The sequence below is a fragment of the Primulina tabacum genome, chromosome 13 (assembly GCF_025594145.1).
Source record: "Primulina tabacum isolate GXHZ01 chromosome 13, ASM2559414v2, whole genome shotgun sequence".
Taxonomy (NCBI): Eukaryota; Viridiplantae; Streptophyta; class Magnoliopsida; order Lamiales; family Gesneriaceae; genus Primulina; species Primulina tabacum.
The window spans coordinates 749,266-818,492 of NC_134562.1; the positions used below are offsets into that span (position 1 = coordinate 749,266).

General features: G+C 36.7%; 3 protein-coding genes, 3 long non-coding RNA genes and 1 pseudogene across 7 annotated transcripts; 3 read left to right on the forward strand and 4 right to left on the reverse strand.

Moving 5' to 3' along the window:
• Positions 1-1,186: 1,186 nt before the first annotated feature.
• Positions 1,187-37,437, reverse strand: LOC142522134 (uncharacterized). The gene is made up of 3 exons (XR_012814387.1): positions 37,121-37,437; positions 13,003-13,233; positions 1,187-1,641 (listed from the first exon to the last, which is right to left on the reverse strand). It is a non-coding gene; the product is annotated as an uncharacterized LOC142522134 (long non-coding RNA).
• Positions 13,539-32,792, forward strand: LOC142522132 (SCY1-like protein 2 A). The gene is given in 9 exon segments (XM_075625284.1): positions 13,539-13,994; positions 13,997-14,272; positions 14,966-15,070; positions 15,475-15,585; positions 16,126-16,308; positions 17,156-17,282; positions 24,067-24,112; positions 24,207-24,293; positions 32,705-32,792. Coding segments are annotated over 8 exon segments (1,092 nt in total). The 5' UTR covers positions 13,539-13,784; the 3' UTR covers positions 24,241-24,293; positions 32,705-32,792.
• On the reverse strand, positions 20,389-22,105 carry LOC142522133 (uncharacterized). Its single transcript, XM_075625285.1, has 2 exons — positions 21,015-22,105; positions 20,389-20,950 (listed from the first exon to the last, which is right to left on the reverse strand). Exons 1-2 carry the CDS (start codon positions 21,072-21,074, stop codon positions 20,642-20,644), a joined length of 369 nt encoding a protein of 122 aa, XP_075481400.1. The 5' UTR covers positions 21,075-22,105; the 3' UTR covers positions 20,389-20,641.
• Positions 28,120-32,047, reverse strand: LOC142522135 (uncharacterized). Its single transcript, XR_012814388.1, has 2 exons — positions 31,925-32,047; positions 28,120-28,346 (listed from the first exon to the last, which is right to left on the reverse strand). It is a non-coding gene; the product is annotated as an uncharacterized LOC142522135 (long non-coding RNA).
• On the forward strand, positions 32,416-37,127 carry LOC142522131 (SCY1-like protein 2 B). Of its 2 annotated transcripts, none has more exons than XM_075625281.1 (7): positions 32,416-32,791; positions 33,273-33,386; positions 34,395-34,564; positions 34,940-35,003; positions 35,643-35,804; positions 35,907-36,025; positions 36,177-37,127. In XM_075625281.1, the coding sequence occupies exons 1-7, from the start codon at positions 32,699-32,701 to the stop codon at positions 36,799-36,801; spliced, it is 1,347 nt and encodes a 448-aa protein (XP_075481396.1). In that variant the 5' UTR covers positions 32,416-32,698; the 3' UTR covers positions 36,802-37,127. The 2 variants fall into 2 exon arrangements, with proteins under 2 accessions (XP_075481396.1, XP_075481397.1); XM_075625282.1 differs by having other exon boundaries at positions 32,575-32,791; positions 34,436-34,564.
• A 2,157-nt stretch (positions 37,438-39,594) lies between the features above and the next one.
• On the forward strand, positions 39,595-42,780 carry LOC142523255 (eukaryotic translation initiation factor 3 subunit I-like; annotated as a pseudogene).
• Positions 42,781-45,495: 2,715 nt separating this feature from the next.
• On the reverse strand, positions 45,496-47,512 carry LOC142523310 (uncharacterized). The gene is made up of 3 exons (XR_012814620.1): positions 47,009-47,512; positions 46,535-46,769; positions 45,496-46,411 (listed from the first exon to the last, which is right to left on the reverse strand). It is a non-coding gene; the product is annotated as an uncharacterized LOC142523310 (long non-coding RNA).
• Positions 47,513-69,227: the final 21,715 nt, after the last annotated feature.

The following is a 69,227-nucleotide window of genomic DNA, read 5'->3' on the forward strand; positions in this document are numbered from 1 at the left end:
CAAGGTTAGATGTTCTTGTGTATATTCCAAAATATTGGAATATTTCTTGTAAATTATTCCTTTCGAACTTGCGTTCGGATTCATAATTTTCTAAAATTCTCCTCCTCAAACATTTAGTTTCTTAGTAATAATAAATTTTGTGTTTGAAATAAATTTACCTCGGCTCTGATACCATTTTCGAAAGCGCGAAGATCAATTAACATTAAATAGGGAATAAGGGTAGTTTTGGCATTTTTTTAACATTTTTAACAAACGTTTCTCTCACCGGGGAGTTGAAACCAAAATAAGTTTGGTTTAGGGACTGTCTCCCAATTTGCCCTTGATTAGCTTTAAACCAGGAACTTAAACATAAATCTATTATATATATTTTTTGTTTATGTTGATTAAATAGTGTTGGAGTGTTTGGCTGCACACATATTTAATGATAAAAAAAATTGTAAACAAATTTTGGTTAAACATATGATCTCTTAATAAAAATTGTAGATAAATTTTATTTAACCATATAATTTCTGGTTAACATCTAGAAGTAGAGTAAATTTATTTAAAAATTATAAACTTAAAAAAAAAATTGGCCACAATCATTTTTCCATGTTTTATTAAGTAATTTATAAATTTAAACCATTAAATAGATGTTGGTTGGGCCAATTAGTGTATTTAAATATAATTTTTAAGAAAAATTGACAACTTTTATTTGAATATGTAATTTCTAGCTAACAACCACATGAGAGTAAATAAATTAGAAACTTTAAACAGAAAAACGATAGATTGCAATAAGTTCTTGTATCATATTTTATTTAAATAATTTAGAAATTTAAACTATAAAAATAAAATTAAAGTTCTTTAAAAAACACAAAGAACTTTATTGATTAAAGACTTCATTAAATAAAACTATTAATTAAAATCATTTAAAAAAGAACAATTAATGAAATTATTAAATAAAGTTATTAATTAAAGTCATTAAAAAGCACAAGAACACGTTTGTAGATTCACAATTCAACTTATATATACATACAATCAAAAGATGTCCTACAGTGAAATCATATAAATTTACAAACTTTATCATTAACAATTAGTCAGAAGTGCTCACTGCTCCCCAAATATTCTTCTGTCGATTAAGGGATATATATGACTAAATAACATTGATTGCATAAATTGTGACAGGCAGCAACATGTAGTGAAGTGTGTAGTATAAAATTTGAAAGCACTTTTCATAAATAACCTGCAATATGACTTGGAGTGTACAGCAAAATTCTTAGGCATTAAAAATGAATGGTTGATGGTGATCTAATAAATTTCAGTTAAATCTTTTAGACTTGAGGAACCTCAACATTTAAGGATGACAGTCCAACTGTATCAGGGCTATTTAACTGATCTAGTTGTTTTTTGCCTCGACGAAGCAAGTACTCAATATGAAGAAAATTCTTGCGATCAATTTGAGAGGAATTGTAGCGAAACTCAGCTGAAACTATTGACTCGATTTTGCTTCTTACTTCAGGAGATTTGGTGCGTGCTGCACGCAAGAATCCTCGATATAAAGCAAGCACTTGCTTCTGCATCCCTGAAAGCCTTGGCCCGCTGGAACCTCCTCCCATTGCGATACCCAGCAAAGTTTATCTTTACCTAGCTAAAGATCGGAACTACCTGCATTGTATGTACTTAAGGCATTATAGTTTATGAATTTTTTCAAGCTACTAATGAAATTAACTTGCAACCAGACCGAGAAAGCATAAAATGACTACGTAGTTTGCCTTCGTATTCAATTTATGCAATGTTAGGATAACAAAGATTAGATGTTCTACATTCCATTTTCAGAATAATTTGAAGGGAACAAATTGTAATAACCAACAAATTCATACCATAATTTCACGGAAGGCTTGAACAAGTTTAAATGCATTCAAAATTTCGACTAATCGGTGTATGGTAATTGGTAGGTCTGACAACCTTCGGAATGTTGAGTTATCAATTATCCCTCGTTTTGTTTACCTCTTGACACCCTTTTCTGAAGCAACAGGCTTAATACTATTTCAGAAAGGTGCTGAATGAGTATTCTTCACGAGAAGTGTGATGATTTATCTTCATAAAGGGAGTAGCTTGGATGACTAACTGCAAATATCCTTGTTACCCCTTAACCCAAACTAAAAAACAGAAGACTAAACTATGTACCATCATTTCTCTCCAATATACTAATCATGCTTTCACAAAAGCTAACATCTCCAGTTTGTATTGGCTATGAAATACAAAAAATAGTCAGTTCCAAATTTCGCAACTAACATGAAAGTCAAGGTAGCACAGAAGATCAGCTCTCCACAGGCAAAGGGTAGTTAAAAATAAAATTAAATATTTCCCAAAAATTTGTACGATAGAATTAAAAAAGAAATAAATGATCATAACATAAAGGTTGAAATTGTATAGGAAAGAATGATCTCAAATGTCTGGGTCTGCACAAATATGCCATATATGTTTGAATGTTGTATTTATTGGAGCTTCGGCCCTTGCTTTCCACAAATTTGGATCAAGAGGATGACTGATTGATTTTGGTTCTAAACAGAAGAATAAATAGATTGGAATATGAAAACTAGACTGAAAATGGTTAAAATATTATCCAGAAAAAGGGCGAAAAAAATCCAATGGAGACCTTGTTTTTTAAGAATATCTCTAAGGTAATAATTTCATTTCATACTTTATACACGTTCTTGTCCCAAAATATTAACATAGACCAAACAGTTTAATAATTATCTTAATATTTATACTACCAAATCAGATTATTTATCACTTCATAATCAGTCACTCTATAATCCCATCAATTCAACCAAGCACTACCTTAAGTTATAAATCCATATAGTTTTTTAACTTGAAAATGACATTAAAATGTTACAAATTCTCTAATGACCATGAAGGACAAAAATTTTCAAGGATTGCACCACAGGATGGCTTCATTCAGTGGTCCAAGAAGACAGAATTAAATGCTTATTATAATAAAAATCTTCCATATATTAGAAGATAGCCAACTAAGGATATATGGCACCAGATAAACAATTCAACCAACTAATTGAATATCTGTTCATTTCCCCCTTCTTTAACGAAATTCACCAATATATGTCGACATAAAAACAATGAGAATTTCGTCATACAAAGATTATCACATTTTAATTTCTCAACACCATGAATATTATCTCAAAAACACCATAAATCATGAATGTAAGTGTGAACATCATGCCAACTGTTATGGGGTCCCCAGCAATCTTAGGCCCAAACAAAGGAGATAAGCCCATAATTAAAATTGTGTACACCGAAGGAATAAAAGGCATGAGAGGCGTGGAGACTGTCATTCAGTTCTTAACCTTTTGAGAGATGTTTGCTAGCTAATGCTAGGGAGAGGTGTCGTGTACTGAGGAAAATCTCTGGGATAATCTTCTTGTTATCTACTTAAATATCAATATACAAAATTCTTATTTTCGTTCTATTGTTGCTTGATTAATTCTGCATTTCGATTCTGACACAAACTCCAGGACCATAACACAAACAGAAATGAAATACAAGCGCAACATACATTACAGACGGTCTGAATTGTAGCAAAATGAGAAAATTGATTGAAATCTAGCAGTCGAGAAGTGAGAGTTGCGAGAACCTGAAATTCCAGCAGTAGCAGTAGCAGTAGCAGCAGCAGCTAGCAAATTTCAGCAGAAGCTAAAAATTCCAGCAGAAGCTAATATTTCAGAAGCTGGTATTTTTCCAGCAGATTGGAATCCAGCAGCAGACAACAGATAAAATCCAGCAGCAGTAGCACGAAATCCCAGCAGACAGTTACTAATTCAGACCATAGCTTGTAACTGAAGCATTTAACACGAATTAAAGATTGTTAATGTCAGATTATGGCCTTAATTGGGAGGCTAACAGTCATAATTTCACCTATAAATATCACCCTCAAACCTCTGAATTGGTTTACCAAAAATCTGGAGTTATCACTTGAAATTAGAGCTAAGAGAGTACATTTTCGAAGCTGTAAAATCCAGTAGTAAGGCAAGCAGATTTCCAGACTTCAACCGAAATTCTTTAAGCAAATTACGGTAAGTGGGCTTATGTATAAATATCTTGAAACCCGTTTGATACTTCTGTTTCTAAATTCAGTTTCTGTATGTTTGATTTCTGATATATGATTTTGAAGCACTGAAACTCCCTGGTGAACTAATGGTAAGAATATATATTCTGAACATTTCTGAATTCTGATTCTGATTCTGGCCTCACCCCTTAGAGGAGAAAACATATAGGGGACTGATATCAGTTTAGCCATGAAATTCACTAACGTGCTCAGTGCTTACTAATTCTGATTTCTGTTCTGAAAAGATGAGTTTCTGTATATTATGGTATTACTGTTTTTGTTGAAAATGGTTTCGAAAACTGGGAGTTATTCCCGCCCCTGCTTACTGAGTGACAACCATATCACTCACCTACTAAACTCATCTCAGATAAGAACGAGGAAGAAATAGTAGAGGAGAAAGAGCAGATCCAGTTCTGGGGCTGGTGAAGAAGATTATTGTTTTCAGTTTATGTTATGTTACGTTAATTCCGCTGTATCTGTTAAGGCAATGTTGTGTCTGGTTTTACATTTCCGCTGTAAAACATCAGTATCCGAGTTGTAACAGACAATTGATTTATTTCGTATTATGAATAAAAGACTGGTTTCTGAATTCTGTACTCTGAGGCTTGTTTTTGTCGAATGTAAATTTGAGAACAACGCCGGTGTCAACCAACCCCCGTCCCGGGGCGTGACATTGAAGTGGTATCAGAGCGAAACCGGGTTTCATAATCTGGGGAGGAGGAACTAGAAATAATAAGTTCTTATAGACTTCTGAAAATAAGTTCTGAAAGTTACTGATAATAAGCTACTGTAATAGACTACTGAAAATAAGCTACTGAAATAGACCACTGAAATGATAGACTGAATACGTACAGTAGGACAATCAGTAGGGAAACAAATCAGTAAACCAGTAGATCTGAAACCAGAACCAGTAGATGGAAACCAGAACCAGTAGATGGAAATCAGTAGACCCAAAACCAGTAGCCCGAAACCAGAACCAGTAGACGAAATCAGTAGGTTTGAATGCAGAAGACTGAGTCAGTAGACTCGGAATGCAGCAGACTGATTCTGACAGTGCTGAAAAAGCAGCAGATTGATTGCAGTAGCTGCAGAATTTCAGTAGACAGTGCACTCCAGCAAACGAATGCAGTAGACTTTGTTAATGGCATGGAAGTTGAGGTGTTTTTCGCGCAAACTTCAAACGGCAATAACTTTTGATCCAGAAGGAATTTTTACTATTAAGAGTAGGCGTTGGAAAGCTCTCGACGAGGAAAACCTAACTAGAACCATTTAATGTTCTAGCACCGCCGACGAACCCCAAAATCCTTCTTTAAGATAGTGATATCATCATTTCCGTAAAAATTTCCAAAATTTTGAAACTCTGAGGAATTTTCATTTTCAAACGGCTTAGTATTTTTGCACCAAACTTGGTACCATTCATGTTCTTGATGTGAAGGATTTTTAGTAAATTTTTCACGTCATTCTGAGACCGAAAATTTTTTGAGCCATTTTCTTCTACTAAATATTATAGGCATACTGATTCTATTCATTCCAGTAATTATTGTCTATAGTTCGACTTGTATTCTTGATATCGTTTCTGAACCTTCGCTCTCATGTTTTGGATGTAGGATATGGCGGACCAAAGTAGCTACATTAAGAGCTTAGAGAGGAAGCTAGAAAAACTCAAAGAGAATAACTACTGCCTAGAGTTGGACAAAGATGAGTTAGAGCGTCGAACAGAACATTTGAGGTGTGATGTTCAACGTTATGCTCACTATCTGCATGAGGCAGAAGAGAGGAGTAGGAAGGCTCGAGAAGAGTTTTAAACCTCCCAAGAGACTGTGGCAGAATTCATCGAGTTACGTGATACACTAGTTGAGAAGATCCAAATACTCAAGGATCAGAATCACCAACTCGTGCACCAGCATAATCAGTATAGTGAACAGACTGATGCACATATTCATGAGTTGCAGAGTACTTGCAGAGTACTGTTGAAGTTCTTAGTGACCAGAATGCAGTTCTGCATGGTCATATTGAACACCTACAAGCAGTAATAGCCAACCTAGATGAACCCGAGGAGGATCCCGAAAAAGAAGAAGAAATCGAAGAGGATCCTATGGATTTGGGATTAGGAGAAGTGATAGATTAGAACATCAGTAGTGGCTTTCTTTGTAATACCACGTGTTCCATTTGCATTTATGTTCTCATTTTCGATGTTTGGTTGTAATTGCACTTTCTTGAGGAATCAATAAAATTTATTTCAATCTATTGGTTTCATATTTAAACTTTGAGCAATTACTCTATCATCGTGCTTCATTTGTTTAGTCTCTATTCTGCCATCAACCTTAGAACTTTCTTAATTGTAGGAAATGGACGGACAACCAGTTAGAAACAATCGCAATCCTCGCTACGGCAACCGCAACAATAACCGAAATGATGAGGATGCACAGCAACAACCACCACAACCACAACCAGCAGTTGGCCTCAGTCAGGTGGACTTGATGGCTATAGCCACGATTGTGGCAACCACGCTACAAGGGTCAGTGAATCCTAATGCTAACCAGCCACCGCCACCACCTCCTGCTCAGAATGGGACTAAGCAGCACTATGAGGCTCTCCGAAGAGCAAGAGTCCCTAACTTCGATAGAAGCTCCGATCCAGAGGTCGGACAGAATTGGATGAAAGAGGTGGAAAATCATCTTCGATTACTTGAGGTTCCACAAGGGATCAGAGTAGATGTGATTACACCTTTTCTTGTGGATAAAGCTGCCAAATGGTGGGAAGGAGTCTCACCAGCTATGTTAGAGGTGGGACCTATCACTTGGCAAAGGTTCCAAGAGGCATTCCTGAGGCAGTACTTTCCAACAGCAGTTCGAGTGCAGAAGCTGTCAGAATTTGAAAGCTTGGTTCAAGAACCAAACATGACAGTGGTGGAGTATTCATCCAAGTTCCACTCATTGGGAACTTACTCCCCAACCATCATGGGAGACGAAGCCTTGAAGATGCATCGCTTCAAGAAGGGATTGAACAGACGTATTCAATCTGCCCTTGCTGTTATCGAGCCCAATAGTTTTGATGAATTGATGGGAGCCGCCAACAGGGCTGAGAATGACATCAAGAGGCGTGAAGACGAGAACAAACTAAAACGTCCTCAGCCAAGCCAGTACCAATCGGGCCAGCAATTCAAGAGGCCTAGGTTTTCAAGCAACCAATTTACCAGTGCTCCATCTAAAGGAACCACTTCTTCTCAATCAAACAAAGAAGGAGTCAAGTGCCAAACTTGCGGATTCACACACACTGGTGAATGTCGTAGGAATTCTGGAGCTTGTTTCCGTTGTGGAAAGATGGACCATCGCATTGCTCAATGTCCTCTTCCAGACCCAAGGAACGGACCAGCAGGAGGAACAACTCCAAACAAGCCTAAGGAGAACAAGCCAAATGCTCGAGTTTATGCTATCACTCAAGAGGAGGCCGACAACTCAAATGATGTCGTAGCTGGTACCATTCTAATCAATAATATAACTGCTTATGTGTTATTTGATTGTGGTGCTACGCATTCATTCATGTCTAAGAGATTTGCCAAGAAGTTAGGAGCTAAGCCTGATAACTTAGAAGAACCATATAGAGTAGCAACTCCTGCTAATCGAATTTTAGAAACTCGCACTTTATATCGGAATATTGGTGTTCTCATAGAAGATCAGAATTTCAAGGCAAACCTAATCCAACTAAACATGGTGGAATTCGACGTAATTCTTGGGATGGATTGGTTAGCCAAGAATCATGCTTTAGTGGACTGTCATGGAAAGACGGTAACCATCCAAGCTCCACACCAAGAGAAACTTTTATTTCATGGCAAGACAAAAGAACGAAAGACTCTTCTTTCTGCTTGTCAAACTTGGAAAGCCATGAAAAGTGGAGAAGAAGTTTACCTAGCTATGTTAAGCGAGGTAAAGAAAGAAGGAACCACACTGACACTAGAAGAGATTCCAGTGGTACAAGAGTTTGCGGATGTCTTTCCTGAAGAACTCCCTGGCGAACTTCCCGATCGCGAAGTGGAATTTGAGATTAACTTAGTGCCCAATGCTACACCAATCTCAAAAGCACCGTATCGAATGGCTCCAGCAGAATTGAAAGAACTCAAAGAGCAACTTCAAGAGTTGTTGGATAAGAAGCAGATACGACCAAGCGCATCTCCATGGGGAGCTCCTGTCCTATTTGTAAAGAAGAAGGACGGAAGCATGAGAATGTGTATTGATTACAGAGAGCTGAATAAGATCACAGTCAAAAACAAGTATCCGCTTCCAAGGATAGATGACTTGTTTGACCAACTCAAAGGAGCTTCAGTCTTTTCCAAGCTTGACTTAAGGTCAGGCTACCACCAACTGAAGGTCAAGACAGACGATATTCCGAAGACCGCCTTCAGAACAAGATATGGACACTATGAGTTCATGGTAATGCCATTCGGTTTAACCAATGCTCCGGCAGTATTCATGGATCTCATGAACAGGGTGTTCAAACCATTTCTTGACAAGTTTGTTGTGGTATTCATCGACGATATTTTGGTATATTCATCAAGTGAAGAAGACCACAAAGAACATCTTCGTCTCACCCTCCAGACACTGAGAGAAAAGGAACTGTACGTCAAATTCAAGAAATGCGAATTCTGGCTAGAGAGCGTCGCATTCTTGGGACACATAATATCAGCAGCAGGAGTATCTGTGGACCCTAAGAAAGTCGAAGCAATCTCAGATTGGCCTAGACCAAAGACTGTGACAGAAATTAGAAGTTTCTTGGGATTAGCAGGCTATTACCGAAAATTTGTTGAAGGATTCTCTTCAATAGCCATACCCCTCACAAAGCTCACACAGAAGAACTCTAAGTTTCAATGGAATGAAAAATGTGAGCAAAGCTTCGAGACTTTGAAAAAGAAACTTACCTCCACGCCAGTGTTGGTATTACCGATGGAAGACAAAGATTTCACAATCTACAGTGATGCATCTAAAGAAGGTTTAGGATGTGTACTCATGCAAGAGGGAAGGGTGATTGCATACGCATCAAGGCAGTTGAAGCCGTATGAACAAAATTACCCAACGCATGATCTCGAACTAGCTGCAGTGGTATTCGCACTAAAGATTTGGAGACATTATCTTTATGGAGCCAAGTGTGAGATTTTCACCGATCACCAAAGTCTCAAATATTTGTTCACACAAAAAGAACTAAATATGAGACAAAGACGATGGATCGAACTCATGAAGGATTACGACTTGACAATAAGCTACCATCCAGGCAAAGCCAACAAAGTAGCAGATGCTTTAAGTCGAAAGAATATGAGTAAGGTGATCCTGACATCACTTTCAGCACAACCATGTCTTCGAGAGACAATCAAGATGAGTCAAGATAGAGATTCCGCTTTGGTGAAACTAAAAGAGCAAGTTAAAGAAGGGAAACCACAAGATTTCGAGACGGATAACAAAGGAATCTTGTGGATGAAAGGACGATTATGCGTACCAGACATCGATAACCTTCGACAAGAAGTAATGTCTGAGGCACATAAGTCGAAATTTTCAGTCCATCCTGGAAATACCAAGATGTACAGAGATTTGAAGAAAAATTTTTAGGTGGAGTGGAATGAAGAAAGACGTGGCAATATTTGTTTCCAAGTGTCACGTGTGCCAGCAAGTCAAGGCAGAGCACCAAAGACCTGGAGGACTTCTGCAACCTCTAGAAATTCCAGAATGGAAATGGGAACATATCTCCATGGACTTTGTTGTCGGGTTACCAAAGTCTATACAAAGTCATGACGGCATCTGGGTAATCGTAGATAGACTCACAAAATCTGCACATTTCTTACCTGTCCGCATGAATTATAATTTGGACAAGCTAACCACATTGTACATGAATGAGATCGTACGATTGCATGGAGTTCCAGCTAGCATACTGTCAGACAGAGATCCGAGGTTTACATCCCGTTTTTGGAAGAGCTTTCAACAAGCTATGGGGACCAAAATTACTCTTAGCACAGCCTATCATCCTCAGACCGATGGCCAAACAGAGAGGACAATTCAAACTCTAGAAGATATGCTGAGAGCATGTGCTCTAGACTTCAGTGGTAATTGGAGCGAACATCTGCCCTTAATCGAGTTCGCGTACAATAATAGTTACCACAGCAGCATTGGAATGGCACCATACGAAGCTCTGTATGGACGAAAGTGTCGATCACCACTGTATTGGAATGAGGTAGGGGAAAAAGCCATTGTTGGACCCGAAATGATCCAAGAAACAGTGGATGAAGTTGCCGTGATCAAGGAGAGATTAAAAGCTGCACAAGATCGACAGAAAAGCTAGGCTGACCTTAAAAGAAGACCCGTGGAATTCGAAGTTGGAGAGAAGGCATATGTGAAAGTGTCACCCATGAAGGGTGTTATCCGATTCAATAAGGCTGGGAAACTGAATCCCAGATACGTCGGACCATTTGAAATCCTCGAGAAAGTGGGAACACTTGCTTATAGATTAGCACTTCCACCCGACATGTCAAGAATTCACAATGTATTCCACGTTTCGCAGCTGAGAAGATATATTTCTGACCCTAGTCATATTCTTGAAGCTGGACCACTGTTGGTTGAGGGAAATTTAAACGAAGAGCTGAAATATGAAGAAATTCCGATTCGAATTGTGGATAACAAAGACCAAGTACTGAGGAGACGAACTATTCCATATGTAAAAGTACAATGGTCCAATCACACTGAAAGAGAAGCTACTTGGGAGTTGGAAGAAAAGATGCGAGAACAATACCCTTACCTTTTTGAAGATCATGCATAGCCAAGTTTCGAGGACGAAACTTCTCATAAGGAGGGAGGGATGTGAGAACCTGAAATTCCAGCAGTAGCAGTAGCAGCAGCTAGCAAATTTCAGCAGAAGCTAAAAATTCCAGCAGAAGCTAATATTTCAGAAGCTGGTATTTTTCCAGCAGATTGGAATCCAGCAGCAGACAACAGATAAAATCCAGCAGCAGCAGCACGAAATCCCAACAGACAGTTACTAATTCAGACCATAGCTTGTAACTGAAGCATTTAACGCGTAATAAAGATTGTTAATGTCAGATTATGGCCTTAATTGGGAGGCTAACAGTCATAATTTCACCTATAAATATCACCCTCAAACCTCTGAATTGGTTTACCAAAAATCTGGAGTTATCACTTGAGATTAGAGCTAAGAGAGTACATTTTCGAAGCTGTAAAATCCAGTAACAAGGCAAGCAGATTTCCAGACTTCAACCGAAATTCTTTAAGCAAATTACGGTAAGTGGGCTTATGTATAAATATCTTGAAACCCGTTTTATACTTCTGTTTCTAAGTTCAGTTTCTGTATGTTTGATTTCTGATATATGATTTTGAAGCACTGAAACTCCCTAGTGAACTAATGGTAGAATATATATTCTGAACATTTCTGAATTCTGATTCTGAATTCTGATTCTGGCATCACCCCTTAGAGGAGAGAACATATAAGGGACTGATATCAGTTTAGCCATGAAATTCACTAACGTGCTCAGTGCTTACTAATTCTGATTTCTGTTCTGAAACATGTGATATCTGGATTCTGATTTCTGTTCTGAAAAGATGAGTTTCTGTATATTATGGTATTACTATTTTTGTTGAAAATGGTTTCGAAAACTGGGAGTTATTCCCGCCCCTGCTTACTGAGTGACAACCATATCACTCACCCACTAAACCCATCTCAGATAAGAACGAGGAAGAAATATTAGAGGAGAAAGAGCAGATCCAGTTCTGGGGCTGGTGAAGAAGATTATTGTTTTCAGTTTATGTTATGTTACGTTAATTCCGCTGTATCTGTTAAGGTAATGTTGTGTCTGGTTTTACATTTCCGCTATAAAACATCAGTATCCGAGTTGTAACAGACAATTGATTTATTTCGTATTATGAATAAAAAACTGATTTCTGAATTCTGTACTCTGAGGCTTGTTGTTGTCGAATGTAAATTTGAGAACAACGCCGGTGTCAACCAACCCCCGTCCCGGGGCGTGACAAGAGTGATGGAGCATATATTGCAAAAGGGAGATAATTTCAAACTCTTAAATACATTTGTTGAAGACTAATCGAGTTTTCGTCTTTTGGAGAGTATGCCAAGGTTATTATTCCATCATATGGGTTATTTCTGGTATTGTTGAAGTGTAGAAGGAATGATTTTGAGAATACATTTTTATTTATGCATTAGCCTTTACAAAGACAACCCACAACTATTTATAGTAGCTGAACACATACTAGAAACGTAATATGGCAAAACACGTTTATTGTGATGACCCAACTTAGCTTACACTAGCTAACAGGTATGCTATTCCCTACTTTTGGCTAATTAAGTGGTGTTTTATTATTTAGTTCTGTGAGATTTTGCACTTCTATACCCATGCATTATTCCTTCTTATTTCCATTATTTCTGAAATATTGGATTCCAGTTGACCAAAAGAGAACAAATCCTTGAAATTCATCCAAATTGCAACCCAATGCCACAATCCTTATAGCACTCTTTATTGGAATATTTATGAAATCCTATCTAAATCACAATTATTCCAACTTATCGATAGATGAATTGTTTGGTAATATTTATAGGGTATCAACATTGAGAAAGCAGAAAACACAATCTATCCATCCATTCTCCAAAAAGTTGGTAACAAGTGTGTGCATCTAAGGTGATTGGTAACAAAAACTCCTGAGTGTATGTGTAGAAATGTACGCACAATGTCAAGAGGCAATACTGCGTAAAGCTTGGCCAAATACCTCTCACATTGAAAGACACACAATTCCAAAATAATAACAGTAGAGAAAATGTGCAGTAAACAGCAAAAAATGGCAAAGAAAATAAAAAATCGGGAAAATTTCAATTCACCAGACACTATTTAGCTGAATCACCTGAGGCTTTCCACGTTGAACAGAAGCGACCAAAGTTCAAGCAATGATGGCATTGATACAACCACTGGACCGAGAAAAAGAATCCTGCCAAAATTCCAAATAGTACAACAAATTAAAACTTGGATTCAATTCACCGTCACCTTGGGAGAATTTCAAAGGAAAGAAAATGATATATGTAGAAAGGAATTTCGACAAATAGATTGTGATCAACAAACAATTCAATGGCATAATCTCCAGATGGAGAGAGGACGAACCACCGCAGAAGTGAAGCTCAGGATCTGTTAACTAATGGGTTTGGGCCCAACATAAATATAGCCCAGTTTGCTGGTATTTATTTTTGTTCAACTGCACAAATTACTTGTCTCGTGGGCCCATTTGATTATTTGGTACAATATGTATTTTTTTTTTGGGTAAAAAATAATGGTAAATATGGTGTCAATCAAATGCCAACATCTTTGTATTCGGGGTATTTTTTAAAAAAAAAATTTTGAACAACATTTAATTAATTAAATTTTTTTATTTATATTCACATCCGAGTTGAGGTTCAATCTTGATAAAATAATTCATCAGTTCAACTAATTATCATGGTTGTTGACAGGAATATACGATGAAGTGGTAGAATCGTTAAAATACTCGACTTCTCTGAGAGTAGATCTATACTAATTAATTTTTGTGAACATCTTGCAAAAAAAAATTTAAAAATCGGCCCACTGAAGAGAGAGGGAGAGAGGGCGGGGGATCTCCGATCATCTTCCACCGACGCTTATTAAACTCTAATAATCATGTCCTTGAACATGAAAACCTTGACGCAGGCCTTAGCCAATGCATCTGCTGTCATCGAGAAGACCGTCCAAACCACCGTTCAAGAAGTCACCGGTCTACCTAGGCCCATGCGGGACTACCTCCTCCTAGATCCGATCGGCCCCGCCCTCGCCTGGAAATTATACTCCGCCAAGTCGCGTGACGGCCACGCGCCATCTGTCTACCCAACCCCGTATGCGTCTGGGTTTTGGATAAGAAAGCTCTCTCCGACGCGCGGCAGCGGGCTGGCCTTTCCAAGGCCGCCGAAGATGCCTTTATGGATGTCATACGGGCCGATGCGGCCCGGATCGTTAGGTTGAGGCATCCTGGGGTCGTGCATGTTGTTCAGGCTCTGGATGAGAGTAAAAACGCCATGGCTATGGTCACCGAGCCTCTCTTTGCGTCCGCCGCCAATGCACTGGGGAATGTGGAGAATATTTCGACGGTGCCAAAGGAGCTTAAGGGAATGGTAATTCTGCACAAGTGGTGACTTCTTTTTGCATGGATTATCACCGTAGCCTCAAGAAATAAATATGATGATATTGCTCATCAATTTTGGCTTCTTTAGCTAATTCTATGAATTAATACTACTAGTAAACTGTAATACGACCGGAAAAGAGAAGATAATTGGTAGTTCTTTCAATTTATAATTTTTGTTGATATTTGGCAAACTGTGAATCCTGATTGCGTTGGAATCTTACTGTAGGCAAACCTCTAACCAGGTCTCAACCACGCCATGATTTTCTATTGGAATGGCCTTTAGAATAGGGCAAGCTAAGAGATCTATAATTGCATAAAGAGCATAAGGATTATCAATTGGAATTCCCTGTTCAAATATCTTTTTACATTCACAAATTGTCAAATAGATAACTCTATGATTCAAGCATCTGCCTATTGTCCTGCATATTTTAGAGATATTGTGGAGATAGACTTTGAAATATGTGTCACAAGGCTTTTCACCTTGGCACTTCTAATTTCCTTTTTATTTTATCTGTTTTAAGGGCTTGTTTCGTTCAATTAGTTATAATTCTAGTTGTTGTCTGATGTCATCAACTTCTACTTGTTGAAATTTAGGGGAAAGCAATGCACTTTTTCCTATTCATATTTCGCTCACAAAGCTTTCAAAGGATTTACTATTATTTGTATTTATTTCGTCGTGCAGGAAATGGGATTGCTGGAAGTGAAACATGGTCTGCTCCAGATTGCGGAGACGTTGGACTTCCTTCATAATAATGCACGCCTTATCCACAGGGGTTTGGCACCTGAGGTATGATTTTTGGTCTCCAGATGAATTTTTATTTTCATGCATTTTCTTTCTTGCCATTTCTTTGTTCTCTTTGGTTTTAATAGAAAGATCCACTTGTCATTCTCTGTATTTACTATTTACCTAATGAATTTTGGAAAGAAAAAACGTAGTAAGTGATGATTCTATGAGGGAGCACCTTAACAGGTTCGGCATTGAGTATTTTGTTTTATGTTGGAAGAAAAGGAATGGTGCGTCAATTTACTATCTGCTCTTGTCCATAACCATCTCTCAACACATACCAATTTGAACTGATATTTGTGTTTAACTATATATTGCCTTGGTATTATTTTCAATGTAAGCATTAAACAGTGTGTTACCCTTAGATAATGGGTGGCTGATTCCTTCACTGCTTTTCTCTATTACAGAGTGTCCTTATAACATCTAATGGAGCTTGGAAACTTGGGGGTTTTGGTTTCACAATTTCAACTGATATGTCGTCCAATGATTCTGCCAACATTCAGGCATTCCATTATGCTGTGAGTACCAGACTTGTGACTTAGGGGATAATATATCCGTGCATTCTTCTTTTTGCTCTTTGAGAAAGCAATTTCTGTGCCTGTGTCTGCACGCACAAGCACATGTATATATGTATCTTGTGGTGATACTTATGAAAAAGTAAAATTAAGAACCAAATGTTGTTTCTATACCTGATTGGGTGACTAAGACTTGTGACTCAATGAGAGAGAGTATATATATATATAAAAGAACTCTGAGTTTTTCAAATTAGCTTAGCATGTTGGAGGCTGTCTGGTCTTGAGTTCTGGAAAAAAATTCTTGAGCGAGATGAGTGTCTAGTTTTGTCTACCATTTAAGCGAGAGGTTTTTATATTCTATCCACATACTTGGGTAAGGCTCTGAAGGTATTTGTCCATTTGATAGGGTTCTATTTTGTCAATCACAATGTTTTGCAGTCATTGCTAATCATTATCTGTTATTATTACATAAGTGAGTCAATTTGTTTTGATATGAACGTGAATAATGCATGATATATTATTCTGATCATTATTTTTCAATAGGAATACGATGTAGAAGATTCTATTCTTCCCCTGCAGCCATCAATAAATTACACTGCCCCTGAATTGGTTCGAAGTAAAACATCTTCAGTTGGTTGTGCATCTGATATTTTCAGCTTCGCGTGCCTTGCTTACCACTTGATAGCTTGGAAGCCATTATTTGATTGTCACAACAATGTGAAGATGGTATTTTCTTGTTCTTTCTCTCTAATTTTTATTATGCTACGCTACTGAATGATCTCCTGCTTTTGTTGTGTCTGGTCAAGTTGGATTTTTTCCGGTCATCTCATCTCCTAGGCCAATTTTAGTGTCATCTTCATTACTTAGTGCAGATTTTTTGTTGTTATTCTTAATTCTTTTGTTTTACTTCTTTTACTGAAGTACATGCTAGTGTTCTCAGTTATTTGTCTTCACATTTTTCTATTGATTTTGGTTTAGATGTAGTTGAGTTTGATCAAGATTTTCACGTGCTCCTGTTGAGAGATTTATATGGGAGCTTGTCAGCTAGGTTTTGGAATAATCAATTTTGCGTAAAACAATCTCGACAATGATATGGTCTTGAAATGCACTTATGGTCGTCCAATAGGGTTTTTAATTTAGCTTAAAATACTGTATGGAAGCACATATACGAATTTCTTAATTTTTTTGTTACTATTATTTGCATTTTTATTTAAAGCCAATTTCCTCTTGTTACTAGCATTGGTCCACACCGTCTTGTTCTTGTTGAGTTTGGTGGGTTCAGGTAGCTTATAAGACACCAAATATTATTGACTAGTCTCAACATCAATTCTGTAATTTTTCACTGTTTTAAGGCAGTTAAGGTGGAATTCATTAGACGCAGGTGCCAAACATTTTAGTTTCAGTTAAAAACAAAACAAATTTTGGAAAAATATCTACCTTCAGGAACTAATCTTGATGCATTTATATATTTTATTTGTGAAAAACTGAGTCGTTATTCATGTTGGGAAAATTCTTTCTAACAAGCATATTCTTGCTTTGAGATTAATTACTTCTGGCCGACTGTTTGCTGCAGTATACGAATAGTTTGACTTACCTAACCAGTGAGGCCTTCTCCACCATTCCAAAGGAGCTAGTTCCTGATTTACTGAGGATGCTTTCTACAAACCAAGCTTTGAGGCCAACCGCGATGGATTTTACAGGTTAGGTTTGGTGCCTTGTCTGTTCTTGATATTTTCAATTCAAGATTTGTATAATTGAATCCCTTGTTTTGTTTGGTGCATGTTCGGATTATTTGAATATCTATCTGCACTAAGAGAGAGCAAGTCATAAGAACTAATTTTCGGATTCCAAGTGTCCTATTTTTAATATGTACTGTAAAATAAGAGTACTTGGTGGTAGTTTTGGAAATGTGACATCTTTAAATATTTATCTGTATCTGTTACTGTATCTTAAACTCTGTTATCATCTATAACGGCAAGGAGAAATGTTATAAACTACAAATGTATCCTTAAATATATGAAATTGCAGTACTGCCATTCTCTTCTCTTTGCTGTATATTAACCTTGCTAATTTTAATTCTTCACTTCATTGTGATTTCTCTGTAAAATATATCACTATATATAGTATCGGAGGATCTTATATTGGCCAGCATGGCCTTTTTAGTGAACACAAAACGTGCACACGTTGATTGAGCTTTTATTGCAATGTAAAATTCCCAATAAAAGTAAATCTTCTATGCTGGGAATAAATCGCAAGTACACGAATCAAGTTATAATATAGTGTACAAAGTACGAGTATCGTTCTCACATATATTGATTAGAAAAATTTAACTGAAACGAAAAGTGAATTAATTAATAAACGAAATTGAAAGTCAAATAAAAAAATTTAACAAACACAATATAAATAAATTAAAATACTGAACGAACAATTGTTAGGATATGGTTTCACATATCCCTCAATTTTCTCTAGTGATTGAATTTCAATTCATAAGCCATGTTTTTTACGAGATTCTCTAATTTATCAATATACTATGTGGAACTATATTAATCTAGTTGACAAATGCAATAATCAAGTGTCTGTGTTATTAACAATTGCAATAACATTAACGAACCGTTGAGTCCTCTAGTTTACAACCTATTGAACTATGGCTATCAACATGTATCCAACCTCAAATGTCTATGTAAGTTCTAAATTCATGAATTATGTTACCAATCTTGTTATGTCACAATTATAACATATAAAATCACTTCGAAATTGATCGTGTTCCAAAGATAAATAAAAATCAATAACATAATCAAGTAGCAATCTTAAAAAAAATTCTAAACATAGATGTTTGAGGGTATGATCCTTTGAATCCTAGCTAAAAGAAAAGAAGAGAAAACATTGTTGAGTTTCGCTCGAATTCTTGTGCTCCCCCCCTTCTCTCGCTTTAAAACCTTTTCTTACGGCTACTGCTTCTTGTCAATCTGATGAATAAGGGCTACTCCTCAGTAATGCATCTAAAAATCCATCAAAGTAGGAAACAAAATCATCCAACAAATCTTTCCATATCGAGTCGCGCATTCGAAAGTAACAGTCCTAGCGCGACTTCCACTGTCCGCATCCTCGAAGATTCATCCCGGCGCGCTTACTGCCCTAGCGCGATGTTCACTACTCTAACTTTTCACTTTTCATGCATTCGCACTGGGGCGGTCGAAAATGCCTGTCCTAGGACGACTTCTTCTGTCCAACTTCTCCAGTTTTCTCTTAATTCCATCTTTTCCTACTCTTTTTCCTACAAATCAATTAACCGATGTGAAGGGCGACCTATATGCATAAATTATGTCTAAAATAAATGAAACCCGGACTGAACACGATAAACTAATGGAAAAATGGACTAAAAACAACACAATAAAATATGCAAAAACGATACCTATCATACGTATTACATAAGGCCCTGCTGCCAGTATATATATTAGGGTCTAAAAAAACTACTTTGGTGAAGGTGTAAGACTGGAAAAGCTTTAACTCTAATTATAATAGTTTAATGACGCAGAAAATCTAGATACAATCTTTTTTATTTTTTTAGAGCATATGAGATCTAGTGCATTTTTGAACTAAACACTATCAAGTTTATGCAATCAAAATTCAAATAGTTATTAAGCATTAAAGGTTTTATCATTTTTCTTTTGATAATTAAATTTTTCACTTTCATCTTTGCCGTTGCATAAGTCAGTCAGTTAAAAATTATTATATGTTAAATATCATTCTACCACTATTTAACTTGATTCTTTGGCATGTATGAATAAACATACAGCAGGTATGCATATAATATTTTTAATATACAAGTATCAAACAATTGTGCCTAAAAAATAATCCAGAAGCTCACAAAAGCTTGGAAGCCCATAAGCAAAAGCCCAACAGATGAAAGCCCAGGAGAGTTGTAGTTGGCCTAGGAAAAGCACGACGCGACGAGTCAAAGCCACTACCGAACATGGAAGATCGTGGAGAGATCGTGGAATACAACCTAAATTAACTTGCGGAATGTGACAAAAAGCAAGGAAAAGAATCAGAAGAGGGATCGACAAATCAACACATCAAGCTACAGCAAAACTCTGCAGAATTCTATGTCAATTTTATGTCTGTGCATTTCAACTCCTAGTTCACTAGCAAAGTCTTCTAAATAATCCATATGTTCACCAATCTTACTTGTAAAAACGTTGATCAAGTACATAGCAACATAATAAGATTTGATTTTAATGGATTCCTTCTGTAATGCAATTACATTTTTCAACCAAATTCTTAGTTTTGAAGTTATAGCCGAGGGAATTAGAACTAACAGTTGAATCGGGACACACATAGCTTGACAAAGAAGTCGGATCATTTCTATATTTGGCACGATCACGTGCCTGGCACGCCCCACAATTTTCGTGATAAACAAATTGGCACGCCCAGTGGGAGAAAATAGTCAGATGATTATGTCCTTTTAGCCTCATTTAAACGCATGAAAGTTCTCACAGAAAGTCATTCTGATGACGTGGAAGAAATTCCCCTAGCGACTGGCTCTCATTCTCAAGTAATAACCATTTTATTCCTCTTTTAGTTATCATTTGGATCTCACTTCTCCCCTGTCATTGTAGGATCTATCAGCACGACGAGCGATGGTCTCTTTGGTCATAGAGACCTTGGACTTCGATTTCAGTTTCCTATATTCAGGACCATCTCATGCGGCCTCTTCTTCAAATCTCCCTTCTAGCTTGGAGCTAGCCACTGCAAAAAGCTTCATTGCGGCATTTCCTGAATACGAACCTTAATGCATTAGGGGCCATGGAAAAAGCCATTGTTTTATCCGTTGCATCCATACTGAAAAGCAGTCCTGATTTTCCTCAAACCCCACTTTATGATATTTTAAATAATCTCCCTTCCATGTTTTCAGCTTTCCAAGATTCGAGCCTCACTTGCTCGGAAACTTTGATCCGAATGGCAGACTTCAAAGCGCAAAAAAGGAAGTTGGACAGTATGCTTACAGAGAGAAAGGCTATTTTAACGAACCTCCAACAGAAAAATGCGGACTTTGATTCTAAGGAAGAGCTGGTAAAGAAATTGGAGGCCGAACTTGCTCAGCATAAATTCGACATAATGGCCCTTTTACTTGACTGCTTTTCAGTATGGATGCGGCGGATAAAACAGTGGCTTTCTCCATGGCCCCTAGTGCATTAAGGTTCATATTCAAGAAATGCCGCAGTGAAGTTTTTGGAGTGGCTAGCTCCAAGCCAGAAGAGAGATTTGAAGAAGAGGCCGCATGAGATGGTCCTGAATCCAGGAAACTGAAATCGAAGTTCAAGGTTTCTTCGACCAAAGAGACCATTGCTCGTCGTGCTGATAGATCCTACAATGACAGGGGAGAAGTGAGATCCAAATGATAACTAAAAGAGGAATAAAATGGTTATTACCTGAGAATGAGAGCCAGTCGCTATGGGAATTTCTTCCACGTCATCAGAATGACTTTCCATGAGGACTTTCCTACGTTTAAGTGAGGCCAAAAGAGTGGCCAAATGGACATAATCATCTGACTCAATTTCTTGATCAGCCGAAGGGCCATAGGCTGAGGAGGAGTCATCATTTTCCACTATCAAGATTGGGCGGAGGTTTGCTTCATCTCCTTGCCCTTTTTATCGTTCTGAGTAGCCGATAAATCCAGGGCCTGTCGAGGATTTTGAGAATCTACGATCCAATCATAGAACATTTTTAGTTTCTTCTTCCTGTGCGCTATATGTTGTCATTGATGTGGCACTTGTCACTTCTTTGTGAGATGGAATGAATCTTGCCATTTTTGAGTTTATGACTTGCCAAAATTCTAGAAAATGGGATCTCATCCTCAATGAATTTGGTGGAGCATCACAATTCCTTGTGCATGGTCTGACCTATTAGCAAGGAGATGAACGACTAAGTTCACTAAAGAAGAGATGGAAGCCGCCACAACTTCCGAGTGGAAAGCCAAAATGCAGCAGCTGGTGAACGAAGTGCAGTCTCAGAAGTTGTGGGATATCGATGGAGCTAAGTAATATTTGAGGAGGAATGTGGAGGTAACGAGGAAGAAGAGTTATAAATGGAGGATTTAATCTTAGATCGACAGTCGGAGACAGATGGTTCATAAAGATGGAATAGATGAGAAGTATTATACAAAGTAGGTTGGATGACCACTTTGGTTAGTTTTGTCATATTGACTCCTAAGAAGTTTCTGTAAATATGTAAGGAATAGGCTTTTAAGCCATTCCTTGCTGAAGTTTGTAAATAATGATGAAGCATTTGTGAATAAATAAAAATACTTGCTCATGGAGTCCGCTGTAGTTAATAAATTTTTGGTAGAATGTTTGTTGTGTTAGTTGGGCAAATCGATGACAAAGTGAAGTTCATTTAGTGCATGTCTTGAAACTTCAGTGAACATTATTCGAAAAATGTTGTTTAGCTGTTGGTTTGTGACAAATGTTGACTTGCGTTATTTGCGTCAATATTGAAGGTGTTCAACTTTTATAAAATTTTGGCAGAGTTTCCTTTGTAAATGTAACATGCCAAAAATATAAATGCCTGCAAACAAATCCCAAGCAACAGATACAAAGACAACAATGTATTTTAACAGCAAAGTTGGCTTTTTAGCCACTTTCCAACATTCACGAAACAAAAACAAGGTAAGCCAAATCATGGCAAACAAGTGCAAAAAAGTACACCTACTATCCCTAGCCTACGTATTTTATTTCTTTTCAATGTGCATGGCGCTCCATACGTATATGCTCAGCCGTTTGCAGAAATATTTATCAAAGCTTGGTAATTTTCTTTCGGATTGGCCAGCTGCACTACCATGAGGATTTTCCATCTCTATTGGTTTTTAAGAAAATGGGATCTCATCCTCAATGAATTTGGTGAAGCATCACAATTCTTTGTGTTGGTGCATTTCTTGTAAGCATATGAAAGATTACATAATTGCACAAGCTATGGACCAAGCTCTGAATATGCACACCAAGGGAGCCGTTCTGTTGAGGTGCAAGCAGTGGGTGTTACGAGGTGTTACTCATCAAAAACTCATTCGGACATATTCACAAACACCTTGAGTGCAACATGAAATGTGACATATTCTAAAATGTTTTGTGATGGAGGAATGGAAAAAATGGTGAAATATACCTACCTTGAGCAGATGTGACTTGATGTAAAGAAGATTGATGATGACAATTTTCAGAAACTTGGATGGCATCACAAAGGCGATGTAATCGACGGTTTCTTCGGAAAGATCGGTAGGTGTCGATGGAGATTTGGGGGAAGGAAATGAGGAAGAAAGAGATAAGGATGGGGTTCAGGGAATGCACAATCAGATATAACTTGTTGGAGGAAGAACATGTGTAGAACCATTCCTTTCAACCATATGATTCTACGCTGAGCTCTGAATAGCTAGAAGATCGAACAAAGCAAAGACATAGCCAACGTAGCCCACTGGGCCGAATTGGTCAAATTAGCCAAATAGCCAAAATGGGCCAAATTCTCCATTGGCCCAAATTGGTTAGGGGGCAATTGTTGTGCCTAAAAAAAAATCCAGAAACCCACAAAAGCTTGGAAGCCTATAAGCAAAAGCCCAACAGATGAAAGCCCAGGAGAGTTGCAGTTGGCCTAGGAAAAGCACGACGCGACGAGTTAAAGCCACTAACCAACATGAAAGATCGTGGAGAGATCGTGGAATACATCCTAAACTAACATGCGGAATATGACAAAAAGCAAGGAAAATAATCAGAAGAGGGATCGACAAATCAACACAACAAGCTACAGCAAAACTCTGCAGAATTCTATGTCAATTTTATGTCTGTTCATTTCAACTCCTAGTTCCAGTAGCAAAGTCTTCTAAATATTCCATATGTTCACCAATCTTCCTTGTAAAAAAGATGATCAAGTACATAGCAAAATAATTAGATTTGATGTTATTAATGGATTCCTTCTTTAATTTCAATTACATTTTTCGACCAAATTCTTAGTTTTGAAGTCATAGCCGAGAGAATTAGAACTAACGGTCGAATCGGGACACACATCGCTTGACAAAGAAGTCGGATCATTTCTATATTTGGCTACGATCACGTGTCTGGCACGCCCCACAATTTTCGTGATAAACACAAACATTAAAGTTTTCGTATATTTTTTTTAATTAATCATTTGTATCATTTCTTCTTGCCGTTGTATGAATCAGTATCAGTCAAAATTGTTGTAATTTAATTTCATTTACCATTCTTGGACTTGATCGAATAATATGTTCTAAATAACTTTGTGACAAAGAAAGTGCAGCGTGTGTGCTTTGTTTCACTTGTAGTTAAAATAATTGAGAGTGAACAATCACTAGCTTTATTTTGTGTTGCGTTTAATAAGTTATTTTAGATTTGTGTTGCATGATATAAGTGAGATTCTTGTACTCTGCAGACTATAACTTTACTATACATGCTTCCTGATTGCCGGTTCATCTTTTTTCAGGGAGGACACCAGGTTGCGAGCTCTTCGCTTCCTGGATCACTTGCTTGTACGGAATTCTTCACTTGCATATTTGTGACATGCTTTTTCTAATGTTACATGATACAGTTGTATGAAATGAAACCGGAAATGATTGCTTGCAGGAGAGAGACAACATGCAGAAATCTGATTTTCTGAAAGCATTATCTGACATGTGGAAAGATTTTGACTCTCGTGTGCTGCGGTATAAGGTTTGAGATTTTGCGTATTTCATCAATGCACTTCAAATTTTAGTAATTTCTTGTCACTTGTGTTTTTGCTGGCACAATACAGTTTCTGTTCAGTATCCATATTTCATATTGTTTAGTTGTGGCTTTCAAGATGCTTTTCTATTCAAGATGACTTCAGCAGCCTTTCTCACTAAAGCCCAAAAGGATGACTTAAAACTAGCTCTGCCTTCTCTGTTCGTGGTCTCTGGTTGTTATGGGCTTTTATGGGTTATAATAGGGTTTGGGTTTGGGTTTGGGTTTGGGTTTGTATGTAATAATGGACATGTTAAAATTTAAAATGGGCTGGGGTTAGTCATTTTGTGCTCTCGAATTATAAGGGGGCATGGGGTAGTTATTTAGGTAGGTTGAAACGTCTACTTATTTTAAAATTCTAGTGATCATTTTTTTAAATGCAATGGCCGAAACCATGTCTACATAAATACATAAAATTCGAAATAAGTTAAAATTATGAAAAGCGCAACCAATCTAAACAATTACCCGTTTAAAAATATAAGGGGGGTGTATTCATTCTATACTTTCAAAGACTTTTAATGACTTTTTTTAAATGATGGACTTTTGTGGAGTTGATGGATTTTTATTGACTTTTATGGAATCTCATAGAATTGTAAAACAAATTTATAGACTCTTATAGACTTTTTTTCAAGATTTTTGTAGACTTTTGTAAACTTTTTCATAGAATTATGTGAATTTTGTAATTTATAATTGTGATTTATTTTTATTAATTTTTTTAAAATAATGAAAAACGACAAATGAACTATCCAATTTATTGAAATTAAAATTTAAATTCTTTATATCAATTCTACGTATTAATGAACAATATTTTTATAAGTTCATAATAAAATTTTATTAAAAGAACACTCAAAATAATGAGTAGTCTTTTATAAAAAAAATCTAATCATTAGTGACAATTTGATCAACATCGTTTCACATTCCATTTGCTATGTTATTCCCTCCATGCATTAGCATTTGCTCGTTGTTGTTTTTGAGTATTAAATAACTGATCAAAGTCGTCACCTTCATAAAACTGTGCTGATGAAGACAATTGTGCTTTATTATCTGGTTCAATTTGAAATTCATCAAATTGACACTTTTTTCAAAGAAAATTTTGTAATATAGCACATTTCAATACAAGCCATGTTAGCGGTAGGAAAAAAATACCGAATTTTCGGTATACCGAGATTATCGTAACAAAAAAATATTGAATTTATCAAATTTTAAGTATACCGAAAATTTCGGTACAGTAACAATACCGAATTTTTCGGTACGGTAACGGTATGCAATTTGAAAATTTTGGTATAAACTGAAATACCGAAAAAGTATACAAAAATTTTAAAATATATAATATTTTAAAACAATAAATTATAAATTTTTTTAAAATATAAGGTTTTTTCGGTTCGGTATACCGAAAATTACAGTATATTATCGGTATGAATTTGTTTATACAATAATTTAAGATATAGATTAACTATTATTAAAAATCTAATGTTATATAATAATTAATAAAAAATTAAATTTTAATTATGTTTTTAAAAAGTACAAATAAAAAGAAAAATAAATAGATGAGAAAAGAATGAAAGTTTGTATTGAGTATGTGAGTTTGGAAGATTTTTCAATTAAATGTACATCCAAATCTTTGACATTTTATTGTTGCACCTTAGGCTATAATTCTTGTACTTAATAGAATTCCATAGAGCCATTAAAAGTCTATTGACATTTTGAATACATATAGACTTTTGTAGAGTTTTTAAAAGTCAAGTTTGAATACCACATGACTTTTTAAAATTCTACAAAAGTTTACATTGAATACCACTAAACTTTTATAGAGTATATAAAAGTCTAGTTTGAATATCTCTAGACTTTTTGTAATGCCCGAGAATTTGACTATTGTAATCTGAGATGATTTATTGATTATGAACTGAGGTGATTATAGTCGGGCCATTCCGAGATTAGACTGGGCAAAACATATGAAAAGTACAATGTTTGGACATAACTGTTGGCGCCCGAGCGGTAGGAAATGACCGCCCGAGCTCCAGTGTTCAATAAGAATATCATTCGGGCAGAACCTGTGGCGCCCGAGCGGTAGAAAATTACCGCCCGAGCGCCAGTGGATAACAAATGTAAGTCACGGACAGAGGGTTCGGCGATCGAGCGGTAAAGATTGACCGCCCGAGCGCCGACTGAAAGTTAAGAAAAACGAGACACGTTTCTTTATCATGCAAATGGATATATATATATATCATTCCTTCAGTAAAGGGACGAAAGAAAAGAAGGGAAATCAGAAGGAAAGAACCGAGAAAGCTTTGGAAGAAATCCTTACGCCTTATAGTTTGATCCGTCCGTCTGATTTTGAATCCGACTTCGGTACTGTGTTCCTATCGACGTAGGCTACAACTGGACGTAAGTTTTGCTACGTTTTGATATGATTTGGAATTATGGTATTGTCAGAATCTGATAGGATTTATATATGATGTTCTTGACATGTTAGACATCGTATAATCGAAACCGGACTGAAGAATAGATACCATATGGGATTGTTATGATTTTCAGAGTTGAGTTGATTGAGATTTGATATCAGAATTTAATTGTTATCAAATATGAGATGTTAGAATTGATATCTGACTGATATGGTAGTGCTGGATATATTAAAATTATGATGTTATGTTGTTGAAACAGAATTTGATTAAATTCTGATTATATCCAGTATTGATTGAGTGGTGTATTGATATCGTACCCTCAATATTGTTGTCAGATTGAGTAGTGACAGGCTTGGGGTTCGAGACTTCGACAGAGTCAGAGTATCAGAAAGAAAGGTATAAACTAATGTTGAGTTGGGATTGCACAACTCGAGTGAGGTTTGACTCGAGTCTCCCTAAATCACATACTTAGTTTATTGCATTGATATTTGTAATTGATGAGATTGATGTTTGTAGTCTATTGATTTATAGTCACTGCATGTATTGACTACTGATTGTTTAGTCATTGGCTGATTCGCCTAGTCACCGGCTGATTCGTCTGGTTATTGGCTGATTCGTCTAGTTATCGACTGATTCGTCTAAACTTTGGCTGATTCGCTTAATTACTGGCTGATTCGTCTAGTTATTGGTTGATTCGCTTAGTTATTGGCTGATTCGTCAATTCTGCGGCTGTTTCGCCCAGACACTGGATATATGAATTATATCGATGCCGTTTAGGGTTGATTCATTCCTATCGACTGAGATTCGATATAATTATCAATATCCAGACATTGGGATCCCTAGGTTAGAGTTGAGTCGAGTCTGAGACGACGCGTTGTTTGAGTCGAGTATGTGATGACTAGTTGATTTACAGTTTTATATCATTCATGTTTGTTGATTTGCTACATGTTAATGATAACTGTTACATGCTTTTGTATATGTTTCTATATGATTGCATGTTTACATTGTTTATACTGGGATTTATTCTCACCGGAGTTATCCGGCTGTTGTCTTGTTTTGTATGTATGCATGACAACAGGTGGGACAGGCTCAGGGTCGAGGAGATGAGGAAAGATCGTGATTAGAGTGGAGGCTCCGGAATTGGATTAGAGATATGGTTGGACACTTGATATTAGCTGTTAAACCTTAGTTGAATAAATGTATGTAGTACAGGATTTGTACTTTTATACTGAGATGTATATATGTTTTATGTCACTACGTTCCGCATCTTAAAAAAAAATTTAGACCTTGTATTACTAATTGATTAATTATTCCCAGAAAGTGATTAAGAACTTGATTAGCGTCCGGGTCCCCACACTTTTAAACTCCATAAAAATTATTAAAAGTCTATAACCAATACACCTCCCTAAAACGTCAAGCATATTAAAATTTGTCAAAACCCTCAGCAAAATATAATCATCAACCATTTAAAAAGCTGTTTAAACGTGTTCCCATAAAATCATATTCTTGCGGAAGAATACAAGGTCCTCGGGTTAACATGTGCCACCAGCTCCGCTCGTTCAGTCATCATCACCTCCAGTCTCCTGATCAAAATGGTTACCTGCATCATTCACACCTAGTGAGTCTAAAAACTCAACACACCTGTAACGTTATAACAAATACATATACATAACAGACAACATGTGAAAAGTACTGTAATAAAGATACGTTTCATGATCTTATAAAATCGTATGCATAATCATGGTCTGTTAAAGCATAAACATTTCATGATCTTAAAAGTGTAAACGTAAACATATCGTATAAAAGCATAACGTGTCAAAACATGTCTCATCCCAATCATCGTATACGTATACATTTTCTTTATTTGAATTCAGTTCATTAGTTGTGACTTTCGTATCAGCTCTATTCGATGGATCCATCTACGTATAACCACGGTACCGGGCGACGGGGACATCAGCGACACTCTCACCCGTCAACTGAGCCTTGGCCTATCATATCATCATATCATGTCAATGAAAATACGATCGTCGGGCTCCTACTGGGGCCTTCTCCCGTAAACATGCTCTCTTTGGGGCCTTTTCCCTCACGATATCTCCAATCATATCATCGTATCATCGTATTAGTCACAACCAACTCTCATCCTTCAAAAACATGTCATCATGTTCATCACTTAATAAAAACATGCATATAGGTAAATTTTCTTTGAAACCAAGCATGCACCGTATTTTTCGTAATTACATAAAAATCATAATCATGATGCATAAACATTTAAAAACATGATAAATTTGTGCTCAGAGCGCTGTCAGGACTAAAATCTCACCCCTTGTGCAAAATGACCATTTTGCCACTGGAAACCCAAAATGACCATTTTACCCTTGGACCTCTAAATTTCGACCCGAAGCTTACTAAACTCCTTAAAACATTCTAAAACATATTTATAAGAATTGCTTAGACGTAAAATCGAGCTCGTTTCAAAACTTAACCGATTCGTTTTAAAACTTGGACCGGAGTCTTGGTTTTAGCCCGAATCAACCTTGAAACTTAACCAAAATTTTCCCAACTTAAACCGTGACTTAAACCTAGATGATCAGCCTATAAACAACCCATTCGAGACCACTTATGACCCACGAAACAAGCCCAAAGGTTGCTGGAAATATCCAGCGTATGCACACAATTTTCACAGCTTGAGCGATTTTATGATAAAAATCATATCTCTCTCATTTCTTATCAGAAAATTACGAATTTACTATCGAATCGAGGATAACACAGAGTGTTGCAAATCATATGTTGAACACATTTCCAGAAAACCAACCTATAAGTCGCAGAATTCAAAATACCGAGGGTGACGGGTTTTGTGACACAGAAATTTCACAGCTTACGCGGCTTTACGATAAAAATCATATCTCCCTCGTTTCTTATCAGAAAAAATCAAATTTGCTATCGAATAGAAGATAACACAGAGTACTACAAATCATTGTGGAACACATTTCCAGAAAACCAACATATAAGTCGCAGAATTCAAAATAACCGAGGGTGATGGGTTTTGTGACACAGAAATTTCACAGCTTGCGCGGATTTACGATAAAAATCATATCTCCCTCGTTTCTTATCATAAAATTACGAATTTGCTATCGAATCGAAGATAACACAGAGTGCTACAAACCATATGTTGAACACATTTTCAGAAAACCAACCTATAAGTCGCAGGATTCAAAATAACCGAGGGTGACGGGTTTTGTGACACAGAAATTTCAAGAAAACCGATCATCGGCCCTCACCAAAACATGACTAACTGGTGACTCCAGCCCCTTGACACCTTAACTCCCAACGTATACAGCCCCTTAACATCTCAAACCGGCAGCCCCTTACAAAAGAAGTCAAGAAAGCGTGAATCGCATCAAAGTGTAGGTGTATTTCATGTCAAAACTATACAAAAACGATACCATATAATAGATCAAAATATTTCTCATACATAAACACACAAACCAAGCATATTATGATATGAATGATGAGAAAAACAAGATTTTGGGCGTGCCTTGATGTGTAGATGCTCAAAAACTCGAAGAAACGCGCGTCGGGGAAGCGTCGGAGGAGCGGGGAGAAGACTTGCTTGAAAGAAAACCAAGGGGCCAATGGATGATGAAGCTTGCTGCTGAAAATAACGTGAGAATGCTGCTGGAAATGGGGTGGGCGGCTGCTGAAGGTTAAGGGGTGTTTAGGGTTGCTAATGAGGGTTATTAAAGGATATAATTAAGCACTAATGGACCCTAATTAAAAATTAAATGGTTTTAAAGGTTTTTGAGCCCATTATGCATTAAAACATATCCATCAAGTCCAATAACACTCTCGAAAAATATTTCGTTTTGATACGTTTTAGAAAATATTGCCCGAGCCCTCAAAAAGTCTCCTGAATCGTTAAAATTTAACCCCCTGTCGGTATAAATACCCAACCAAGGCTCATTTTCAAAAATCATACTTAAAAACACCTCATATTAATTAATTAAAAATAATTACTCCATAAAAATATTTTTCCTTAATATCTCCGGTCTCCGTTACTCGTTCGAACGCGAAATGCAACTTAAAAGCCAATATGCATGAATTAAAACACATATTTATGCAATAAATATTCATTTAATGCATTAAAACAAATTAATAAAATACATAAGAAATTTAATAACTTGCATGCATGTGATTTACGTGAAACTTCAAATTTTCGGAACGTTACATAGGGTGTTATTTTCTTTCAATATTTGCTAGCAGAAATTAGAGCAGGAGAATTGTATTTTTTTCTCTTGTAAAAAGAATTATTTCCTTGGCTGGGTAGAAATATTCAGATTATAGATCCACATTTAGTATTCAATTATGAAATTCTTGTTTTCTGGTTATTTGGAAATTTTGTTTGTAACAATTGGTTTGGCCTGCCTGCGAAAGACGGAGAAACCACATGGCTACCACGACGAGCAATGAAGCAAAACTTAAATCATTAGAGAAAGCAGTGGGGAGCATTGAAGAAAGGGATCAGAAAACCCAAGATGATTTACTAACTATGGAGGGTAAAATAGAGGACATGCGCCAAACATTGATATCTTTGGAAATAAAATCTCTCATGGAACTTTCCAACAATCAATAAGGTTCCAATAGCCCTAATTTGTATGGAAGGAGCAGCAGTATATTGGTGCCGCTGGGTGAAGAAAAGAATACGAAACATTACTGGTTAAAAACTGAGGAACTCATAAGGCGCTTTGGAGTCAGGAAATCAGCAAATCCATATGAATTATTGGCATCTTTAGGGCCAGGGCAGCCGGCAGCAGTACGTCAATGATTATGTGGAACTATTTGAGCAACTGATGGCGCAAGTTGAAGGACTTTCTGAAGAGCAAACGATGGGGTATTTTTCGAGTGGGTTGAACGATGATTTGAGGAGGGCGAGAACACATGGGCCTATGGCAATAATCAGGGCAACAGAATTGACCCGGTTGATAGAGGAAGAGTTGTTGGGTGGAGAAATATGTCCAAAGGGGAGAGTAAGGGTTTATTGACTAATGCATGGCCCACAAATTACAGCCCAAAGCGAGCCCATTACACTCATTGTGGGTGGCCAATTCAGACCGGTGTACACAAATCTAAATTGCGCATGGAAGAAGGGAAATTTAAAAGGGTAAAAGACGATGACCATACCCAATGAATCCTGAGTACTGCCGGAATCCGTCCAGGCGGTGGCAACAACAACTGGCGCAGCAATGGGCAAAATCCAAGAGAGAACGAATCCTATTCTTATCAGGAGTTTCTCATTAGTAAAGAGAAGGGTTTATGCTTTCGTTGTGGGCAAAATTACAGTCCACAACATCAATGTCTGGCCAAATCCTTACGGATCACTATTTTGGCAGAGGATGATGAATTACCCAACGAGGTCAGACCTAGCCTTGAGGAAGTACAGCAGGCTTTGGTGGAGAAGCCGATAAATAGTCATGTTCCAATATATTAGACTTAGCCTTGAGGACATGGCTAATTTTAGGAGGGAGTATTGTTATGGGAATTTATGGGTTATACTAGTAGGTTTGGGTTTGTATGTATGTAATAATGGACATGTGTTAGAATTAAAATGGGCTGGGTTGGTTATTTTGTGGGTGGGAATAAAAAGGGGGCATGAGATAGTTATTTGGGTAGGTGTTATTTTCTTTCAGTTGTTTGCTAGCGGAAGTTAGGGCAGGAGAATTGTATTTTTTTCTCTTGTGAAATGAATTATTTCCTTGGCTGGGTAGAAATTCTCAGCTTATAGATCCAAATTTTAGTATTAAATTCTGAAATTCTTATTTTCTAGTTGTTTGGAAATTTTGTTCGTGACACTGGTCATGACAACTTTGAAGATGCAACGATTTATCAAGTTTTTTTCAAAAATCTTTGCCTTAGGGAGTAGTACTGTAAATTGAACTGCATTTTCTATTATTTTTTATGCAGGTTCTCCCTCCACTTTGTGCAGAACTTCGGAACTTGGTTAGGCAGCCAATTATTCTGCCAATGGTTCTTACAATAGCAGAGTCTCAGGTACTTCAACTTCGTATTCGTAAGTCTCTTGGCTTGATTATATTTACTGTAGCAAATGAGACTTGCTGTGCCTGCTAGCCAGATTAATTCTGCATTTATGTGCTTTCCATAATGGATTATGGCATATTAATGCTTAAATATATGCGGGCAGAATAATTCTGCATTTATATGCTTTCCATAATGGATTATGGCATATTAATGCGTAAATATATGCTCATGAATGTCAACATATTTGAACTGTGATGGAGATAGCGGAGTAATATTTTGTGCTTAATGGTACTTGGTGATTAGATGATTGTGAGTAATTTTAGTTTAGAATAAAAAATATAAATGTGCTTCTTATTATGCATGAGATGGTTCACTGTGATCTGATCTCATGCCATAATTGGATCATTCACTCTGATGTTTTGCTAATATTTACGATGCATAATTTTTAATGATTCTACAAGACCTAAAAGCCAGTATCTTAAAACTGCTGCAGGATAAAAGTGATTTTGAGATATCGAGCCTACCAGCTCTTGTTCCAGTCTTGAATACAGCCTCAGGTGAGACATTATTGCTACTCGTGAAGCATGCTGAGCTTATTATCAACAAGGTAATGAAAATATTTTTCCCCTAAGTTATGAAGTTACATGAAGAACAATTACTCCAGTTTAGATCTGAGCGAAGTTTATGGATAGCTGATGTGAGCAATGAGAAAGTCTTTCGTTTCATGTTCATATGTTCAACGTTGTTAGGAATTAGACGCAGTTGCATGTTATCTGACTTCCATTTGCGTAGTTTGGCTTTGGGTGTGTTGGTATTTATGATCACTTCAAACAAATAGAGTGAGACACTGTAACAACTAAATGATGAAACGGTTACTAACTTAGCAGTAGAAATAAAAAGTGGTTGGAAATAAAATCAGAATAAACTATTCTTTTATATATAAAAACCTTAACAAGCTTTTCAGAGTAAGCTACTCTTTTATATATAAAAACGTGAACAAGATTTTTTTTTATAATTGTTAATATATTACAAATTTGATGAATAATGAATGAGTGAATGGTGCACACAAATAATTTTATTTAACAAATTTGTCTATAGCTGCAACAAAATAACAAAAACAGTTCAATTGCCAGAATTTTTAATTTATGAAAAATTATAACTGAATAATAATCAATTTTCAACAGAACAATGTTTACTTTAAGATATTTGAATTTTTTGAAGTTGATAGAGAGACAATTATGTCACAAGAAGAGTTGCAGCTGTGAAGTTTTATCCGTTCTAATTTTATTTTATTCTTGTTTATGCATGAACATGGGTTGAATAGTTGTGTTAAAATTTGAGCAAAATTTAATGGAGTTATGTAACAAAAATGAGGCTCGTATGGATCATTTTAGGTTGTGCATGTGAATTTGTGTGAAATGAACTCTTCTTGTCTAAGAATGAAAACATTATCATCTGTATGCATCCTGTGTATACAACTTAACTGCATCAGTGGTTCTGTGTACCGTAAATATTGTGGTTACCAGCATATTGTTTATTCAGAAAATTTGAACTTTGAAATGGAAGTATCAGAAATCTTCAGTTCTTGAACTAGTATTTTCTTGTGTTTCTATAGTTGAGGCTTGAGTCTGTGGCAGGATTTTTTGACTCTGACAGGCTAGCCAGGAGCACCTTATTTCTCACATATTGCCCATGCTTGTTAGAGCTTATGATGATACCGATGCCCGCTTGCAAGAGGAAGTACTCAAAAAGACTATCGTACTTGCAAAACAACTGGATGTTCAGGTAGTATATAGTTATATTGAAAGCTCTATATTTGCTGATTTGTTGAGTGGAAGTTAAGGCTGTGTTCAGTTGGGACCTCTCACTAATTACCCAGTAACTATTTTTCTTTTTACTTTTTCAAAGAACTGCATTACAACGTCAGTTACTGCTTCTTACATCAACTTTGATAGTGGATATTATCCAAACACCATTTCCAAATTTTCTTTTCCCACCATTTCATTCGATATCATTTAAGTGGAAGGAGATTGGTAACAGTTACTGGGAATATCTGGAAGACAGCTTGTGAATTGAGCTTTAATTTTATCCAACACCTGAAAAGGATTATCTGGTTTTAGGAACCATTGGTCCCTTATGTCATTAAATTTTCTCTTGCAGGATGGTCAAGCAGGTTGTCTTGCCTCGTGTTCATGGCTTGGCACTTAAAACAACTGTTGCTGCGGTACGTGATATTCTGATTTCAGGTTTCCAACTTATGGTTCACAAAGAAATCAATGTTTTGTAAAGTCTGTAACATGACAACTATGATTCTCCAACTTATTATGTTTCTTTCTTTACCAATAAAATTGAGATATAGTTGTAAGTTCACGTGTGGGCGACATCATGCCTATCCTGACTATAAGATGTTTCTACATATGCTAGCGTTATGTCATTCCTATTTGGTAGTCGCTGGCCAAAGCTACCTTAGAGAGAATCTGAGTACTTGTGTGTTTCATTTACTAATTAATGGTGTAATGAAGTGTCCATTGAAGATCATTCGAGAATCTTATAATTGGTATTGTTGTTTCACCCTTGATATTGTGATATGATGCTGGAGGAAGCAGGGAAACGGTAGTGGTTTTGCTTATTGTTGTAAAGAGCTGTTATCATGGCTATTAAGTAAATTAATATCTTAGGCAGATTTATTTTCTTCTTGTGAAGAAAGATGCGTCAACGTCTCTGTCCTTGCATTCGCAACATGTTCTCGTCTGGATAAGTTCTGGAATTCTCTGTTATTTTTCTCAGATTCTCCCTCTCCTTCCTTATAGGCACAACATTAACCAGAAGTGATCAGTCTATCCTGATTTTATTCTGCTTGCAGGTGAGAGTGAATGCTTTGTTATGCTTTAGCGACATGGTTCACATAGTGGATAAGAAATCTGTTTTAGATATCTTGCAGACTATCCATCAGTGTACTGCTGTTGATCATTCTTCTCCTACACTGATGTGTACTCTCGGGGTTGCAAACTCCATTTTGAAGCAGGTTTGTGATGTTTCAACCAAGTTGGCAGTATGAATGGTTTTGCACGGTCACTTTACCTCCTGCTCTGAACTTACAGTGGCTTCTTTTGTTTCTTTCTACCAGTTTGGCATTGAATTCGTGGCTGAGTATATTCTTCCATTGCTCATACCTCTTCTCATTACTCAGCAACTAAATGTTCAGCAGTTCGCAAAGTATATGCTTTTTGTGAAGGATGCACTGAGGTATCATCTTGTTCCTTGGTAGTAACTATGTTGGTTTCCATTATTTCCATCGGGCATATACGATGTTGCATTTACTTCAGTTACCAACATTCTTTATAAATATGTCTGATATCATCTCCCACCAGAAATTAATTTACCTGCTGCTGCACAGGAAAATTGAAGAAAAGAGAGGAGTAACTTTGACGGATGCTGGAGTTTCAGAAGTAAGAACATTGCCAGCATTTGAGGGGCGTCCATCAGGACAAATGAATAAATCTGCTTCCAATATCCCATCTATTCCTAAGCGCAGTTCATCATGGGATGAAGATTGGTTGCCTGCCAGAGTAGCTCCAACAGCCATACAATCTATAACCACGACATCAAAAACTCAACCTTCAGTACAAAGTCAGCCTGTTCAAGTTAACTCTAGATATTCCAGGTCTTCAACATCATCTATCGCCTCCACTCAGGAACCACCTTCTTCGTGTCCTGCAGTTGATGTTGAATGGCCTCCTCAATCTCTATCAGGTGTCACAATTCAATTAGGTGATATAGAAAAGCTAGATGTAAATAAAGGTGCATCACCAAATTCAACTTTGGATACAATTGATCCTTTTGCTAACTGGCCACCACGGCCTAGTGGCACTTCAAGTGTTTTAAGCTCTTTAAACAATGGCACCACAGCATCTACAGCTAACGATTATGGTCTCAGCAATAGTGCAACTACCAATGGTTTGAGCATACAATCTGCTTCTTGGGCGTCCAGCTTGCAATCTTCTTCCGAGTTTGAAAGATAGAATCAGGGAAGTAGTAAACCGGCACATGTAGGTAATCTTAGTGGTGGTGGCCCAAGTTCACAGAATTCACTTGGGTTTATGAAGCAAAATAATGGAATTTCAGCCATCGGTTCATCCTCTGAGAGAGCTGCAGATTTGGGATCAATCTTTGCTGTCAACAAGAATGAGAAAGCTGCACCAAGACTTGCTCCTCCTCCTGCGGCTGCTGTTGGTAAAGTTAGAGGACGTGGGAGGGGAAGTGAATGGCAAGTTGGGTCATCCAGCCAAATGAAATTTCAGCAGCCACTATTGGACTTGCTGTAGTTGCGGCATTGATCACAACTATTTCTTCTTGTCTGTACAAGACTAGGTGTGTTGAAAAGTTACAGATGAACAAAATTTTCGAGTGATCATATGGTTGCAATCTGTTGCTGCCAATGCTGATTCATTCAGGCGCCTCTTCGGACGGTGATGCTTATGACCGAGTGGCGCATACTTGCTTGTGTCAAATTTTCTTTTGTTCTTTCTTTATTTTTGTGTTTATAGTAAATTGATTTGTTGTTGTTTTATAACGAAATGTAAGAGCCTGCAATAAGTTAAATACTCGATTTCAGATGAAATTTCTTGCTTGTTACTTGCCAATGTGCACAGCCAAAAAAATTTTATTTTACTACTGAATAATTTTCTTAATTATTGATGATTTACTGAGGTAGCTTAAGTTAAATCCGTAAACTGAATATTACAAATTTATGTTATTAAAACGATGGGGATCCTTTTGTTCAAAAAAATAATAATAGAAATATAGGGGTCCTCAATTAAAGAAAAATATGATTTATATTTTTAAACTCTACTGTATTTGTTATATGTTATCAACATTATTTTTTGGTTTTTCTTTTGAGGTAATAGTATATAATAAGTTTATTCAGAATTAGATTATTTTCCAAAAAATATAATGTAATATGCATGAATTTATTTAATCGTATTAACACTCTTGAATAAGTGCAATTGTATATTTTTATATCGATGGTTCTTAATTGTACGATTTTGTCTTACATTGATATTATTGACTTAATTAGATGAACGATTATTTTAGGCCAAAGAAGAAAGAAATCGATAAGTGATTAGGTATTTTATTATTTTATAAAACTCTATTTTGTAAATATTTCAAGTCATACGTTTCCATTGTATATTTAAAGAAATCATGTTCTTGATTATTATTAAGTGTTAATTTTAAATATTATTTAATCAAAAAATTATTATAGTTAAAAATAATAAAAATTTTACTACAAGCAAATGTGAAAATAATTTTTCAAAATTACTATTTTGAAATCTGAAAGTTACGTAATATTATTATTTAATGAATGTGAAAAGTGGTTGATATTCATTTGGACACTATTAGAATTGGCGAATTCATGTGAAAAGTGATTGATGTTCGTGTGAGATCGAGATGATTTTAATAATAATAAACTCTTATATCATCCCCTTAATTGGTTGATTTAAATTTCTTTTAATTAATGTATTGATATTAGAAATAAAAATATTTTTTTATATAAACGTAGAAAATTTATGTGATGTGCAGTGATATTATATATTCTAGTTACTACATATAAAAAGATATGTCATATAATGATAGAGAAAGTATCAAAAAATAATTTTTTAATTACTATATCCTCAATAATTAAAATGCAAAATGAAAAAGATGGTACATTTTACTAGTAAATAAATTTGATAATTCTGCACAAGCTTGTGATTAAATTAAAACAAAATACTAATGTTATTAGGTAGTAAATGGGCCTGCCAATGAGGCCCGATTACAAGTTCAAAAACTTCTTACTAAAAACCCTGAGTCCGATCTCTCCAATTTCGCTGCTTTCAAGGCTCACCATTTGGGATTGTGGAGCAAGAGTAACCTAGGGAATCCAAGGATCGAGGGCTCAATACAGGCCATTCCTGAGGTATAATCGAGAACCCAGATAAATTTCTACATCTTTTTTTCAGTTATAAGATACTGTAATAATAGCAAGGTGAATTAACGTTGATTTTATTTTATTTTTTGTTATTGGAATAAAGTAGTCCTCAATCAAGTTTTAAAAGAGTTGAATTCTGTGTTACGAGAACCATGCTAATATATGTTTTCAAATTGAAATTTTCTTATTTTACTTCAAGCTTAGATTTTTAGTTATTTTGCAATCCTAAAAGATTAATATAAGTTTGAAACTCAATTATATATAGCTGAGTCAGTTACTATGAATGCTATATTTTAAATGTTGTAATTTTGTGTTTTAAAAACAAGTTCAAGGTACTAATCAAACCACGTTTGAAAGGCTAAATGTTTTTTTTTTTTTTTTTTTGTTTTAACTTGAACATATACTTGTGCATACTACATAAATTGGGGGTTGTATACATTGGCTATTAATCAATGACAATTTTTTTTGTAAACAGACAACTTAGGATTTAGAAACAGTGATGTCCAAATATATTATAAATATAAGCTTTGGGACATAATTAAGTTATAAATATTATTATGGGATTTTTAAGAAAATTTCCCTATTTAAATTATCTTGGTCTGTGGACTTTGTGAGTTAGAGACTGACTCATAAATTATGTAATCAATTTTTCAAAGAACTGTAACCTTTGAAAGAGCATAAATCTAAACCTTTTTTTATGTCCATATTTTCTTCTTGCGATTAGAGTGACGTAATTAGTGTCCTAGGTATTAGATCAAGCCATCATATGATAAATTTCAACTATTAGGGTTTGTTTTTTGTTTAGAATTTCCCATTTTTGCAGCAATTTAAATTTGAAAGACTAAATATGAGGCCGATTCTGATGAAAGGACACGAGAGGGCCTCTAATATTTCTGAAGTACAACAGGGAGGGGGATTTGCTCTTCTCATGCGCCAAAGATCACAATCCCACTGTGTGGTTTGCTGATAATGGCGAGCGCCTCGGCACTTATCGTGGCCATAATGGGGCTGTTTGGTCCTGTGATGTATCCAGTTAGCTATTTGTCTCTCTCTACTTCTATGGATTTTACATTATGTTGTATCTTGTATGCCTTTTTCCATTTTCTTGCATGCGAGTTCACAAGGATGAGAGAGTGTGTAAGAGTGATTTGTCGCAAGTTGACTGTTTTCTGGGTTTTCAAGCTGGGTGTTATCGGATCTCGATTATGAGCCAATAGCCATTGATTGTATATGGGTTTGGAAGGAATTGTGGAGGTATTTGGCTTCTTGTTTTTTTTTTTCCGAACACATCAAAAGGCATAGAAGCACGCCAATGCAGTTTGAAGTTCAAGACATTTACAGGGAAAATTTAATGTTCTTGTTATTTGTTGAAATATACCATTATGATAACTTTTAAACTAGTTTTTTCTTGATGTGATTGAGAGTTGTGTATTCAACTGAGCATGTTTTCTCTTCTAGACTTTCATTGCCTAATCTCTGTCTTAGTAACCCCATAAGTAACTTGAGTTTATATGCTATGTACATCTTGAAATAAATGGAACATGAGAACGAGATTGAGAGGCGTTGTACTTATATTGTATTTGACGATCCACGTACTGAAATAAGGTCTATATTTCTTCTTTAGCTGGATAATATACTATATCATATGTTCAGCTAGAGATACCACACTGGTTTAAGAGAAGTTTTTGGTGTAATGTGAGACACAATTAAATATTGTTTCTATTATCTGTAGGGGATTCAACCAGGCTTGTCACTGGAAGTGCGGATCAGACTGCAAAGCTATGGGATATCCAATCAGGAACTCCATTTTTCACATTCAATTTTGATTCACCCGCTAGGTCAGTTGATTTTGCAGTTGGTGATAAACTTGCAGTTATAACGACCGATCCTTTCATGGGATTGCCATCTGCTATTCACATCAAACGAATTGCAAGAGACCCTGATGATCGTGAGTATATCTTATTCTTTTTTTTAAGGCTCAACACCTTTGGCGTTTCCAAACCAACTTTAACAGTTTATTGGTTAACCGGAAAACTTATTCTTATGCGGAAATGCAGAAACTGGCGAATCCATTCTCATTCTCAAGGGACCCACAGGAAGAATTAACAGAGCAGTTTGGGGACCTGTGAACAAGACTGTCGTTAGTGCTGGCGAAGATTCAGTAATACGGATTTGGGATTCTGAGGTTGATTTTTCCTGAAAGTGTCTGATTTATATTGGTCAAATCTGTAGTTTGTGATGGTAAATCAAAATATACTACAGAAAACTAATGCCAAGAGATCAATTCCTCTTCAAATCTTTGTTTGCTTATTGTTTACTTTCAAGGGTACTTCTTTGAATAATATGCAGCCCATTCCTTTATTCCCCATTTAAAATGCAGACAGGGAAATTACTAGAGGAATCTGACAAGTTGGATGGCCACAAAAGAGCTATTACATCCCTTTCAAAATCAGCTGATAGCTCACACTTCCTGACCGGTTCTCTGGACAAATCAGCGAAGGTATGCTAGTTTTTTTGTCTCATCTCCCTTCGATCTTTTTATCTAATGCCCCACCCCTTACACGCGCGCACACGTATATATTATTTTCAATGCTGATAACTGATTGCTACTTATTAGCTTTGGGATATGAGGACTCTGATGCTCATCAAGACCTATGTGACTGAGCGACCAGTCAACGCAGTTACGATGTCTCCACTTCTTGATCATGTAAGTGCCATAAAGTGGACCATCTAGTGCGGTCATATATTTTGGTTGTTCTTTGACTTAGATTTTTCTTGTTCTTTGTTCCTTACTCTCAGATGCAGATGAAACGTGCATGCTCTGAAATATGGCTACCTATGTGAGCTAACTGGTCTTTAAATTTCTTTTGTTTTTTTTTGTTTCATGGATTTCTTAGGTTGTCCTTGGAGGTGGTCAAGATGCATCTGCTGTCACCACCACTGATCATCGTGCTGGAAAATTTGAGGCCAAGTTTTATCACAAGGTAATATCCTTCTTTTGATGTTTGAACAAAAACATGTAAATAATGCAAATAGAGAATGAGGATGTACAGGTCTCTGATGAAATATTTGTCCTCTATTTGCATTTGTCTAGATCCTTCAAGAGGAAATCGGAGGTGTAAAAGGTCACTTTGGACCAATAAATGCACTGGCTTTTAATCCAGATGGGAAAAGGTGAGATTGAAATATTATTCCCTTTCTAATACTTCTTGTTTGAGCTCCCACTGCATGTTAATGATCTACAGGAACCTGCTTATCCCAGTCGAACAAATCCAATGTCCAGTCGCATATAAATAGTAAAATAGTGACTCTTTTTATTATTAAACATGTTATCATGATCTGTGACTTTGCATGCTCGTGATTTTATTCATTGTTATATGTTTCTTCACATGTTATCCTTCATCCCCTTTCCTTCTAGTATATCCTTTTTTCTTGATTGTCATTAGTTACAAGTAACATGGACTTCTGAGTTATGTCTGATAACTCAATACTTCAGCTGGGCAATGCCCAATGGGTGAGGCCAACCCAAAGTGGACTATTCCAAAATTAATTAGCTATGGACAAAAATAAGGAACAATCTGATATTGTTAAGCAGGTTAAGGTTTTAGCACATCTTTAGTGCAAAACAAATCTTTAGGTTTGTTATGTTTTTCTCTGCGTTTCTACTCAATATTTTCTTTAAGATCACTGCTAATAATTGATTTTACATTTATCTGGCCCTCCCAAAATATCGTCATTTTGTGCTATGTTTAATGCAATTTCTTTTCTGGCTCTTGGTCTGATTCTGTCTATAGTTTCTCAAGTGGAGGTGAAGATGGATATGTGAGATTGCACCATTTTGATCCAGATTATTTTAGCATCAAGATTTAGACGAGGCATCAGGAATTGTGTTTTTCTTTTTGTGTCATTAGATTTACTTCATATGTTGTAACGGAATTTTTTTTTTCTTTTTTTTTTCAATTTCCAAACTCCAGTTCCCTTGATATTAACATTATGCAAGATTTTCAGTTATATTTAATATCGAGTTATAGAATTGAGTTGCGATGATGGGGAATTCAATTTCCTTCATGTACTTGTGCTTATTGTTTGAGAGAAGTGAAGAGTTCATTTTGTCCTTGCTCCAAAGAATGGCATATCTGTTGCAGATATAGAATAGAGCTAGCTAGCTTCTCATGCATGCTGTTATTTGCCGTCAGTGTTGTCTGGTTGAGTTGATGGATAAATTGATTTTTGTAGAATGGATTGATTTGATATTATATATGTACTATATTATTAAACTTGATGACCATTTACTAACTCTGGTGTCGTGGTCCGTCATTTTTTTCAATGCCAATTTTACCTTTATTTGATTTAACATTAATTATTCAAGAAAAAAAGTCTATTATATAAAATTTATCATCTCTGTTATTACAATACTTAAATCACATAAAATAATCTATAATTTTATTTTAAATAATTTTAAAACTATTTACAATTTTCGTATGCACGCATTGTGTGCCAATGACTGTCATCATAACACATTTATTTAATTTGTAAGATAAGTTACATGTATATTAGTTCTTCAAAATAAACGATTTTCTAAAATTTCATCTTTTAAATCAAGAGATAACATTGTGATTAACTATCTTTATCCAAGTTTTCAATGACCTACCTCTCATTTTATTGTTTTAATTAACTTGTCAATGATATGTCGGATTGAGGTCGTGTTTGATCTCTATTTTCTTCACATGATCAAATCATGTAAGACGTTTCTTCCTAATTTTATCATTTATGAGGGCTATACATAAATAGCTTATAATAATTTCATTCCTAATTTTATCCTTGCGGGTTTTACCACGCATACGTTTTAACGTAAGCATCTCTGCTACCGCCATATTATGCATACTAGCCACCGATGTACACGCGTTGCGTGTGTCATGAATATATTGAGTTAATATATTAAACACTCATGATATTACAACAACATAACACCGAAACATTTTGTACGTGAATCATGAAAAGCAATGAATTCCAAGCTTAAATAAATTTGTCAAACTCAATTTGTTACCTTACATGATATAGGTTTTGATCAAACGCAATATCATCTCATGTGAAATAATGATAAATTTCAACGTAAAAGAAATAAACAAATAGTCAAATGATTTTCCAAAAAATATCATAATATCGTCGAACTAAAATTTATTGAATATAAAAATATCTCATTTGTCTCCTAAATTCAGCTAATAAATTGAACAAATATATGCATAAGTTAAACCCTCTCTGTTCTAGCTTATTAATAAAATATTAATTTTATCGAATCATACCCAAGTACAACATAAATGTACAAAAGAAATAGAGCAATCTATTAAAGCGTTCTATAAAAAATTGACATGACATAACAAAATGTAAACTACTGTAAGGATTTCGCTAAATACATGAAAAATAAAGTAGAAATTGAAAAAATCATTTTATTTTCCAAAAAAACCAAAATATTGTAAGTAGATTATTTCACAAAGATGAACAATACAAATTCTAGCAATAGTGGTAGAATTAAATCATTTCCGGAAGACACATGTTATGATTTGCTTAAGTTGAAATAGAAAGCAACAATTTAAGTAGATAGAACAATCGAAATAATAAGTTTGTTAATCCATGCTAAGGTCAAGTTTATTACTGTATACTAAGAATTTTAAAAACCTGTGGCGTTGGCTATTTATGGAGACTATTGATTGGATTCCTGCCTCCATCATCCGCGTTTTCCATGTATGAATCGCCAGGTTTAAATACATATGCAGCAAAGATTCAAATATGCCAGATCATTAAAAACTCTAAAAAAACACGTACCTGAGTAGTATGATTCAAGTACAAAATGGAGTAATACACCAAGATAGCTCGTCTCCACTATCCTCACATCAAGCTTTTATCAATGAGATACATCCACAATAATATCATAAATTCATTCAAATACCTTAACAATATCAAAATTTTGCCTAATTGCTTAGTCTATAACAACTAATAAAATTTCAGTTTACATGCCTTCAGAATGTTTCTCATAACTTTACCAAATCTCACCAAATTTTCATTCTTCTAATTCTGTTGAAAAGCAAACAAACTCTATCACATTTCGGTTGTTCAACGCTTAGTGAATTAATTGATTAACAATGCCAAAAATAACCCATACCAGCACACATATGCAGAGCAAAGTGGAAGCATTTTCCTCTTCGACACATACTGGTATGAAATTGATACCATTCTCATGCTTGATCAAAATCGAGTTATTCCAATTGGAAGTGCAAGACATCTCAAAGTCCAACTCATCATCTCAGAGTTATGCCAAATAAAATCATATAACTGACCTAAATTTGTCCGCAAGAACACACTTTTAATCTTGTATGCCCTATTTATTTGAGAATGCATATTATATTGGAAATTGGGTAAATATCATTCATCACTAAACCAAATTACGTGATTTCGGTGTCATTTCGATTTCGAAGAGAAGACAATTCTCTACAATTTTCATTGGAATCATATTTCCAATTTTCCAGAGTACAATGCCCATGATGATTCCATTATTTTCTTGTTTGGGAAAAAAATTTTGTTTGGGAAACGTGGGAAAGGGAGAAACATAGAGACATGGAATTTTGGAAGTTATCAAAAAATTAACATTCCCTTTGCCTTTGACACGTAGAGAAGATAATGGGGGTATATGTAGAACAAATTTTTTGGTGTGTCATGACCTACCAAATCAGTTTGTATATAAGGCCCTCAACCTTAATAAAATAGGACCGTAACTTCAAATTCTATATGTAAAAGTCGCAGTAACATGAAAAAAGACCCAATATGCTCTGTTCCTACTGCTACAGAGTATGATTACATGTTTCAGCATAAATTCAAGCCATATGCACAAATAAGCTTAGTTTCGAAACATAAATCCAACATTTACCCATATATCGTCAATAATTTCAGGTTTAAGGCCGATAAGACAGGTAAATCGATCAAAATTAAATTATTTTGTTGATTAATTCTGTCAATCATGAAGTAATGCTCCTGGTATTTTTAATTACAGCATCCGGCATTGTAATTTTATATTCTTTTTATAGAATAATCAACAAACTCCAAACATTATACTCTAACTAATATTCAATTGTTGCAACTACTGTTTTTGTAAATTCCGAAGCTCCATAAAACCTGAACACTGAGGAAGGAAGAATTTGATAAGCGAACATGTTTCAACTTACGTTCTTCGTAATGTTGCACTAAATCCGCAACTCACAATAGAAAAAACACAATCAATAACATTTCAACCAATCATCTAGAAATTTAGTGCAAGGAATTACAGAGCACGTATTATCCAGAGGATCGCAAAGAAGGTTGATTAAAAGTATGTAAATTGATCGAATTCACGCTTTGAAAACAACAACAAAAAAGTCTGTAGATATAGATTGACTCTTGCACCGCACATAACCGGATAGAATGTGAAATGCTGGTAACTTACAAAAAACCTAGACAGGGGATCGAACGTCAGCTCTCTCCCGTAGAAACGGTTAGTCAACGATTTAAATAGGGCCGAGGAGGCAATACTGATGCCGGTGAGGCAATTCCCGATGAGAATCTGCGCCATTTTATTAAATCCTTTTCTTGACATTATGGTATAGTGACCAGAATCAGTGACCCAAATAAGCCACCTGAATCCAAGAAAATCCCAATAATGCTCCAGAAGGCATATGAACCCAGAAATTATCAGACAACAAAACACCATAAACAGAAGCAGAAATCAATAAGGCAACAAAACGAAGGGAATAACTCACCCCATGCCCTTTCTTCTCGAACATCCCCGATTTCGAGAACCTGGAAACCAGGCTTCTATAATCTTTGGAAACATCAGAAACCTGGAAATCTTCCAGGTGATACCCAGTAAAGAACCTGTCAAGGTATTTTATTTCCACGCAGTACCTGGATGAAAAGCGATGAAGGCATCAGTCACGTCCTGTCCAGCCAGATTCAACAGCGGGATATCTCCGCCAGGATGCTCCTTAGCCCACTCTGTCACGTTGTAGGCTCAATTTTCAGAAAATAAAAATTGAACGATGATATGAACTTGAGTAAACACAGACATCCCGTTTAGAACAAAGAGAGACTCATATCAAACATCAACAATTAATCAAGATATTGATAGCATCTGAAGACAAAAATAAGGACATTCACATTCACCGAAAATATGCGAAACATAAATATATAAAATCAAATGAATTCGACGGTAACAAAGAGAGAGATTAACCTACCTCTCACTTGTACAGATCTCTCTCGCTATATTCCCTCTGTTAATTTTCCCGAGGAGCGAACCGAAATCGAAATGCTGTGGAGATTAAAGCGCATATATACGAAGAGGGCGAAGAATAGGAGAATCCAACGGTATTGAATGTGTTAAATTGTGTTTTCTCCTGATACGTGAACGTCAGTGATGTAAAGCTGTGATATTCAGCAAAGAGCGGACAAACTTCGAAGTCCACCATGGAAAGATCACTTGCACCATCCGCTCATCGAAAGGCAGGCAGAACTTTTATTGAAGAAGATGAGAAGGAATGTTCTGCTGAGAACTCAGAATATTATAGTGGTGGTGGTTTTAGAAATGCAAGGAAAGATCCTACTGCTCGCAGGAAGAATGGAGGTCGGAACCAACAAATCGATCGTGGATTTTTTCAAGTATAAATTGATTTTCGAGAGGGAATATTTGTGAAGGTAAACCAACAATATCTGGGAGAATGTGCAGAGTAGATGTTGGGAACGGTTTGTTGGGGACGTGGAGTTATTTTGGAAGAGATATTTCTGAGGTGAAGCAAAAGGGCAAAAGTGTCAGTAAAAACTTGGTGTCCGCAAGAGCAGTATGAGCATCTCACCTTTAATAAAATAGTAGAGATGTAGTCTTATAGTGGCCCAACACTCTGAGGCATAAAGCATAGCAGGTCGAACAATAGTTTTTGTTGGATTCAGAATTTCGGAGTTTGACAAATTGAGCTTTTGAAGATTACAGAACTGATCGAATCAATTGAATGTAATGTAACTAAAATCATGTAACTGAAGTTGCCCGAACTGATAATTAATGTGCTAAAAATCGAAGGCAACTGAACTGAGCAAAGCTAACTGAATCTGTGTAGCTAACTGGACAGGTCAGTTGAGACTGATCAGTTACACGGCCAGTCCATCTAATCGGCTATAAAGTCAGCTGATAAATCAGCTTGGAACGTCATCAGTTAAAGAGCGTAGCCAACAACCGAAAAATTGTACAAGAGCATACTGAAACTAGTAATGGGAACGTCGCATATCAGAGTGCTACGATGTACGATTTTCAGAAGAATGATGACGTGTCTAGACAGGACAAATCAACGGATATATTCATTTGAACGCATTTAATATTACTGTTGGAGAGCAAAGCCTATAAATAGCCGAGAAGTTCAGCTGAGAAGTTACGTAGTTACACAACAAGTTACCGAGTTAGCAAGAACAAAAACAAGCAAATCATTCTCAGTTACAAAAATCTCATGTTTTATCATATATATTCATAGCTTTCAGGCTATATTTTGAGCACTAGCACAAGCACTTATTGTTGTTATATTCGATCTATTTTAGATCAGTTGTGCTTAGAAAAACATATCAGTTGCGTACTGATAATATTGTAAAGATACGAAGAACTTCAGTTTGACAGTGTTTGAGTCCAAACTGAAGTGGGTTATTACAGTTGCTGTAATTAATCAAAGTCTTTTAGTGAAAATCCTATCATTGAGATAGAAGGGATGACGTAGGAGCATTTGAAGTCTCCGAACATCCATAAATCTTTGTGTTCTTTATTCTCAAGTACTCAATCTGTCTTTCAGTTTATTTCCGCACTTTACCAGTTAACTGATTGACATTGACAACAAGATTATCGAATTCAGTTTATCACCAAAATGATTAACCCATCGAAAAGATTTTAAAATCTTGTAGTGTTTATTCAATCCCCCACTTCTAAACACTTTCACTCACCCAATCGATCCTAACAAGTGGTATCAGAGCAGTGTCAATCTTGTTCCTGAATACTTTCCATATATAAATCTGATTACCATGTCTTCTTTCAATAAGATCCCCATGTTTTCCAGAGCAGAATTCGATGACTGGAAGATCAGAATGCATGCTCATTTAGATGCACATGATGATGATATGTGGTACGTCATAACTGGTGGGCCAATGAGAATATTGAAGGCAAATACAGCTGTTGCCATAACTGATGGAGCACCCCATCGCATAGAGAAACCACGAGAAGAGTGGACAGCTGAGGATAAGATGAAAGCCAACCTGGATAATGTGGTTAAAGATATTATGTACAAGACACTGGATAAGATTACATTCAGTAAGATCAAAATGTGCATAACAACAAAAGAAATCTGGGATAAACTGATTCAGTTATGCTAAGGAAATGAACAGACAAAGGAGAAAAAACTCTCAGTCGCGGTACAAAAATTTGACAATATCAAAATGAAGACTGGAGAGTCAATGAATGAGTACGACGAACGAGTTAGCAGCATTATAAATGAATTGAATGCACTTGGGAAAGTGTATTCAAACAAAGAAATTGCATTAAAGGTAGTTCGAGGTCTTCCCAAAGAATGAGATGTAAAGACGATGGCTATGAGAGAATCAAAAGACCCGAACAAGGTTGATTTACATGATTTATTTGCTGATCTCAAAGCCTATGAGTTCGAACTGCAAACGAGAGAATGAGAACCTTCAACACCAACAGTTACAGCTGCTCTAAGTGCCATCAAACTGGAATCAACTGGTTCATTTGAGAAAACTGCAGAACAACTGAGTAATGACACAATATCATTATTTGTCAAAAAATTTGGAAAATTCATGAGAAGAAATCAAGGTTTTTTCCAGCGACAATATCAGAAGAACAACTAAAAGGAAGAACCAAATTCTTGCTACAACTGTGGCAAGACAGGACATTTCATTACAGACTGTCATAAACCAAAGAAGGACAGTCGACACTCAACTGAAAAAGGAAAGAAGTCATTTGAATTCAGAAGACGAGACAAGAATGATAAAAGATCATTCCAGAAGAAACATGAAGTCCTGCTAGATGAGGAAAGCAAATCCAAATGGACAGAGACTGACAGCGAAGAGTCAGAGTCTGAGAGCTTGAGCAGCTCCAGCGATGAAGACGAAGTAAAATGCTTAATGGCGAATGATGCAAAACTGGAATCAACAAGTGAACATGTATTTGATTTCAGTTTTAGTGATTTTACACTAGAAGAACTCATTTTCACATTACATGACATGGTTAATGAGTATCACAAGCTTGCTTTGACATTTGAGAAAGCCAAAGCTAAGCAAACTGATCCCCAAAAAAACAAAGCTGAAACTGATGAGTCAGTTGAAGTGTTGAGTCTAAGAAGGGAGATTGCGAAGCAGAAAGCTGAAATGATAGAGAACCAAACCTTGATTCAGCAGTTAAAAACTGAAATTTCAAAACAAACTGATCTGATTCATGCATGGAACAAGTCATCAGTCACACCGACTGAAATGTAAGGTTTACAAAAATCAGTTACTGATAAAATTGGTTTGGGATCTAATAGCAATGATGAAACCTCTGCAAGTGATACAATGTCAAAGTTGAACGCGCACAAAGGGAAGTATATTAACTTTGTGAAATCACCTTTGGTACGTGAATTCTCAGAACCATGTAAACCTATTGTACCACCGATTGAAAACAAGAACAAGGCTAAACGGTATGGAGTTGGATATAGCCCTGAGAGTTCAACTGATTCGTGAAGTTGATCACCTAAACGGTTCAACTACAAAAATCAGTACTCAAAGAATGAGTATTATAATTATTACAACTGTAAGTCAGTTCAGAAGAGATATCGGAGGAACAATTAGTTGAAAAAGGTTAAAAATTATATTGTTTCATCCACACACAACATACCTAATACACACAAGCCAGAGAAAATAATTTGGAACACAACGACTCAAAAGTCAGTCAGACTGATCCAAGTCTGGATTCCTAAAGGACTAGTGGGTACCAAAATTATTCATTGTGTGTGATTGCAGGTGACAGGTACATCAAAGAAAGAATCAATTTGGTACTTGGATAGTTGATGCTCGCGACACATGACAGAGGTACTCCGGTCCAAACATCAGTTTTGGAGACAACTCTAAAGGTAGAACTACGGGTAAGGGTAAGCTTATTCATGTTAACATTATTATTAATGATGTCTTACTTGTTGATAATTTGAAGTATAACTTGATTAGCATCAATCAATTATGCGATAATAATTTTTCAGTTCAGTTCAACAAATACACGTGCACAGTTAAAAACTCAAATGATGACATCATTATAACCGAAAATCGTTGTGGTAACACCTACAAGCTGAGTTAGACTAATCAACCTAATGCACCAGTTTGTTTTGTAGCTTCTAAAAACTTGTTGTGGCATAAAAGGTTGAACCACTTAAATTTAAAATTCATCGCTCATCTAAGTAATCATGATCTTGTAACTGGTCTGCCTAAAATTGATTTTTCAAAAGATAAAATTTGTTCAGCATGTCAGTTTGGTAAACAAGTAAGATCTTCTTTAGAAAACAATGGTAGTAAATCTTCCTCCAGGTGCTTAAAACTGTTACATATGGATCTTTTTGGTCCTATACTAGTCATGAGTTTATGGAGAGTGAAATACACATTGGTAATCGTTGATTATTTTTCAATATTTACTTGGGTTATTTTTCTCAAAACTGGAGCTGTCAAAGAAGCCAACTGAAAGCATCAACTAATCAACCAAATTGAACCGGTTCCACTGATGCATCATAGAACAGTCTAACTGAATGACCAGCTGATAGGTAGTTCAACAGAAGACCTTCAGAAGTCCAGCCAGCTGATGAAGAGTTCAACAGATGAAGATCCCAGCTGACCAGTTCGACTGAAGCAGTGAAATCAGTTCAGCTAACGAGTCAACTGATCTCATCTCACCAGAACAAGACCAATTCAACTGATCAGTTCAGAATATCAGTTAGGAGCAATCAGTTGCGAAACACGACAGTCAACATTAATGGAATGCAGCTATGCACAAAGGTACAAAAGCAATTGTCCAGTCAAAGGACAATAATGGATGTTGCATCAGAGTTTAAAGACAAAGTGTTCCAGAAGAGTTGTCGGAAAAGTCGAGACACATATTTCAAGGAACAGATACAATAATTGAGTCTCACTGTTTGATCAAGCTTCTCGCCTATAAATAGAAGATGAAGATCAGTGAAGACTCGATGAGAAGAAAAATAAGAGTGTGTGGAGAAGAAGGGCACGATTATTGCCTATCAGCTTACAAGAAGCAATCTCCCCAGAGGGAATACTAGTTATAACAGCTTAGTTTATAAGCTCATTTCCCTCAGTGTGTGAGAACACATTTCCGGTGTATTCATTGTTCAGTTCTCACACACACGCACACACTCCACCACTACTCACATAAAGTCTTGCACAAAGACAATAAACTTATTGATATGATCGAATAAAGGGTGATGAGTGTTTAGAAAGAGGGGTTGAATAAACACTCAACGATTTTGAATTCTTTTCGAAGATTAGGTTCAGTTTTGTTACAAACTGACACTCAGTATCTCGTATGTCAATAACAATCAGTTTAACTGATGGAAACAGTTGCGGCAAATAAACTGACTGAAAGATAGAATATGTAACTGAAAATAAAGACAGAAATAAAATGAACACGATTTGTTTCTGATTGTTCGGAGAATAGAATAACTCCTACGTCATCCCTTCTATCACGAAGATAGGATATCCACTAAAAGACTTTGATCGAATACAACACTTGTATTGACCCACTTCAATTTGGACTTAACACTGCCAAATCTGAAACTCTTAGTTTACAACAACTTTTATCAGTTCGTGACTGATCTTAGCACAACAGATAGAGTCTAACTGAATTACAAAGTGCTAGCAAGCTCGAAATGTAGCCTTAGATGCTACTGATATATCTGATAAGCGTGAGCTTTGATTTCTTGAGTACGAGTTGTGATTTTAACAGCGTAACAGCAAGCTTGAATAAAATAGTTGATCGTTGTTTTATTTCAGCTGCTCTGCTCGCCTATTTATAGGCTTCCCTCTCAACGGTAATGTGAAAGCCCGAAAATCCTTGCTTGAAAATTTTAAGGAAAATTTAAAAAAGTTTCTTTTTAAAGAACTTAAATTGCCTCATTCATAAAATCAACTGATGAATCAAGTTCAATGTTTAGAAATATAGCAGCGGAAGAAAATAAAGTTTGCCAAAAAATAACAATTTAAGAATATTCAACAACGGATAAAAATGTTTGCATAAAATGGTAACATGCTGCAAATGAGGTCCTCGGGTGCCACTACTGCCGACCCAAGCTGGCTCACTGGTCCCCGCCCTCGGCCCCATGCTCATCAGTACCTACAACAATCAAGTCTAGTGAGCCTAAAGACTCAGCATGCAAATATCGTAGGTAACGACTAAATACTAAAGTAAAATTTGCATGGGATAAAATATCATGTCATGAGGCATACTGAAAATGACTTGCACTGAGCAATATAATACGTGCATGACTGAATTAAATATCATAGTAAAAATGTTTGCTCCTTGGAGCCCTGTACTGAAATGACTGGTAATAATTTTCTGTTGAGATTATGGTCTACGCCTGTGGCCCCTGCACTGAACTGAACTGATCGGTAACTGGCTACCAGGGAGTATCAAACTGAACTGAACTGACCGGTCACTGGCGACCGGGTGGTACCAAACTGAACTGATCGGTCACTGACGACCGTGTAACATAATGCTCCCATAATAGTGAATTGACCACAAGCAATATCGCATAAATCTCAAAAATAAGTATTTTCTATTTTCATGTACGTAATATAATTAAATGGCATAATGAAAAATCCTGTATATTTTACCAACTGGATTGGATCGCTCCCAGGCTCGTTGCAACCTAAATATGCCATGAAAAATATGCAATAGCTTATACTTGACCAAACTATGCAATTAAGTTTGAAAATGCGACAATTACGTCTAACGACTTCGTATTTAATCATGACTCCGAACCAACCCGAACCAACACTGAACCGACGTATAGTCATGATTAAAATACGCTTAAAATTATGAACTAATGCTCCAAAAATGATGAGGGTTGAAATCTAGGTGAAATGGAGGCCAAAACAAGAAACGCTCTTTCGAGAGTCAATTTGGCACATCGCACCGTAAATTCTCGTACGACCTCAAAAATGATCCGAATCACGAACGGTCAAAAACACGACCTTCCTAACTTGATGAGGCACTGTCCAGTCCAAGGCCATAGGCTAAAAGCCAACCAAGAACTCAAACGAGCCTCCGAACCGTCACAGCAAGTTGCTGTCAAATTCCAGCAGCAGCAACTTCGCTTGCATCGCGTCGTTTGCAAGACTTTTGGCCATTGGGGCTTGAACCACCGACCATAGCCTCTCAACAACATCCCAAGGAATGATTTGAACCATGGCTAAGGGCCCTAGTCCAGCCAAGATTCGCCTCATTCCAGTAACCAACCGAAAGTTCCTACCCGAGAACAAATTCTGCTCGTCGGGCTCTTGTTCTTGTTTTTGCTGTCACGGATCGCTCCGGTGGTCATTTTATTGACCATGACATGATCTAGACATCCAGTGGTAGGGTATGAACCAGTGGCTAAGGGCCATAGGCCAACCAAGATCCACACCCATACACAAAACTCGAACACACACATGCTGTCAAAAACCGAAGGGGCCGAGAGGGGAGGGGCTGTTCTTGCATTTGATTTAAAAACCGGCGCACCATGGACCAAGCCACCAAAAGGGAAACTTAGTCACGTCTTAGACATGCTAGGGAAGTGATCCAACCATGGCTATGGGCCTTGTGGCAGCCATGATCAGATCCATTTCCATTATGACAGCAAACTGAATTTTCGAACACAATTCTGCACCTATGGGGAGCTTGCTGTGATTTCGGTTTTTCCAGCAAGCATGGGGACTGAATGAATGGACCAACATGGTCCTAATGCATCCTGTTACATGTCTAGGAGCCGCCTTGAGAGCCTGGAGTCGAACCATAACCTGTAGCAACTGAAACAAGAGAAAACCGTGAAGAGCATCATGAAAGTCGAAAAATTCTGCACATGCATTTCGAAAATGCTTGATGTAAATTTCGGTTTTCTTGTATAAAAATCATGTAAAAGTGATGTTTAAAATAATAGTAGGACTTGATTGAGGTTTGAAAGAAATCTAGACATGCCTTGGTTTTCGTTTGAATGAAAAACGAAAGAATACGACGACTCGGCGCGGAGGAGGTGGAGTGATTTTCTTTCCTTTTCTTTTCTCTCTTGTTCTAGGCTATGAGGGTCACGATTTTTAATCTGAAATGGCTGCTGTTTTCGGTGATGGAGGAGGGGATTAAGTGGTTGGGGGAGTGAGGGGAGATCCCATAATAAAGGGATACAAAGGGGTGACCAAGTCTACCATTATTTGAATTTTGAAATGTTGTTTGCTATCAAATGAATTGTTGGAGGGATTGGATAGGGTGGACGATTATCCTTCATGATAACTAGACTAGGATAATACTAATTGGTTAATTAAATGGTGCTAAAAAAAAAGATTGAAGAATTATCCTACTTAATTAAATATAAAGAAAGGATTAAAGGTAATGAGTTGGCAAAGGAGTTTTCTAGACATAGGGTGGCCGAAAATCTCACTAATAAATGGAGGGAAAATGTTTTCTAGCTAGTAAATTTATAACCCTTAAAAGCCTCACTAATCCCCTGAATAATTTAGTGAATAAATCCCTTAATTAATTGAACTCAAATGAATTTATTTCCTACTCACCTCAAGTAATTAAAATAAATCTTCGACCTCCTTTTTAACTTAAATCAACTTACTTGCTAGCTAAATTAAGTCCTGAAAATATTTTCTAAATCTTAAATTGTATCTCTAAACTCCAACTCCAGTCCGGCCTTCACTGAAATAACTGAAAGAATAAAATTAAACTGCTGGCTAAAATAATTAACTTCAAAGAAAAGCATTTAAATATTCATGCAATGAAGTCAATTTAATTTAAAATACTAGAATTATGCATGGCTTATACGTAGTCTAAGTTACGGGTTCTACAGGTAACATTAAATATTATTTGAATTTTATATCCGTTGATTTGCCACGTCGATATTCCTGACATCCGTACACTGCAGAATCTGAAATGCGGCGTTCCACTACCGGTTGCAGTCTGTTATGTACTATTGTCGGTTGAATGTCCTTCCCGATAACTGATGACATGTTCAGCTGAAAGATGCTAGCTGAAAAGCACATGGCTGAATATGTAAACTGATCAGTTTTCAACTGACCAGTTATCTTCGTAAAATCAGTTCAGCTGGCTTCAGTTGCTTGTAATAGGCTGCGCGTTCAGTTGCGTAAATCGCATGTTCGGTTCAATTGCAGCTTCGCGTGTTCAGTTATTGTATGATCATTTGGTTCCTTCAGTTTGTCAAACTCCGAAACTTAGTTTCCAACAATTTCCCCCTTTTAGGTGTTTGACAAAACTAAGCAAATAATAACTGAACAACTGAACTTATTGTAGATAAAATAAGAATTCGCATAACTGAACTTCTTCTTGAATTGAGAATAATAATAATCTGATCATAATACAATAAACTGTTTCTTAAAACAAACTTCTAACTGCTTCTAACTAACTGCTCTTCAACGGTTCTTCTGCTGTTGTTCAAGTAGAGCCTTAATATCTTCCCCTTTTTTGTCAAACTGATCCATCTTGAAAGATAGTCGTCGAACATCAGTTGATAAGACGCCGACATCAGCTGAGATACTGGAGATGGCAGTAACTACTGAAGTTTGCAGTAAATCTATTTTGTTTGCAACAGACGTCTCTAGTCACTCAACTCGTTTGCTTATCACATCTTGAGTAGTGGAAAGACTAGCAGCTATGCCTTTGTGTTGCTTGATATGGTCCACTGTAACTGAAAGCTCAGTTACAACGTTTTGAATACTCTTCAGCTTCGCAAAAACAAAATCTTCAGAAGCATTTAGCTTGACAGAATGAGAAAACTGAGTTGACTGTATGGATTTGATGGCATCCATCATCTTATCCATGTTTTCTTGAATGGTCTGAATTTCATCGAACAGGGCTTCAGAACTTGAAATTCCAAGAGACATAGCTCCAAGATTGTCAGGATGTTGCACTTGTTCAGGTGGAGTAAAGACAATCATAGTGCCATCAGTTTCAGTTGCTTCTTCTTGAATCTGAGAAGATGAAGGCTGATTCTGAGCAGTAGATGCACTGTCCCCTTGAATAATAGTATCTGTGGCAACCTCAGTTGTAGAATCATGAACTGGTGCGTCTGATTGATGATCAGCTGACACTTGGACTGGCTCGTCAGTTGTAATATTTTCAATAATGGGCAGCTGAGCCTTCACAGTGGCAGCAATTTCTTGATCTGGTGACTGAGATGGCACATCAGTTCGATCATCTGGTTCAGCAGAGACACTAGGCTGAACTGGTTCTTCAGTTGAGATAGTGACGTTTTGAACTGCGTGATCAGTTGGGATGTCAACTAACTCTGTTGAAGGTACTCTCATCTGAATATCCTGGGCCACTGTCTGAATAATCTCATCGATATTAGCAAATGTCAGGTCAGCTTCAGAATACATTTGAGGATCAGCAGTAGAGGATTGTGGCACATCCTGAGTTGGCTCTACAGTTGTAGCAGCAGCTTGTTCAGAAGATGGCTCTTCTTGCTATGATGATGGTTCTGCTTCTGCTTCTGCTTCTTCTTCTGAAATTCCTTCAGGAAGAACTAATTCCTGATCCATTTCCCAACTCTTTATCTGCATTTGTAAGGAAATGAGATCGGTGTCCAACTGAGTTTGCACAGCTCGATCATTGTAGGCAGTTGGATTTGTAGGAATGTAGTTCACCTTTAGTTCATCAATCAGTTGAGTCAACTTTTTGACTCTCATGAGATCAAAGAAATAATTTTTTCGTCCTAAAGCTGCTACTGGACTACTCTCAAAACAACGGCTTCCAGTTTGATGAATTTGTTAAGTTGAGATTTTCTCTTCAACGTTTTGGCAAAAACCTCAACTCGGAATTTTACCCAATCATCATAGGTTTTCAGCTTAGATGCAGAAAATTCATTGACCTATTCCCAAATCAAGTCAATGTGAGTCTGAATCGCATTCGATGGCCTGGGCTCTTCAATCATCTTGCCCTTGCCTATCTCATCAGTGAGAATGTGTGGAATGTTGAGACCAGAGTGAGTAGTATCCACTAGCTCTTGAATCTTTATTCCCTTGGGTCGAGCAGGAGCAAAGATTGTAGGACGATTTGTAGCGATCAAAGGAGCTGCAACTCTGGTTGATGCCTTCTTCTCACCAGTTGAGGTGGTGACCTGTTCGGATAAATCAGTTGATGAAGGTAACTGATTTTTGACTGAACCTTCAGCTGGAATGGCTTTAAGAGGAATAGCCTGAATAGGCTGTTGAGCACCTGATTGCTTCAGCCTCTCAGCTGGGACGGATTCCAACAATGCTATAGGTTTGGTTTTCTGAGTCCTTGGTTTCTTTGCAATCTTGGGTGAAGGTGTCTTCTCAGAATCAGATTCACTGACAATCAACTTCCTCTTGATTGTCTTCAGTTGAGCCAAAGTCTTGGCTTTCTTAACTGATTTGGGAGCAGCTTGTTGCGTCCCAATCTCCTTCTTGATCTTCACAAACTGATCAGGAGAGAGTTCCAATTTAGGCTTGGGTGGTAGAATGTTCTTTGCAGAGAAAACCTTGAATTTAGAAGATTTTTTGGCAGTGTCAGCAACCAACCCCTTGGCTTTCAAAAAGTAACTGAGTTGAACTGCAAAGCCCCTTGACTGCTTGGTTGATTGGAGCATGTTGCGCAGAATGTTGAAGATGATGCGCCTCCAGTTCACCTTCTGCTCTGCCATAATCACGGTCATAGCTTAAAATTTCTCAAGAGTCAGGGCAGCAAATGAACCAGCCTTAGCCAGTATGCCCTTAGCCACAATATCAGCCAGAAGTTGAATTTCTGGCTTCAACTCCTTCTTCGGATCGGAAACCTTAATTTTCAGACCATCAGCAGATAACAATGACTGCATCTCTTCAATATCGGAGGTTCTGAACTCGGAAAAACTGTTGAGCCCATCAGTAGGCAATAAGAACACTTCCCCAAAAGATTCTTCAGAAATGATCAGCAGCTGATCATTGACAGTGATGGTGATGCTACCGTCAAGATTAACATATCCATCTGAGTAGAAGGCTTGAATCTCCTTCGGGTAGATTTCCTGAGAGTATTGCCCCAAAAACGTCTTCAGACCAGCTGCTTCCAGCTTCAGAAAGACGTTCTTCACATCGACCTCTTGGACAGATAGAACGGAATCAAAATTAATGGCCATAACATTCAGAATGTGTGCTGGGATTTGATTTGCCATTGCTGACAATTAGAAAACCTGAGATATTGCAAGAAATACGCTCTGAGTAAGAATTTGCTCTGAAAATTTTTGTGCGCATAAGAGAGAAACTGAATAGAGGCGGGGAAAAGTACTTGTGTACGTGACTGTTCAATTTCTGGACACGTGTTAGTCCATGAAAAATTTGAATTAAAAACGTGTGTACGTGTACTGCAAGCGTGTGTACAATTTTAATGGCCCAAGTGGATCCATGTTTCAAATCTACTATTTGTGATAATAACAGTCACATCACTTGATATGGAATATAATGTGGTTAATTAGTTAACTTATATGAGAAGATTAGTAAATTAATCAGCTGAACAATCAGTTGTGAAACTGTGTCTTTTCAGTTGAAAAATTGACTAACTGCTGTCTTCTCAGTTAACCTCTTAAAACCAATATTCCCCCTTAATAAGTGCGTATAAATTATGGGAATTTAATGAATGAAGCGACGAAATAAAATAAATCTTATGCTCAGAAGATTAGACGTCTGATGATTGCGTCCTTTCAGCTTCCATAACCCTGGCTATAAATAAGAATGGATTGGTTAGCTTTAATCATATCAGCAGATAACATTTCAGAAATATAATGGCAGGTGCAAGTAGCTCAAAGACTCCGGATATGGCTGAAGCTCTCAAGGAGTCTGCTTTGGAGACTCGAAAAGCTGCTATGGAAGATGAAATCTTTCATAAGATTCTCTTCTACTGGGAAGAGCTGCAGGGACTGAAGTTTCTTTATGAAACTGGAGAAGCTACCACTCCCAGACTGGTGGCGAGACTGAAGAAGTTTCGGGAGCACTTGCACATTGCTGAGTGGGTAGACATCTTTACTGATGAGCATGTCTACCAGCTGATGCTGCGGAAGGAAAGGAAGATCCTTCAGCAAATTGCTGAGTCAGACAGCTTCCTCAAGACTTCCACCGGACCTTTAACCGGTTGGTTGAGAAAATGGAGAGCTGCTGTAGAGGATGAATATTTTGATGTAATCCGCGCTAATTTCTGTTAAATGAATAATATGAACGTTTCTTCTAGTTTGTCTCTGTTGTTTATTTTGCTGCAAAAATTTAATTTCATCAGTTATTAACAAATTTTACTAACTGAATAACATAATTGACAAATGACAAATTGATATCAGTTGAGAATGAACAATTGATAAATATCTAGCTGGAATAAATGATAAAATGTTTCGGGTGTCTTGAGACTCTACAACTCCAGCAATAAATGACACCTGTCTATAAATTATAGCTGATAAATAATAAACTGACATCAGTTGACAAAGAGTAATAAATAAACGACGAACTGAAATCAGTTGAAACTTAATAACTGATAAGTAATAAAGTGACAGAATATCAAACTGACAAGCTGTCATCAGTTAAGAACTGATAATTTGACAACAGTTGAATAATAAAGAGTATTTAACAACCGATATATTTAGCAATTAAGACTGATTAAGATAAATCAATTAAACCAAGTATATTGCGAAAGTAAGAAAACTTAGTCTCGGGCAATGGTTTGTTGAATATGTCAGCTGCTTGTTGTTCAGTCGAGACATATTCCAGTCGGATGTCCTTGTTTAATGCATGATCTCTGATGAAGTGATGTATGACATCTATGTGCTTGGTCCGTGAATGGAGAACTGGATTGTAGGTGATAGCAATCGTGCTTGTGTTGTCACAAAAGATGGGCGATTCTTTAGCAATTACTCCACAATCTTTCAGTTGTTGCTGGATCCAGAGCAGTTGAGCACAGCAGCTACCAGCAGCAAGATATTCTGCTTCAGTTGTTGAGGTAGCTATGGATGTCTGCTTCTTGCTAAACCAAGAGATCAGTCTGTCTCCTAGAAACTGACATGATCCGCTTGTACTTTTTCGATCAAGCTTACATCCTGCATAATCTGCATCTGAATATCCAACTAAATTGAAAGTAGAGTCTTTAGAATACCATAACCCAACATTTTGCGTGCCCTTAAGATATTTCAAAATACGTTTGGCAGCTGAAAAATGCGATTGCTTAGGATTTGCTTGAAATCTAGCACACATACAGACAGAAAATACAATATCAGGACGACTAGCAGTTAGGTACAATAATGAACCTATTAAACCTCGATATAGTGTCACCTCAACTGATATTCCCCCTTGATCAGTGTCTAGTTTAACTGATGAACTCATGGGAGTATTTGCAGCTGAACATGATTCCATGCCAAATTTCTTCAGCAGCTCCTTTGTATATTTGGTTTGGCTGATAAAGATATCATTCTCCAATTGCTTCACTTGCAGTCCAAGAAAGAATGTCAGTTCACCCATCATGCTCATTTCGAATTTATCCTGCATCAACTTAGCAAACTTCTCGCATAATTTGGGTTAGTTGACCCAAATATAATATCATCAACGTAAATTTGAACTAGTAAAATGTGATCATTCTTAGAAAATTTGAACAAGGTCTTATCAACTGATCCAACTGAAAAATCATGATCAGTTAGGAATTTTGAAAGAGTTTCATACCAAGCTTTGGGAGCTTGTTTAAGACCATATAAGGCTTTGTTCAAATGATATACATGATCAGGAAAGTTATGATTAACAAAACCTGGAGGTTGTTCAACGTAAACTTCTTCTTGCAGTTAGCCATTCAGGAATGCACTCTTTACATCCATCTGGTAGACTTTGAATTCTTGAATGATGCATAGGCAAGGAATATTCTGATAGCTTCCAGTCTTGCAACTGGAGCATACGTTTCATCATAGTCAATTCCTTCTTCCTGCCTATATCCTTGTGCTACCAATCTTGCCTTGTTGCGTACGACTGTACCATCTTCGTTTAGCTTGTTCCTGGACACCCATTTTGTACCTATAACAGTTTTTGAAATTGGTCTTGGAACTAAGTTCCAGACATTGTTATGGGTAAACTGATTCAGCTCCTCTTGCATTGCATTTATCCAGTTAGGATCAGCAAGGGCTTCATCAATTTTCTTTGGTTCTAATTGTGATACGAAAGCAGAATGAATAAATAAATTGAGCATCTGATTTCTAGTTCTCACCGGATCAGATGGATTACCTATCACCAGTTCTGGTGGATGGGATTTCTTCCATCTGTACTCAATATTAGTAGCGTTCAGGTCAGCAACTGCTTCAGTTTCAGTTGGAGCTGCATCAGCAACTACTTCAGTTTCAGTTGCTGCTACTTCAGTTGGTAGTTGAATATTCTCAATAGGTTCCGCCAACTGATTGTCAGGAGCATCTTCATGTTCAACTGGTTGATCCAATACTTCCGGTTCAGGTGTTTGAAGAATGTTTCGATTGATATGACCTTCTTCTTCATCATCATCTTCCAAACTGATATTTGTAAATCTATCAACTAGCTCAACTTGATCAGTTGGCTTATCAGTTATCACAGATTCATCAAAAACAACATGAATAGATTCTTCAACATTCAAGGTATTTTTGTTGAAGACTCTATAAGCCTTACTAACTGATGAATATCCGATAAATATTCCCTCTCCAGATTATTCCCTCTGCAGATTTGGCCTCAAAAGCTTTTAAATGAGTTTTACCATTATTAAGAATAAAACATCTGCAGCTGAATATTTTAAAGTATGAAACCACACTTTTCTTTCCATGCCAGATATCATAAGGTGTTTTCAGATGATTCTTATTAATCATCGATCTGTTCTGAGTATAACACGCAGTGTTTACTGCCTCTGCCCAAAACCTCTGAGAAATACCAGAATCAGCAAGCATCGTTCTAGCAACTTCCTTGAGGGTCCGATTTCTCCTCTCAGCTACACCATTTTGCTGAGGAGTTCTAGCTGCTGAGAGCTCATGCTTAATTCCAGCATTTTCTAAAAATTTGAAAGAATTTGATTGATGAATTCAGTTCCTCGATCAGATCTTATTCTATCAATTCCAACTGATTTCTCATTTGATAATATTTTGAAAAGCTTGATCAGTTGGGCATCAGTTTGATCTTTTGATTTGAGAAATATAACCCAAGTGAATCTTGAAAAATCATCGACAACCACCAAGGTGTATTTCATTTCCCCTAAGCTCATGACTGGTATAGGACCGAATAGATCCATATGTAACAGCTCTAAGCATCAGGAAGAAGATTTACTACCCTTGTTTTTAAAAGAAGATCTCACTTGTTTACCAAACTGACATGCTGAACAAATTTTATCCTTGGAAAAATTCATTTTGGGCAGACCAGTTACAAGATCATAATTACTCAGATATGCAATAGATTTGAAATTCAAGTGGTTCAATCTCTTGTGCCACAACCAGTTTTTAGAATGATTGGAAGCAATAAAACAAACTGGTGCACAAGGCTGATCATTCCAACTGACTTTGTAAGTGTTTCTACAACGTTTGCCAGTTAGGATGACCTCATCAGTTGAATCTTTGACTGAACAAGAATGTTTTTCAAACTGAACTGAGAATCCATTATCGCATAACTGACTGATGCTAAACAGATTATACTTGAGATTCTCAACTAATAAAACATCATTAATTATGAAGTTACCATGGATAAGCTTACCCTTACCCACAGTTTTACCTTTGGAATTATCTCCAAAACTGATTTTTGGACCATTGTACTTAATCAGTTGAGATAACAAATTTGCATCTCCTGTCATGTGTCGTGAGCATCCGCTATCCAAGTACCAGATTAATTCCTTGCTTGTACCTGTTACCTGTTGACTAGTTGACTCAACTTCAGTATCATCAGCCATAAGACACTTCACTTCTTCTTCACTGTCACTGGAGCTGCATGAGGTTTCTGGCTCTGACTCTTCGCTGTCAGTTTCCGCCCATTTGGATTTGCTTTCTTCAGCTAAGAGTACCTCATGCTTCTTCCTGGAAGATCTCTTCTCATCCTTGGATCTCTTTTTGTGCTCGTATGACTTCTTCCTTCTTTCAGTCGAGCCCTGACTGTCCTTCTTGGGTTTAGGACAGTCAGCAATGAAGTGACCTGGTTTGCCACAATTGTAGCAGGCATTTGATTCCTCTTTAGGATTGGTCCTCAGGTACTGCTTCTGGAAGTTCCCTTGGTTCTTCCTCATAAACCTTCCGAATTTCTTGATGAACAATGACATAGCATCATTGCTCAGTTGATCAGCAGACTTCTCGACTGAACCAGTTGGTTCCGTTGTGACAGCAACTAGGGCAGTTGTGGCTGCTGGAGTTGAAGGTTCACCTTCTCGAGTTTGCAGCTCAAACTCATAAGCCTTTAGATCAGCGAATAAGTCATGAAGCTCAACCTTGTGTAGATCCTTGGATTCCCTCATCGCCATGGTCTTAACGTCCCACTCCTTGGGAAGACCTCTCATCACTTTCAGTGCAACTTCTTTGTTGGTATACACTTTTCCAATTGCATTTAGTTCATTGATAATGCAACTAACTCATTCATCATACTCATGCATCGTTTCTCCAACTTTCATCTTGATGTTATCAAACTTCTGAACAGCAACAGAGAGTTTGTTTTCCTTGGTTTGTTCATTTCCCTCACAAAGCTGGATCAACTTTTCCCAAATCTCTTTGGCTGTCTTGCACATCTTGATTTTACTGAACGTGACTTTGTCCAGTGTTTTGTAAAATATATCCTTTTCCACATTGTCCAGATTAGCTTTTCTATTATCTTCTGTCGTCCACTCATCTTTGGGCTTTTCTATCCGATGAGGTGCCCCTTCTGTTATAGCAACAGCTATGTTGGCTTTAAGAATTTTCATTGGTCCGTCAGTAATTACATACCACATATCATCATCATGTGCAGCTAAATGAGCCTGCATCCTGATTTTCCAATCGTCAAAATCTTCCCTGGAAAACATCGGGATCTTGTTGAAAGAAAACATAATGAATAGTTTTGAGTAGAAATATTCTGAGACGAGATACAATCTGCTCTGATACCACTTGATAGGATCGAATAAAAGGCGATGAGTGTTTAGAAAGGGGGGTTGAATAAACACTCAAGGATTTTGAATTCTTTTCGAAGATTAGGTTAAGTTTTGTTACAAACTGACACTCAGTATCTCGTATGTCAATAACAATCAGTTTAACTGATGGAAACAGTTGCGGAAAATAAACTGACTGAATGATAGAATATGTAACTGAAAATAAGGACAGAAATAAAATGAACACGATTTGTTTCTGGATGTTCGGAGAATAGAATAACTCCTACGTCACCCCTTCTATCACGAAGATAGGATATCCACTAAAAGATTTTGATAGAATAAAACACTTGTATTGACCCAGTTCAGTTTGGACTTAACACTGCCAAAGCTGAAACTCTTAGTTTACAACAACTTTTATCAGTTCGTGACTGATCTGAGCACAACAGATAGAGTCTAACTGAATTACAAAGTGCTAGCAAGCTTGAAATGTAGCCTCAGATGCTACTGATATATCTGATAAGCGTGAGCTTTGATTTCTTGAGTACGAGTTGTGATTTTAACAACGTAACAACAAGCTTGAATAAAATAGTTGATCGTTGTTTTATTTCAGCTGCTCTGCTAGCCTATTTATAGGCTTTCCTCTCAACGGTAACATTAAATATTATTTGAATTTTATATCCGTTGATTTTTCACGTCGATATTCCTGACATCCGTACACTGCAGACTCTGAAATGCGGCGTTCCAATACCGGTTGCAGTCTGTTATGTACTATTGTCGGTTGAATGTCCTTCCCGATAACTGATGATGTGTTCAGCTGAAAGATGCTAGCTGAAAAGCACATGGCTGAATATGTCAACTGATCAGTTTCCAACTGACCAGTTATCTTCGTAAAATCATTTCAGCTGGCTTCAGTTGATTGTAATAGGCTGCGCGTTCAGTTGCGTAAATCGCATGTTCAGTTCAGTTGCAGCTTCGTGTGTTCAGTTATTGTATGATCAGTTGGTTCCTTCAGTTTGTCAAACTCCGAAACTTAGTTTCCAACACTTATGCATGTAGTCTTTAACACACATGCCTTAAACAAGTGTTGGCTGAAAGGTGTTGTCTTCAGTCTAGGCTAGGAGTTCAGATTAGGCAGTTTTGTAAGTCCTAAACTGAGTGGGTTTGTACAAGGTCTTGTATAAATCAAAGTCTTCTAGTGGATCCTACACGAGGTGGTAGAAGGGGTGACGTAGGAGTAGTTGAAGTCTACGAACATCCATAAACATATCTTGTGTGCTTAACTGATTAACCTCTGTTTTCAAACTGATTTGATCAGTTCAAGTTGTCATCAATTCAGTTCTCACCATAACCGAACTGATGTATGCGAGAACTGATCACCCTTATTTCAGTTACTCAGTTCACATAAGTTAAAAGGTTATCAAATATACCAGTTTTCTTCACGAAAAATTACTTCGGGTGTTTTCCTCTTGGTATTTAACCAAATCCGATTTAATTCATCGATGTTAACATTCTTATAACACGAGCTACTGCAGCTCATGGAGAATATTGTGTTTGAAGCACTTCAAGGTGCCCAGCACATGATCCTCCAATTGGTATCAGAGCTAGTTATTCTAAGAACATTTGAAGAAAACTGTCTTATTTTAAAATAATTTTAAATGCTTTTTAAAAGTATTTTATACAATTTTCAAAACTGTTTGAAAAAGTTTATGTAGAACCCGAAAATCAGATTACGTATAAGCCATGCATAATTGCCATTATTTAAATTAAATATGAATTTTTATATATGTGAAGTGTTAATTCATTTTAATAATTTTAAATCACGATTATTTATTTTAAAAGTAGATGTTTAGTTTTATCTTTTAAGGATAAATACGCGAGGCCGGACCGGAGTTTGGAGAATAGAGATAAGATTAATAATAAGAAAAATATTCCTAAATTTAATTTAAGTCAAAAAATAATTTAATTTAAAAAATAGAATTAAATAAGTTCTTTTAGGTTTAATATTTAAATAAAGCTTAAAGCAAAATGTGTAAACAATGGAGGATGAATTAATCTAGGTATAATATATTCAAGAAATTAAACATAGCATTTAAATATTTAAATTTGAGGTCATGTATACCATGCAAGATTCTAAGCAAGATTCTAAACTAAATTAATTTGTTAATGCATTAAAATATATATAATGGAGGTTTAAAAATCTTAAACAATTAAAATGAAAGGTTTAAATAAAAATATACCATGCAAATGAGTAACAATTTCGGTCAAGATATTTCAAAGGTGTAGTAAATCTCATTCAAATCACCTCATTGGTCTTTAAAGTAAATACAATTCCCCACCTTTAATTCACTAGTTATTAGTACATTCAAATACTATAATTCACATAATTTTTCCTCAAACCATTATCTTAGCAGATTAACGTGCACGTGCAGTAGGAATAATAAGGAAGAAACCAACGACAGCAAGGGAATGAGAAACAATTCAAAACCCATTCAAATTCTCACTTGTAACTCTCAACTAAATGCATGTTATGACTCATTTAACACCTCTAGTATCATTCATCTTCATTACCTAGCCTTTCTCCACCCATATTTTCGAAAAAATCAGAAGGAAAACTACAGCTTAGAATCGTGTAGCAGCAACAGAAAATTCAAGAAAAGAAATCCAACTCCGTTCCGCCGCGTCGAGTTTGTCGTTTTGATTTGTTTTCTTCAAAACAAATTCCAGGCATGTATATATGGTTTCTTGTCTCTTCAATCAAGTCATATAGATAATTTTAAACCATTATATGTTCATGATTTAAGCAACAACTCGAAATTTGACAGCAAAGTTCCTGAAAAATCTGTACAGCCTTCTCGGCCAATGGCTTGTACTTCACGGTTTACTGTATTTTGTTGCTTACAGGGAGTTGCTCGGTTCCAGGCATTCAAGGCTTCTTCTAGACATGATTTAGAGTGTGTTAGTGTGTTATTGGTCCATTGGTTTACATCCATACACTCACAAATAAAAAAATGACAACAACTTTTTCCAAAGATACAGATTTGAGCCACGGTTTTTGTTCTTGGTTGGTTAAGGGGTGTGTTCGAATCTTGGCTGTCCTAGGGACTGTAGCCATGGTTAGAACCCTTCCTGATCATGTCTAGGATGTGTCCAAATCAGTTTTTCCAAGCTTGGTTCACGGATCCTTCAGATTTTTACATAAACATGACAAGTGCCCCTCGGTTTTCAAAATTCTGATCTTTGTGTGAGTGAGTTCGGTTTTGAGGTGTTTGGGTGGGCTGTGGCTGGCTCCTAGCCCATAGCCATGGTTCATACAACACTTCATCATATCTAGATCGAGCCATGGTTGATCATGTAGCCACTGGAACGATCTAAGATGACAAAACAATGCAATACATCCCACTGCACAGAATGGGTGTTCTCGGTAGAGGCTTGGTATTGTCCTAGGTGTTTGCTTGGGTTGTGGCTGGCTTTTAGCCCTTAGCCATGGTTCAAGCCATGCCTTAGGATGTTGGTAAGAGTCTCTGGTCAGTGGTTCAAGCCAATGGCCATTTGTTTCAAATATATACCCCACGCACACACAGCAGCAGCTGCTGCAATTTCTGTTCTTGACAGCAACTTTGGGTTGCAGTTCAGGAGGTGGTTTGAGTTCTTGGTTGGCTTTTAGCCCATGGCCTTAAACTGGACAGTATCTCAATGAGTTACGAAAGTCATGTTTTTTGCCGTTTGTGATTTGGTTAAGTTTAGAGGTCGTACGAGAATTTACGGTGCAATGTGCCAAAGTGACTTTCGAAAGAGCGTTTCATGATTTTGGCCTCCATTCACCAATTTTCGTGTTTTCCAGTCCTCATGAATATTTTTCGGTATGTTAGGGGTATTTTTAATCATGGTTAAACGTCGGTTTAATGTTGGTTCGGTTTGGTACGAAGCCATTATTGAAAAATTAAGTTGTTGGTCCTAATCGTCTCGTTTTTGGTTCGATTGTCAAGTTTTGGTCAAGATAAGATTATTTTCATGTGTCACATAATAGAATTAGGTTGCAGCAAGCCTGGGAGCGACCCAACTCATTCGATAAAAACAAGGTTATAATTATATTACGTGCATAAAAT

Excerpts from the sequence above, each read along its gene's own strand:
- LOC142522133 (XM_075625285.1), bottom strand. The coding sequence starts at position 21,074 with ATGGAAAGTCATTCTGATGACGTGGAAGAAATTCCCATAGCGACTGGC. Across the intron at positions 20,951-21,014 it reads CGACTGGCTCTCATTCTCAG|GATCTATCAGCACGACGAGC; the intron begins GTAATAACCATT and ends CTGTCATTGTAG.
- LOC142522131 (XM_075625281.1), top strand. The coding sequence starts at position 32,699 with ATGCAGGTTCTCCCTCCACTTTGTGCAGAACTTCGGAACTTGGTTAGG. Across the intron at positions 35,805-35,906 it reads CAAACTCCATTTTGAAGCAG|TTTGGCATTGAATTCGTGGC; the intron begins GTTTGTGATGTT and ends TCTTTCTACCAG. Across the intron at positions 36,026-36,176 it reads TTTGTGAAGGATGCACTGAG|GAAAATTGAAGAAAAGAGAG; the intron begins GTATCATCTTGT and ends GCTGCTGCACAG.